General features: G+C 34.1%; 4 protein-coding genes across 4 annotated transcripts; 2 read left to right on the top strand and 2 right to left on the bottom strand.

Moving 5' to 3' along the window:
- Positions 1–1,450: 1,450 nt before the first annotated feature.
- LOC145315720 (uncharacterized) lies at positions 1,451–15,542 on the bottom strand. The gene is made up of 12 exons (XM_080155757.1): positions 14,441–15,542; positions 13,769–13,858; positions 13,320–13,447; positions 12,705–12,763; positions 12,383–12,445; positions 11,945–12,071; positions 11,366–11,490; positions 10,714–10,835; positions 10,059–10,153; positions 9,408–9,467; positions 2,121–2,190; positions 1,451–1,616 (listed from the first exon to the last, which is right to left on the bottom strand). Exons 1-12 carry the CDS (start codon positions 14,489–14,491, stop codon positions 1,530–1,532), a joined length of 1,077 nt encoding a protein of 358 aa, XP_080011883.1. The 5' UTR covers positions 14,492–15,542; the 3' UTR covers positions 1,451–1,529.
- A 5,470-nt stretch (positions 15,543–21,012) lies between these two features.
- On the bottom strand, positions 21,013–34,159 carry LOC145315729 (uncharacterized). Its single transcript, XM_080155767.1, has 7 exons — positions 33,720–34,159; positions 33,060–33,204; positions 30,005–30,235; positions 28,988–29,440; positions 28,450–28,535; positions 27,972–28,080; positions 21,013–23,163 (listed from the first exon to the last, which is right to left on the bottom strand). The coding sequence occupies exons 1-7, from the start codon at positions 33,992–33,994 to the stop codon at positions 21,430–21,432; spliced, it is 3,033 nt and encodes a 1,010-aa protein (XP_080011893.1). The 5' UTR covers positions 33,995–34,159; the 3' UTR covers positions 21,013–21,429.
- Positions 34,160–51,423: 17,264 nt separating this feature from the next.
- On the top strand, positions 51,424–54,858 carry LOC145315766 (paladin-like). Its single transcript, XM_080155846.1, has 2 exons — positions 51,424–52,655; positions 53,738–54,858. Exons 1-2 carry the CDS (start codon positions 51,910–51,912, stop codon positions 54,516–54,518), a joined length of 1,527 nt encoding a protein of 508 aa, XP_080011972.1. The 5' UTR covers positions 51,424–51,909; the 3' UTR covers positions 54,519–54,858.
- Positions 54,859–57,741: 2,883 nt separating this feature from the next.
- On the top strand, positions 57,742–71,990 carry LOC145315774 (uncharacterized). The gene is made up of 11 exons (XM_080155859.1): positions 57,742–57,802; positions 58,690–58,776; positions 60,607–60,694; positions 62,310–62,338; positions 62,635–62,720; positions 64,216–64,310; positions 64,605–64,705; positions 65,018–65,057; positions 66,020–66,149; positions 67,820–68,074; positions 68,383–71,990. The coding sequence occupies exons 1-11, from the start codon at positions 57,744–57,746 to the stop codon at positions 68,508–68,510; spliced, it is 1,098 nt and encodes a 365-aa protein (XP_080011985.1). The 5' UTR covers positions 57,742–57,743; the 3' UTR covers positions 68,511–71,990.
- Positions 71,991–72,089: the final 99 nt, after the last annotated feature.

Below are 72,089 nucleotides of genomic sequence, written 5' to 3' on the forward strand. Positions count from 1 at the left end.
CAGCTTTGGCTCTCTCTTTTCTGGCTCGCGGTTTTCTTTGCAGGGCTCCCACGAAAAAATTGGCACAGGATTTATTTAGCTTGTTTGTCAGGTGGATGCCGTCGACAAGAGATCTGCTGCTGAAAGTGTTGTAGCCAATTATGCTCTGGAAGTCTAAAAATTCTGTACCTTCCGGGAGCTCTAAGCAGTGTTGTAGGTATGTGTTGAATAATTTTGTGTAACCTACCATGGATATGAACTGGTTAAACTTGTCCAAGATGGCGTGTGCTTGCAGGCCGCAGCAGGCCTGTAGGTGTCTAGGGAATGCACCAACCAAGAAAATACGACCTTTGAAGTGATAATTTATCTGTGTGATGAGTTTATCAATGTTGTAAACGAGGTTGTCCATGTCTTGGTCACTGAGGATGGCAGGGTTAAGCAGATGAAAGGTTCGTTGTCCATTACTATTGTAGTCAGCCCAATGTGTTTGTTTATTGAGCATCTCATTTCCAAGTAGCCCAATGAACAAAATGTCGACATTTGTGCTGGCTATATGTTGAAAATATAAGCCGCATACCCTAGGGACGCGCGCGTTGTAAATACAAGCGTTCCTTTTGTTTGTTTTGGTAGCACGGTTTAGATGTGAGACAATGAAAAATAATGTTTTGTATGATTGTATGGTCTGCCATTGCTAAATTTTACATCCATGATCTCCCTGCTTGATGAGAGAATAGACTAGGTAATTTTTTATTTGTAGAAAACTGCGTATGAGAGTGCTAAAGTTATTTATTTCACCAAGCAAAAATGTATTTAATTTTTCTTTATTTTTAAGAGAAAGACTGATTATTTTTAAATTAAACTTATATGCGAATAAAGTAATATGTTTTTATGATGATTTGATCCGTAAACCATTTATTTCTATTCTGTTTTAATATGTTTATTTTGATTGTTAAGATATGTTTTTTAATACCTACAATCCTTTGTTTAATATGAATCACCAAACCTCGTATAATTTATATGCACAAAATCAAAAATTAAAATTATTAATTTTTATTTTTTGTTTCAGGCCATTCGTTTTCATAGTATAGTTTAATAAACTTACTATTTGTAAACTGCTTTGTTTCTCCATGGGGAGTAGATGTTATTTTGCTTTGTAGCAAAAGATCTCGGAAACAGTTTTGGTTTATACTGTCTTCCTCGACAAGGATACATATCTATAGGAACATGATTAAGCAATTACATTCATTTTACGTTAATTTAAAGTTGAAAATGAAATAAAAGGCTTTTACAATTTATTCCCAATAATTTAATTATACGTTTTTGTGGTTTCTTAATTTAACTTGACGAGATCAAAAGGGGCGGACAGAAAAACATAATCAACCAAAATAAAGTGATTTTTTTTATATCATTTCTTTCGTAAAATTTTAATTTCATTCACCATTATTGTAATCATTATATAAGAAAAAATACAAATAGTTCAAGTTATTTATTTCCTAATTTTTCAACAAAATTATAATTTCCAAACAATTTATCAGATTATTTATAAAATTTTAGCTGAAGTAAAGATCATTGTTAAGATTGAAAACAGCTTTGGATATTTTTCCAGATCTGAGTTCTGTTAGAGCCTGCTCATAGTCCTGTAACAAAATTAAGTATGAATGTTTTTCTTCCAAGTGTTATTATTAGGACGGGATACACAACGGGATCTCATTTTTTTTGTATATCTCTGAATGCATTATTATTTGGCCAAATGTAATGCAAAAAAAAACAATCTTTTTAAATGCTAGACCTTTGTGTTAAAGTTCTGATTGTGCATGGTAATAAGATGTGCCTTTTGGGAGGCGAGGCACTCCCATACACTAACTATTTACGTCGCACACCTGACATGGCAGTAGTATGAACCATGTTTAACGTCTTGCGTTATGACGCGGTGTTAGGCCAAAATTGAAACCTATCAACTTCCCGACATACTACATAACAAGCGAAAGATCTACGCGAGGGGAGCATACTCTAATGTTTCAACTGTCGGTACATTTGTCTTTCTCTCTAACAGCTATGTGGATATGTAATAAAGATTCATCTTGCAATGAGCATCTTCACTGTTTATTTGTTCATGCTTCTCCATTAAATTTGTTTATTACCTTCAATTTGAAGACTTGAACACCAAGCTTCTCATATGACAAATATCTGTCTCCCATAGATTCAGCAAGTCTAAAAATCAGTCAGAATTTGAATTCTAAATAGATTTAACTATCAGTATCTACTAAATAATGCAATATTTTATATAAATGTTACATAAATGATCATATTTGCTAAAATTCGGTGATTTTTTTCCCTATCAAATAGTTGCATTTGTGTTTTAAAAAACGCGTTAAATGTATGTGTGGTAATACGGCAACCAGACGGACGGGCAGTTTACAGAATTGCTACGCAGTGACTTATCATAACAAGCCCTCTGCACTAATCCCATTATATCACCATTTACCTCATGACCGACGGTGACCCCGCTATCCAGCGGTCAAACTGGCCTGCCTAAATATGGGGAGGGGCACGAACACGCAGCTATCACGCGCCCCTCACGCAATTATACAACCGGGAGGCGCTGCCTCCCCTTTTACCACAGCTGCCCCCGCAGCCTGTCTACCGCCGTGGGCTAAGCCCTTGTGTCCCACACCCCCTTCAAACCTAACCATTGTTATAATCTGTTGTATATATATAGTAAACATTCATTGTAAATATTATTCAGTTAAATATATAATTTCTGTATGACTAAATCCTGCTAGTTTGTTTTTGGTAGAATAATTCAAGGCTAAGGCTCGTTGGACTCGAACTCGCAACCCGTGAGCTGAAACGTTTGGCTTACCACATCTTGGTGTCAGCGTGTTTCAATCGAGCCTTACAGAAATTAGCCTATTCTACCTCTGATTGGACCCTTTGGCAAGTAAGGGGACAGTCAGCCGCCAACTGAGAAGCCAACTGACCCGTGAGACGGCCTTTTTAGGTCGAATTTCCATCATTTTGAACGCAATGTGTGGGCCTTTGGCCTACAGCAAGCAGATTTAGCCTGCTAGAAGCACCAGTTACGGCGCTTTTTCCGTACCGTGTAGGAGTAGCGCTAGGTGCGCAGCCACGGTAATCGGATAATTTAGCTCAAACGGCTACAAAACTGAGTCTAAATTGGCAAGTGTAGCTGGGACAAGCCCCAGGACACCCAGGCCAAACCTACGAGACGGACAGCTGGGTGCTGGTCTCCCTGAGAAGGCAATGTGTGGCTGCGAAGCTTCAGCACACAAGTAAGGCCTACCACTGCGACGGATAGCAGAATTTGAGCCACAGGCACGGCAGGACGGGACATTCCCTGCCGCTGTCTCCCAGGATTTGAACCCGAGGCGCTGCAGGACGGGCCATTCCCTGCCGCCATCTTTCGGGATTCGAACCAGCGGCGCTGCAGGACGGGACATTCCCTGCCGCCGCCATCCCTCTGAACCTTGCAGGACGGACATTCCCTGCTGCCAGTACTTCCAGAATCACACCTAGAGCTCCTAGTGATAACAACACATAAGTGTGTATAAATGTCAACCAAGTGATAAAAAGAAATATAAAATTGTTGACCCAGTGATAATTGATAAGCTCTAGTGATTCGAAGCTACAGTCTAAGCCACCATGGTAAGCGATACTACCATAGCTGCGGTTTGGCCACCACCGAAGTTTCTGCCAACCCCAGCCGAACGGGAGGCCCCCTTGTCTCAAGGGCAGGACCTCCACTTCCCCTGCCATATCAGGGTGAGGTTTCCCACTCCTGACCCTGCCCAGCACGTACAGGTTGATGCCATGGTCGATTCTGGCAACCGTGTACCAGGGTCTGCTGTAATTTCTGAACACCTCATGCACGCAATGGGCGTGCAACGCATGTTGGTTCCAGACAACACCCAAATCCTGACTGCTAACGAGGAAGGCCAGCCCCTCCAGGTAATAGGAAAGTTAAAAGAATTATATATGGCAGTTTCACACACCCTTATACTCCATCTGTACCACGTGACTGTGGTACGGAATCTCTCACACCCTCTGAACCTAGGAGGGTATTTTCTCAAGGAGTTCGGAACTAGGCTCTGTTTCGACATGCAACCCCCCTGCTTGTGGGTGCGTGGGGAGTTCATCCCACTCCGTGGTGTCCCCATCGACCGGGAGACAGCCGAGAGAGAGTTGAGTTACGAGGGGCCTCTGCCAGGCCCACTGCCAGAGCAGCCGCGTGTGGTTGAGAAAGGCACGCACTGGGTGGATACTGCGCTAAACGCCCATAGGGGGACCAACCTGCTAGCCATGGGGTTGCCCCCAGTGCCCAAGGTGCCGCTGGAGAACCTGCCAACGACGTTTCCTGAGATTGCCAGCCCTCCAGAGCCGATCTTCTCCGCCGACACCTTCATCAACGGCCAGCCGTGTCCACCTGGCCCCCTCTACCTGGGACCCCCAGCCATTCAGCCGGCCGAGTCCGAGTCCAGACCCGTCAAGTCGCGGTCTGATGCACCCGGAGCCACGCTCAACTCCCAGGAATCAGCCTCTCCCGGCGCCGTGCCCGTCAAGTCGTGGCCGGCCGCCTCCGGAGCCAGAGCCACGCATGGCTCCGCTGCCTCAGCCTCTCCTAGCGCCGAGCCCGTCAAGTTGCGGCCGGACGCCCACGGAGCCCAGGCTGGTCCCAGCGCCCCGGCCTCTCCCAGCGCCGAGCCCGTCAAATCGTGGCCGGACGCCCTCGGAGCCACGCCTGGCTCCGACACGTCAGCCCCTCCCGAGGCCGAGCCCGTCAAGTCGCGGCCGGTGGGTCCCGGAGCCGAAGCTGACCCCGCGCCAGCCACGTACAGGCTAAGCGCTGTCACTCCAACTGATGGCCAACCACCCCAACTCCGTACGGCCAAGCGGGTGGTCTTGCCTGGCCGCGGCGTCATGGCTGTCCCTGTGGAATTAGTGGGGCACCGTACTAAGGATGCCATCCAACTAGCTGCCCCAGAACAGAGGTTTGGGGAGGATCTTGTCATCCCAGAAGGCCTGTATGCCCACAGGCCTGGCTCCGCCAGCGTGTTTCGAGTGCTGGTGGTAAATGAAGGGGAGACGCCCCTCCTGCTGGACGCTGGCCTCCCCGTGGCTGGGGAGCTGGTCAAACCTGACATTTTGGAGGTTTCTGATAAGCCTCCCCCTCGTATCCATTCGTTCCAAGAGCCTGTTGAGCCCCCAGATATGCAGGAGCTGTGGGAGGCCCTTGAGATGGAGGAGAATGAGTTCCTGCGCAAGGACCCCCTGCTCAAGAAGGAGGTCTGGACCATGTTATCAGAGTACAGGGACGTCTTCTCCAACTCTACCCCCGGCTGCACTGACGTAGTAGAGTTGCAGCTGCTCCTCAAACCAGGGACCCAGCCGATCCGCCAGAGATTTAGGGATCTGAACCCGCGGCAGGAGGCTGAGCTGGAGAAGCAACTGGACACCTGGCTACAAGAGGGAGTCATAGAGCCTTCAGACTCCGCCTGGAGTAGCCCCCTGGTGCCCATCAAGAAGAAGGACGGGAGCACCCGCTGGGCCGTCGACTACAGAGCCCTCAACAAGTGCCTGGAACTGGATAGCTACCCTTTGCCCAGGATCCAGCACCTGGTAGAACGAGCGGGAGGACACCGCGTCTACAGTGCCTTAGACGCGGTGGCCGCGTACTACACCATCCGTGTGTCCGAGGACAGCCGGCCTTGCACCGCCTTCACCACCCCCAGGGGCTTGTACCAATGGAAAAGGATGCCCTTTGGCCTTGCTACGGCACCATCTGTCTACTCCAGATTTATTGCAGGGGTCCTAAACCCATTAGGCACGGCCAACCTCCAGTCATATCTTGATGACGTCCTGACCTTCCACCAGGATACCTGGGCCCACCTGGCTAGGCTCCGGGAAGTCTTGGAAGCCCACCGCAGGGGAGGGATCCGCCTCAAGCCAGCCAAGACCAAGCTGTTTCGAGCCAAGGTGGATTATCTGGGCCACACCCTCAGCCGTGAGGGGATAGCCATGCAAGAGGATTATATTGACCGTATCCTGGACTGGCCGGCCCCCAGCACCCCCAAGGATTTGCTGGCACTCCTGGGGTTCTTTGGATACTACCGCCTGTTCATCCCAGAGTATGCCGACCTCACCTACGAGATGAATCGGCAGAAAACGGCCAAGACACTGACCTGGACGCCTGAGATGGAAGCCCAGCTGCTACAGCTCAAGGACAAGTTCCGCCAAGCCCCCATCCGAGCGCCGCCTAGGTTTGACTTGCCGGCGGTGTTCCAGCTCACCACAGACTTCAGCAGCCGCGCCATCTCTGCCATCCTTAGTCAATACCAGGACGGCAAGGAGAGGCTGATTGCCGCCGTGGGGCGCAAGACAACCGACCCCGAGACTCGCTACCCGTCCTGGAAGGGAGAGATGGCCGCCATTATGTATGGAATTCGGAAATTTCACGGCATCTTGTCCTACCGCAGCTTCCAGATCAACACTGATTCCTCAGCCTTGCTACAGATGAAGTCGCTGAACACATCCACAGGGATGGTGGCTCGCTGGCAGGAGGAGCTAGCGGCCCTAGATTTCACGGTCTGCCACCGTCCTGGCACCCAGAACACCAACGCCGACGCCCTCAGCCGCCGGGAGGACGACAACATGCCGACAGCTACCGCTGAAGAATTAGCAGAGCAAGCCGAGTACATCCACACCCTCTGCCAGCTAGGGGAGTCCGCAGCTGGCCGGCCCTCTGCCGCACGACTGGACCCGGCTAGAGTGTTAGAAGCACAGACACAGGACCCTCTCCTGCTCCGTGTCCGCCAGTGGGTGGCCGATGGCAAAGCCCCAACTAAGGCTGAGCTGCGCGGCAAGGAACGAGACGAGCAGCAGTACGCCAGCCGCTTCGCAGCCCTGGGACTTGACAAGCATGGCTGCCTCACCACCATTGACCAGACCCTGACAGGAGAAAGAACAAGATACCTGCTGCCTTCGGCCCTCCAGCAGGACGCGTTCTTTTTAGCCCATGGGACCCCCATGGCTGGGCACTTTGGAATGGACGCTACTATTGCCCGCGTTGCCATGCATTTCTGGTGGCCCAACCTGTCCCGTGACGTCCGCCTGATGGTTCAGACTTGCCCTGAGTGTGTACAGAAGGTTACCAAGGAAAGGTTGAAGTTAGGGATACATGTGCCCTCCCGCCAGGGGTATCCACAACAAGTCCTGTTTATTGACCTGGTGGGGCCGCTGCCAGAGACCCCAGCGGGAAACCGCTATATCCTCACCTGTCAGGATGGGTTCAGCCGGTTTGTCAGCCTCTACGCCATCCCCAACAAGCGCACTCTCACGGTGGCTGAAGCCCTTCTGCACCGCCACCTGGCCACGTTCGGATGCCCCCTGAAGATCCACTCCGACAATGGGATGGAGTTTACCGGCCAGGTATTCAAGGAGCTGGCCTCCAAGCTTGAGATTGGCCTGACACATCCACCGCCCTACAACCCGCAGTCCAACCGAGTGGAGAGGTTCCATCGGACGCTCAACACAGGCATGCATCTGTTCCTAGACAGAGACGACAACAACTGGGAGCCACACTTGCCTGCCATTGCCTTCGCCTACAACACCAAGGCCTGCAGATCCACGGGCGTGACCCCGTTCCTGGCCTACTTTGGGAGAGAGGCCAAACTTCCGGTGGACATGGTGCTCCGGCTGCCAGACACAGAGTATGCCTCGGTTCCAGCCAACGTCCAAGCTCTCCTGCAACGCTACCATGCCGTGTACGACGCCATCCAGCAGCGAGAGGAGGGAACCATCCGGAGGAGCGCGGCCGCCTACGAAGGCACGGCCAAGTACGAGGTTGGAGACCTGGTCTGGTATCTGGCCCCCCGCCTGGTGCCAGGGAAGGCAGCCAAGATTACCAAGAGATGGACTGGCCCTTGGAAAATAGTGCGACAAGCCACAGACGTCCATTATGTCATCAAACCTGCCTCTCCAACAGCCAGGATCTCGGAAGTCACCGCGCATGTAGGCCGACTGCGCAAATACACTGGAGATGTAACTGCCCATCAGATTCCAACAGACATTCAAGGCGATCTGGATGGCGACGAGGATGCCACCGAGCTGCCTGCCGGAGCTGCGACGCCGCCAGCTAGTGACCCAGGACAGTTCCCAGTGTACCAGCCAGCCGCCGCCGCCCCACAGCCTAGCGGCCAGGATTGTGACCCGGTAGAAGAGAACCTGCAGCATCAACCCAACGAACCACCGCCGCCGCCGCCAGCTCCAGAGCCACCTAGAGATGCCATCTGGAACCCTGATACTGACATGGAGAACCTGCCGGCCAGCAGCGAGCCTGTAGGAGGAGAGGCGGCCACTGCGATGGAAGAGGCGGCCCCAGAGGACAAAGCTGAAGCAATGTGCCCCCTGTTGATGACAGCCGTCCCCATCCGAGTGGGAGCTAGGAGGCCAAGTAACCTGGACCAGGCAGGCGCCCCCATGGAATTTTATGCGCCTTCATCCATCGTTATTCCCCCCTTGGGAGCCTCCAGAGTTAGCCTAGGCCTCCGTGTCCAGCTACCCGCCGAGACAGAGTTAGTTCTGCAGACGAGGCAAAATTTCCAACGACGGGGCTTGGCCGTCGCTAACCCACGGCTGGAAGCCAACCGGGAGTTGACAATGCTGATATCCAACCACAGCCAGACAGAGCAGCGAGTGTCCCGCGGAGCCTGTATAGCCAGAGCTGTCCTCCACCGAGCTGTGCCCCAGGAAGAGGCTGTCCTGCGCAGACATAGGTTGCCGTATCCCCAGGTTCAAGGCCTGGTGGCTCGAGAGCCCCGCAACCCTTGAAGGGGAGGTTGTGGTAATACGGCAACCAGACGGACGGGCAGTTTACAGAATTGCTACGCAGTGACTTATCATAACAAGCCCTCTGCACTAATCCCATTATATCACCATTTACCTCATGACCGACGGTGACCCTGCTATCCAGCGGTCAAACTGGCCTGCCTAAATATGGGGAGGGGCACGAACACGCAGCTATCACGCGCCCCTCACGCAATTATACAACCGGGAGGCGCTGCCTCCCCTTTTACCACAGCTGCCCCCGCAGCCTGTCTACCGCCGTGGGCTAAGCCCTTGTGTCCCACACCCCCTTCAAACCTAACCATTGTTATAATCTGTTGTATATATATAGTAAACATTCATTGTAAATATTATTCAGTTAAATATATAATTTCTGTATGACTAAATCCTGCTAGTTTGTTTTTGGTAGAATAATTCAAGGCTAAGGCTCGTTGGACTCGAACTCGCAACCCGTGAGCTGAAACGTTCGGCTTACCACATATGTATGGCATATTTCTGCAAAAGCTGCGCATAATATGACTTAATCATTCTTGTATCTATTATTATAAATTGTACAGTGTACTTACTTCAAAGATTTAGAATATGTGAATGGATTAATCAGACATCCAATAACCATCAGTTCCTTTCTAAAACAATTATTACATAGAGTGATCATCACAGTTTATTTCGACATTTTTTAAAATTACAATACAGGGTGTTGTATTGTTTAATTTTAACAAAAATCATTAGTTGGTTTATTGATGGAAAGTCATGATATTTAAGAGAGTGCTGAAAAATATCACCTATTTTTGAGAAAAAAATTAAACTAGGGGGGATTTATTTTTCTTCTTTATGTGGGTTGCCTTTCTGTGCAGAGCTAACACCTGCGATTCCCTAACACCTGGGGCTACCATGTGCCTTATATAGCCTAACCTAACTTAACGTAAAACATTAAAACACGAAAAATTAACCCCCCTCCCCCATATCATTTAAATTTATATCAAAATAAGGGAGTTCTGTGCTCGACTAGGTAATTTGAGAGAAATCTCCATCGGATCCTTTTTACTATATATTTACTTCCTAAGCCTTTTTTTGCAGTACTCTCTAGCATAGTAAAAAAATATTATGAAATCATCACTAATGAAACACAATATTAGAATACTTTAATAGGCGTCACCTTTCCGTCTACTTTAGTCAAGTTTTTGCTCTAGTATGTGTTGTTTTTAAACAAGTTATACCTATACACCTCCTCAGGGCAAAGTTTGATTGGCTTGTCTCTTGGTGAGCATCCAAAAATAACTAGAGCAGCACCCCTGCCTGTCCATTCTACAGACTAAAATAATTATGTTAGTATTAATTATTATGTCATGGTAAGCATGCAAATATAACTAGAGCAGCACCACTGCCTGTCCATTCTACAGACTAAAATAATTATGTTATTATTAATTATTATGTCATGGTGAGCATACAAATATAACTAGAGCAGCACCCCTGCCTGTCCATTCTACAGACTAAAATAATTATGTTAGTATTAATTATTATGTCATGGTAAGCATGCAAATATAACTAGAGCAGCACCACTGCCTGTCCATTCTACAGACTAAAATAATTATGTTATTATTAATTATTATGTCATGGTGAGCATACAAATATAACTAGAGCAGCACCCCTGCCTGTCCATTCTACAGACTAAAATAATTATGTTATTATTAATTATTATGTCATGGTGAGCATACAAAAATAAAGTAAAATTGCTCAAATCCTTAATAAAAGAGCTTTACTAAAAACTATGGACCAATTATGACAACTTTTAAAGAGCTTTTACTATTCTGGACAAAGAGGCTATTATAAAATAATGTAATTATTCGGGATTTTTTTTTTGAAATTCGTAACCTTTTCAATAGCAGGGGGAAAGCCAGAGCATTCAATGACGACATCAAACCCGTCAAGTTCGGCATCTTTTCCTGTTTCTTCAGCTTCTACCTCAGCAGGGGTCATCACTTTGTAACCTGTCTCTACAATTAAATACAAATAATTTTATTATTTTTACATAATATTTTGTTAGTTTAAGTCGACTTTGTGGCCTGAAAAAAGAAAACAGGATAGATTTCCCACATCCAACTTTTTTATGTTTTAGGATATGGTATAAATAATTTAATAACAATGTGCAATAAAATTTTGTCAAATACTTTGAAAAAGTCGTATTCCATTTATGTTGTTTGGAAATTTATGTTTCACTTATATATTTCTTTAAATTATCACTAGCGGCTGCGCTCCTAGCAAATAGGGACTTTGTCCTTTAAGAGGTAAGATTGGGACAAAAAATAGCCAAAAACCATTCCAAGGCATACATTAAAAAAAAAAAAACAGCCAGAAACAACCCCGGTACCTATATGAAGCTTCCCTGAAAGGAAGAACTCAATCAGTTTAGCTGTTATGAAATCTTAAGCATAAGACATAAAAAACCTTATTACTTTATATAATAGGATTAGTATTATATATACAAAATAAACATTTTTTTAAAGTCAGGGATATATTATTCTACCTAGATTGGCCAAAATGTCGCGTCTTCCCTGTGAAGGTTCTGAAACAGTGACATCCCTGTATCCATTATGGTGGAGCATGGAGACCCACAGGTTACCAATTATTCCAGCTCCAATAACCAAAATCCTAAAATATTTTGATTTTATGTACATTAGGCATAGGAGGGCTTGAAACAAAATATGAAAAAAATTCTAAGGTGCCTCAATATTAAAGATTTAGAAAATCGTGTATATCAGATAGAATAGGTAGAAATAGACTTGAATTTTGACCAGTTCAGGCAGATTTACAGGATATACCTCAGGTCGTCCATATTTTTGAAGTCTTGAACTGCCATGAAGCAGGTATGATAGATATTATACCTGAAAGCAGCCTGAAGGCATCCCGATTTCTGAAGGTTGGACTAGACATGAAGTGGATATAAAATATACTATACCTGGAATCAGCCTGGAGACTTCCTGATTTCTGGAAACTGGATAAACCAAAAGCTGGTAGGATAGATATTATACCTCAAAATGAGCTGGGGTCATCCTGATTTCTAAGTCTGGACCAGTCATGCAACAGACAGAAAAAAATATTATACCTGGAATCAGCCTGGAGGCATCCTGATTTCTGGAGTCTGGACCAACCATGAAGCAGACAGGACAGTGGTTCACACAAAGCACCCTGCTGAAGGGTAACTGCATCTGGAAGCTTATGCACTTGATCAGCTGAAAAATTAATTTTAATATCAAGTGATTTAAATATACAAAGACTGCAGTTTTGCTGCATTTTATGATAAACTTACAATAAATCTTTTTTTTTAAAACTACATAGGGGTAGTTTTTTTCATAATGCTTTATCCGGTCGGGCCACCCTGTAGCCAGTATAATGAACCTAACCTGGCCTGAAGTAAAACATAAAGACACGGAAAACTATACCCCTCCTCTTATTTTTATATTATTTATATAGGGTTTTCTGTGTTCGACTGGGCAATTTGAGGGAAACCGCCCGCTGTACATTTTATAGATTATATGAATACCTATTACAACACAATGAGAAGCCATTCCTCCGTGATGGAAAACACCAGTGGAATCTCGGGCACCTACACAATTCAAACAAGGATAATTATGTTCAATAAAAGAAAAAACTAAAATTATAATTTTGTTGTAGTATATTTTGTAATAGTCACATGTTTTCATTTATGGACGTCCAAGGGGGGAGGGGGTTAAGTGATGTCAACCTCCCTCAAATGGATTAGAGGTTGCCGTTGAGATTTTTACAACAAAAAAAGCTTGGTCGTTCTTCTTTTTCATTTACATATTTAAGATTATAACAAAAAATAACATAAATGAAATATTTACCTTTATTTTGACAATGTTGAACTTGTCCTCTTCTACAGAATTTGCATGCAAGACATGCCCTGAATTATTAAAAACATGTTCAAGGGAATAGGCAGCAAAAAAATGTCATCTGATAAAAATGGAGACCTAATTTGTCTATATTGTCTTCCTTTTTTTAAAATTGTAATCAAATAGATGTCTAAATACAACAAAGAGATAAATTTTGATGGCTTTTGTACTGTGTCAATGAATGTATAAGTATAGATGTATAACCCATACAACTACCTAAATACAAAAATAGGGACATATTCGTCGGCTATCAAATTACTTTCTGCTATTTCAAAGCGACTTTGCTGTGTTAATATTTTTTGACGCTATTGGCTGATATTCAAAGACCCAATTGAAAACCGGTACATCATCCACGGGGTGACGCACAGTTATTTAACCTCTTCCCCCTCTATTGTTTTACTTTAATGTAGAGTCCACAATTTACTAGAGGGGTGTGAAACCATAAGGGGGTGACAAAAAGGTTGATAATTTCAACATTTAACACCCCTCCACCGCAAGCCACTTCTTTAAAAAAATTTTTTAATGATCTTAATGCGGCTCAAAAAGAAATATATGGATAACTCTAACCTGTTAGGATCTACCCCAACTCTGTCCCCAACCTGAATATTGTTCACATTCTCTCCCACCTCCTCCACTATCCCAGAGAACTCATGGCTGATGGTCACCCAGTCATCAGGGATGTGGGAGAACTCCCCCTTGGTCAAATATTCAATTACAGTACAGATTATAATTGTAGTGGTACAAATATATTCTTTTATCATTCTCATGTTGTTCATATCATTATTTCTATTTTTATTCGCATATAACAAATTGTTAATGTTGAAGCTTATAGTGCTTTCCCCCTGAAGTGCCTTAAGAGCACTGAACCCCTCACCCCCTCCACTTATTTATGATAAGAATTGAACATAAAGGCAGTTTTTTCTACCTCTAACCCTTGTGGGGGACCCTAGCCTTGCGGGGCCTATATGCGGTGCCCTATTTCTTTCTTTATCGTTATAATTTTCAAAAATACTTACAGAAAGAATATGAAGATCTGTTCCACAAATGCCAGCAAAGGCTACTTTAACAATCACATCATCAGGACTTCTCAGGGTTGGCTTCTCCAACTTATAAATCATATTTTTAACCCCCAGCATTAGCATAAATGATAGCGCCTCTGCTTGCTTGCCTCGGTGTGTCAAGTTTGAGGCTAGACCACACCACCTTATACTAGAGACATTAAAAGGGTACCTACTGCTGTTTTGTCTGGCAAGTGACAGTAGTAATGAGTGTAGGGGGTTACGTAATTAGGCGCAAATAATAACAATGCACAGTTAAGACTTTCAGACAAAGGCTGTGCAATCAAAGAGTTGGTAACCTGTCAAATCCCATAGTGGTTCAGGAGTATGATGCCATAGGATTCTCTTGAAATTGAAGGATAATCTTGCCCCAATGATGTTTAATAGGTACTGCATTTTTTTTTATGACCATGGACCATAAAAATACAATCAAGTAGAAGAAAAAAAATGAGAATATATAATTTAGGTTTTTGCCTTAAATGACAAAGAAAGAGAGAAACACATAAGAAGCTTCGCTGTAAAAGAGAAATATATCGGTTTAGTAAGTTCCTTCGATACACACAAATAGACAGACGCATAGACAGATACACAGACACAAATCCTGTTATTTTGCTAAATGTGTAATTATACCTCTGCCAATCTCAGCTTGCCTAACTTTCCATTGCACTGTAAAACCTCCATTTTATTTTAAATTCTTTAGCTCTAAACAAACTTAATTAAACAAGGATGACAACATTCATAAAAGCGAAGCTCTGAAACGGTAGGACAAACGAACATTAACACTTGTAGAATGTCAGAATATTGTATAAAAAATCGAAAGAAATTTGTAATTAAATTTGTTAAAAAAACATCTTAAATACAGGATGTTCAAGGACCTACTTACATTTTTATGACTTGAATATAAAGATGCTTTGCTTATAACATTGTACTTTGCTGTTCTAGGAATTAGTATTCTAAAAATCAGTTTAATCGGATGATTTTATCATATAAAAATTTGTTGTTTTAAAACTTAAAAATCAACATGTTTGAAATGGACGTACGGACGTATGGTAACGATTATAGAATTGCTACGCTTTATAAAACGTACCTAACTATCACTTAAATCACCATCCAAAATTTGGAATCGATAGGACAATTTTGAGTCCAGGCATGCCTAAATTAATGAAAAAAGCTATCCAGTACAGACGGACGGGCGGACCGACCGACCTTAATTATAGAAAAGCTTCGCTTTTAAGACGGAAAGAAATAAGGCCTCTAATGGACATAGGTCATGGACATCACAAAATCTAAAGACTGATGCGATCCATTCAAAGTAACAGGATGTCAGGCTATCTGATTTACAGTGAAGCTTCTCATAGGTTAAGGAAAGGTTTAGAACTATTTTGGGAGGGGGTACCAAACCTCCCAAGAGAAAACTACAAAGGATTTTTAAATTAAAAGTCGTGACCTTTAGGGCGAATCCGATAGTTAATAAAATAAAGCAGATCACAATATTACATGTATTAAATGGACCAAACTAAATGTCCTACAAATGAAGATAAAAATGACAAATAAAAATGCAACGATAAATTAATCTTAACCCTTTTAATATGTGTGAATTCTTTGGGTAAGGAAAAGTTGTAGGTAAATTTAAACGTTGTTGGACCATCTATCCATCCATGGAGAAAAATAAATATAGGACTAAATATGATAAGTTTGACGCGTCTATGTTACAAGAGAGTTAAATAAGAACTAGTATTTTCTATTTTTATCCACATATCAACAAATTTATTAAAATATTCAGGGTTAATGTGATATGTAAATGTTTAATTCTAAATCCTTCATAAGAAATTACGGATAATGGAGAAAAAAAATGAAGTAGCAGGTTTCGTTGTATTTAGTTACCTTTGATAAGTAATTTTAGGTAAGGTAATGTTAATGATTAGGAGAAAAGCTACTGTGAAAATACAACGAAACCCCCTACTTCGTTTTTTTTCTAGATCCGAAATTTCTCCTGGTCTCTTTGAATTTGCTATATAATTCACTGTTCATATCCAATAATATAAAGTAGTAAAGTTTTTTTTGCCTGAATCCAACGATTTCGGTAAATACTTGTCGGAATTGGATGTACTCTAAGGAAGCTTTAGATTTGTCTTAGGGTGGTTTTAGGCTATTATATTCCTGACCTCCACCACCGTCATCTAAAAGCTAGTAACAAAGAAACAATATTGGAGTAAATGGGAATCAACTGTTGACGATTCCCCGGACTAATAAGCACCTACACTTTTTTTTGTCTTACCATCAATAATGTGTTTGTGTGATTTCTGTTGGGAATAATTTTGTACTGTTTGAAAAAAAGGTCTCCTAATTTTTTTGCAACAAATCTATTACATAACTAGACTAAATAAAATGTAATAATAATCCTAAAAATATTAAAATAAAGCCAAAGTAAAACAAGATTTTATAATACGATGTAACAATTTAACAAAACCTTTATCGCTGATAATTTAAAATGTATGTTGTATACAACTTAGACATTAGATACGTAATAAATATGTATGAGTTGTTGTTTATAAAACAGGGAGAGAAAGGACAATAGCTGTAAAATTATTTTTTTATCCTTCCCAACCTAAGTCGAATTTTTAGCATAAATAATTTGAGGAAGGATTAATTAAATATCCATTGTTCTATCCCGGTATCCATGAATTTTTATGATGATTGATTTGATAATAATAATTTAGAAAACATTATCTATCAAGTCTTATTGTAAAAAAAGCTATTTTGAACACTTTGCAGCTACTCTGTAGAAAAAGTCTGTCTGTGTGTCCATTCAGTGTATGTTAGCTTATCGTAGCCTCATTTTCTTTTTTTCTCTCGCTTGCTTATTTCTCTTAAATTTCTTTTTTTTCCATTTTCAAAAAAATACAAAAACAACAGAAATATTCTAGATTTTAATCATCTGAGCTACAAGCACATTATCATTGTTGTATAGACACAGTTTATCAAATTTGGGTGACTCCTCATTACCGATAAAAAATGTAAAACTTTTAGTTAAAAATTGTAAGTGAGAGCAAATAATTATAATGTAAAAATAGTACCATAGAAAATAATACTTTACTGGCAGTAGTTAATCATTTTTTTCTTCTCAAATGCAGCCAGCTCAAATTTATTCTTCAATAATGGCAAAATATCAAGTATAAAAAAATGTGTAATGAATGAACGGACAAAGTGAGTCATTGTCATAAAAAATAAAATAAAATCAAGCCACCGACCGATAGACCTTTTTGAAAGAAGAAATGTAAATAATCATATCATATATTTTGATAATTAGATCTTGATGCTTCCAATACTTATAAACTCAAAGCGCTACGAATTCTTGGCGCAATTGAAAAACTGAGTTTTTTAACGCGGCAATGAAGACTCTCTCTTATTTGTTTGTGATAAAGTCACATGACCATATCTATAATACAAAGAAAAATATGTCTGTTCATTCGATCCTTAAGCTCTCGTTAACAGATAAACCAATCTATTAAACAGCTATATCAATCATTATTTGTTTAGAAAATGTTAAGCAATGTTACAGGAAAGGTTTTAGGCTATTTGACGAAGGAAACGAATCTTAAAATATCATCTTATTTACATACCAAAAAAATCTTCTCCAAAGCTGTTGAGTAGGATATCATAACCCATGAAAATAGTTTTAAACCTTGCATGGATTTATAAGAAGCTGTAAAGAAGAACCATAGCAGTATAGAAAATCTTAATCTACACACAGACATTTGAAGACATCTCTAGAGGCCTTTACGGGCGCTTGAGTAAAGGAATAGGGGGTGGTGGGCTAAAATATTAAATTGATCTTAAAAGAAAAATTATATCAGTTATGTTGCTTTAAATACAAGTCAGACACAATTGAAATTGCAAGTCGAAATATTAAATTAATCTCCATTAGTCACAATGCCATCGAAGGTGATTTGACTTTTGTGTCAGAACCTGAATTGGGACATAGTGCATTTCATTACCCTAGGTTAGGTAACTTCATTTCACTTTTCAATAAAATCTAAAATGCAGCCGTTTTTGCAGGAGGTACCATTTTCTGTGAAAATTTTAGAGGAAAATTAAACAGTTTTTAGTTAATTTCTACTTCTATTTTCAACTGAAGAAAAAATCCTTTTGTGTATATACATAATCATTGTTGTTACTTAATCTTATCAAAAAAAAAATTTAAAAACTAACCCATAAAAGCCGATTTTTCATTTTGTTCAATATGGGTAAAATAAAAAGATTACCACTTCCAAAGGGTTAAAATCAAAATTTCAAAGCTCTAAAATGTTGTTCATCGAAAATAAATAGCAGTTTATAAGGACTTTTTGCATCCATCTTCTCATTTAACAGGAAAAAAAAACAAAAATAGAATCTATTTTTTCAGTGTTGACATAAAAAAAGCATTTGATTAAAAATATAAATAATAATTTTTTTTAAAGTGCAAAAAAGTAATACTGACTATTCAACTTTACCTCTGACATTTAATTAGATGTAAAAAAATCTATTTATTATAGCAGACAATTATAATAATTTGTTTACAAAATTTTCGCCAAAGCATTACTGATAAACCAAGGACTTATTAGATAACATACTAATTGCTCCTTTGTAAAAAGATTCTATGTATTCTGTATTCTATAAATGTATTCTATAAGAAAATTATGTTTTCAAATAGACATTTCAAATTATAGAGGAGCTTTTAAAAAGTACAATCTATTTAATCTTTAAAGAATTAAAATAAAGAATAAAATTTTTTTTGAATTTTATCTTGACAAATATATGACTAGCATGGCAGTATACATATAATTAGAAATGTAGGTTGTTTTATAAATAATACCTGTTTATACTCTCGAACTTGAAAAGTGTCGCTTAATTTAAACTATGTTATTCAAAAGTTGGATTCGGTAGAAAATGTGATGGAAGGTTTTATTCTACTAACCTTTCACTAACTGCTTTTACCTGGTCCCGGAATGATTTTAGGAATTTCCCCATCCCTTTGAATTAAAAGCATTAAAAGCTTCTAGATGCTAGTGGCGCATCCCCTAGTTTTACATAATATGATTAAAAACAATGTTTTTCTGTCCGACTTAATCCCAAATAAACATAATTTAGAAATAGTCACATTTTTAATAATGGATGTAGAATATTCATGGATATTATGACAGGGGGAAATTGTCGTCAATTAAGCTTGCTAACATGAAACCCATGTATTGGTCAGTTTGTTCATCCAGAAAGAGGGGAGGATATAAATGTGGTAGAGGGGGAAATGTTAATTTAGCCTTATTAGAGAACATGAAAATCCAAATAATAATATATCCATTATTAGTAGTGAAGCTACTCTAAAATTCAAATGTCCGTTTATCTTTTTTATATTTTTTTAAACTGGTTTACTTTAGCAATGTATATTGTATATAGAATACATGTATATATTAACAAGGGAAAATTTGTCGCCAATTTAGCTAGTTAATATGTACCTCGTTTATTATAGTTTGTTCATCCAGGGGGTGGATTGGGGTATTATAACTTTAGCTGGCTGTGAGAATTACTTTATTAGAGTACACGAAAATCTGGTGCAACATCCAGGTAATAGTAATATTTCTTTCATAACTAAAGACAAAATAAAGACCTACTGCTGCTATATCAGATGAGCGGTATTTATAGTAAAAGTAGGGGAAATGCCTTCTCCCAAAAACAAGTGCAACCCATAAACATGATCATTTTGGAAAAAGGGTATTTTACAATATAGTCTGCAATATTTTGGATCATAGGCGTGCAGAAGGGGATGTATACAACCCCATGAAACAACATTTTATGAAGATCTGCATTTCCCTTTTATCACCCTTGAATAGAGAGAGAAAGAGACAGAGAAACAAAGAGAGAGAGAGGGAGCATAAGAGAGCGTGAGTTAGAAAGACAATTTTACCTATATAATAGACATTAAACATTTAATCTTGTCATTCTAATATACATACAGTACTAAGGTTTTTTGTCTGTATCCAAAATTCTCGGAAATCGCTGGTCCAACTTGGTTTCACTTTTATTTTGGTGTGGTTTTAGACTATTTTCAAGATCAATATCGCCCTAAAGTCAAAGGGTAGAACAACTCATGGATCTAAAGGGATACGACAAAGGCCAATAAATTGATAATAGAGCTTAAGATTGGTGGTTGAAACGTTAGAACAGTCAACTTAATAAACTAACCAATTAAAAAAGTCCTCAAAGTTGTTAAACCAACGAATAAGAAACATGATTGTAAAAATTTAAGGACTAGTGTAATAAACATTGGTATCTCTCACTCTGGGAATAGCTAGTCACTTGAATCTACTCTTTAATTTGAAATGTCCGTTTGAAAATATGATTTTCTCATAGAATACAAATTTTTAAAGGAGCATTTAGTATGTTATCCAATAAGACCTTGGTTTATCAGTAATGCTCTGATGAGAATTTCCATAAGAAAATTTATTTTAATTGGCTGCTTTACTAAATTGACTTTTTTTACATCTATTTCAATGTCAGAGGTAAAGACTGAATAGTCTGTACTACTTTTTAGCACTTTTAAAAAATATTATTATTTAAAGTTTTTTATCAAATGCTTTTTTATGTCAACACTGAAAAAATAGATTCTATTTTTGTTTTTTTTCCCTGTTAAATGAGAAGATGGATGCAAAAAGTCCTTATAAACTGCTATTTATTTTCGATGAACAACATTCTGGAGCTTTGAAATTTTGATTTTAACCCTTTAGAGATGGTAATATTTTTATTTTACCCATATTGAACAAAATGAAAACTCGGCTATTATGGGTTAGTTTTTAAATTTTTTTTTTGATAAGATTAAGTAACAACAATGATTATGTATATACACAAAAGGATTTTTTCTTCAGTTGAAAATAGAAGTAGAAATTAACTAAAAACTGTTTAATTTTCCTCTAAAATTTTCACAGAAAATGGTACCTCCTGCAAAAACGGCTGCATTTTAGATTTTATTGAAAAGTGAAATGAAGTTACCTAACCTAGGGTAATGAAATGCACTATGTCCCAATTCAGGTTCTGACACAAAAGTCAAATCACCTTCGATGGCATTGTGTAGTATGTGTAGTATTATAATGTAATAAATGTATTGATGACAGAAGGACCAGTCTAGTTAAAGATTAATTTTGATAAAAAAAATAATAAAACAAAAGATATAAAGAAATATTTGATAAGTTTATTATGACAATATAAATCAATCATATGTTATTTTTTGCACAAACAAATGTTTCTATCATTATTACTAATTATATCACAGATTAGAAAAAAAATATTGACAACACATAAAAAAGAGTTAAGGAATAGTTCTATGAAAAAGCTTGTTTAAAGTGAATAATGTAATTTGGGTTTCATTAAAAAAAAATAACAAAATAAAAACTTGCTTTTACGTATTTTCCAACATTTGGTGGCTTTGAATCTTGACATTTTTAAGGTATAAAATAAATTAGAGAAAGAAAGCATTTGCTGGAGTGATCATCAACTTATCAACCTGATTGAACATAAACTATAAGTCTCTATGTAGGTTGACGTGTTTAAATATTCTTAATGGAACTATCCCTTTCTCAAAAAAATGTTCATGCGTCAACTATACATGTGAAGTTAAAAAAAATATTCCAATTCAAAGAAGAACACATTTTTGAGGCTTCCTCTATTGAGAACATTTCAAATAAATTTAAATAACCAAATTTTTCTACGTTATAAATCCTATTGCTTGGTAAAACCCAAGCCTGCGTCATATTATACAATTCAGTGTTTACAACAACAGGATTATTTTCATTCATTCTTAAATAAAAATTGTCTGGAATAAATTCTATCATATAGTCACTATACATTTGTAATGTTTTATAAAACAAATAGGTTTTACTTTCATACCTATTTTCTGTTTCTTCAGCTTTAGCCCACTCATCTCGCAAGAATTCATAGTCTTGACTAGGAATCTTTTTATTGACAGCTAACAAAGATTGAATAAAGTTTGCAGTTGTATTTCTAGTAACATTCATTATTGGGTCAAATAGTTTTTCTTTTAAAGTTTCCAGTTTTGTTATAACAACAGCTGAATCTTCTTTTTGTTTAAGTGCATCAATAGCTTGGTTTGAAATATTCTTGGGTATTTCAGGATAAAAATATTGCGGGAAATACTTGAAAATATTTGCCAAGCACAAAGTTGAGTTTGAGGTGTGAGGGTTGTACACGCCAGGAATACTGGTCTGTAGATGTTCAATTAGCTTCCAGGTCAAGAAATATACTCTTTCCTCATTTGAGGCACTTTCAAGTAGTTCCTGGATTTTATCTGAATACTTGGAGCTCCTCAGGAAGCTGTCAGTTCCAGCAGAAAACCAGGCCAGCTTTTGTAGCCACGGGCCGACGCCATCTTCACCATTAGAATGGATATCAGCCTCTGCAGCAAAGTTAGCAATATTTGTCTCCATAGCAATTATTTTCTTTGCAACTGTTCGAAGATTTTCTAGTTCAACTTTAAGTTTAGCCTGTTGTTCGGATAATTGGGGGATTGTGTCTATAATTGATCTGGCATTTCTGTTTTGCCCGGCATAGGCTTGGAAAGTTTGATAAGTCTCAGAAGCATAAATAACTGTAATATTATTATCATCATTGGGTGTTATAGCATCATTGACCTCAAGAAAATGAGTGGCATTGTTGTTGCCAGTTATTTCAAATATTGTTTCAGTGAACGTTGTTCCTACCGTGGAATCATTTAAAATAGTTGTTGATTCAGTTGTATTGTTAGATGGAGTAGAATTCTCAGTAGTCATATCCTCAGTAGAAGCATTATTAGACACTAGAGCTGCAGTTGTATTGAATATTTCAAGAGTTGTTTCAGTTGTTCTGGTAGTAGTTGTTGCTTCATTAGCAATATTAACTGGAGTTGAGCTTGGATGATTTGATATACTTTTACCCCTTGGTTCAGACTGGAGAATAGCAGGAGTTGTAGGTTGGTATGCCTGACAAATATCAGTCAGCTGTTTGTTACAAAAGCAGCGGCATCCAGTCACTAGCTGATCTCCTCTATCAGGAACAGTATTTGGAAGCTCAAGCCCTTCGTTGCCACTTGGAGGATTTGCTGGTGAACCATTAGTAGCCGGTACAGCAATATCTCTGATTTCTTGCATTTTATTAAACACTTTAAGCAGGATTGATGCTATAAATTCAACACGATCTTCGTTGGGTAAGATTGGGCTGATTGAAGATTTGAAGGGAGCTAGATAATTTTGTGATCTTCTTTTGTAAAATTCTTGTTTCAGTTTACCGAATGGATTCAAGTTGGGGAATTGGTGTAATACTCGTTTCATCTAAAAAAGTAGAAATCAAAAATAGTATTGGAATATTTTGGCAATATAATTAATTAAAGGCAAGGCAATTAATTAGGCTCAATTAACGCGAAAGGCAACAATATCGATAAAAAATTGTTATAAGAAAAAAATAAAATCATAGGCTTATATTTATCCATAGATATTTTTAGATAAACAAGGATGACAACATCCATAAAAGCGAAGCTCTGAAACAGTAAGACAAACGACAATGTCACTGCTTAAATACAGGATAATGTTTAAGGACATACTTACATTTTTAGGACTTGATTATTGAGATGCTTTGCTTATAACATTACATTATTAAAAAAATTTGTTCATTGTATGGCCGTTAGCGTTCTTGTTATTTTTTTCAAGAGTTAAAATGTTTTATTTTTATAGATTATACGAATAAACATTACATTTGTGCCTTAACAAGGAACAATCAGAAGGAAGGACAAACGAAAATAACTCTTGTAGAGTGTCAGAACTTAATAAGCAGAATATAATTTCTAAGTCTAATCGAAATTGTACATGTATTTGTTGCAAATTGCGTAGGACACAGTAAAAAAAAACAAATTCATTTTTAGGATTTGATAATAGAGTTGCCTCGCTCATAATACCTTACCTGGAGTGGATACAAAACGGCGAAATTACAAAAAGGCGAATGTTAAAAAACGGCGAAATTACAAAACAGCGAATGTTACAAAAATATAACTATGTAGATATTTCTATAATTTATAATTTAACAAAGGTTTCCAAATAGGAACTCTTTCATGTTGGCTCTTATAACTCTTAAGGGACAACTTCAACATATCCAGCCTCTCTGTCCTCCTGCCCTTCCTCATTGGGTTAGAATTGGTGACAAGACCTCAAACGACTTCTTGAAACTTGGAGCGAGCCAGGGCATCCTCCTCATTCATAAACCCACAGATCACTGAGTAGATAGGGTGGTTCGTTATTCTTTTTATATAAAATTTTAAAGATTGGAAGATTTCCTTTCAAAATTTGGAATTTTTTTTATTTTGTTTTATAGTAGATTTTTTCGCCGTTTTGTAACGTTTGCTGTTTTGTAATTTCGCCGCTTTATAACATTCGCTGTTTTGTAATTTCGCCGTTTTGTAACATTCGCCTATTTGTAATTCCGCCGTTTTGTAACATTCGCCGTTATGTTTTTCGCCGTTTTGTATTCACTCCCCTTACCTTGTTGTCCTAAGAATCATTATTCCAAAAATCAAATGAATAGGATAATCGGTATTATCCTCTAAGGATTTTTTTTCTCAATATTGAGAGTTTTGTTACCGCCCCCCGACAGAACTATGACTCTGGCCGCGGCGCTCGGCCCCCTTGCCTGCCTATGCTTTGCTATAACCTAACCTAATTGCGTTCTCTGCCAGATTCATAGTTCTGTCTGGGAAATGTACCTAACGGCAGAAAAAGGTATAACCAACAGCGGTACAATTCTAAAATGTTATTTCGGGACAGATAAAAAGGTAGTCATTACTAATAAGTGTTCAAGCCCCCCCGTCCTCCCCAAATATTGTTAAAAATCACGTTTTCGTGATTTTTTTGAATTAATTTTGTTTTTAGTAGAAGCAAAAATTTAGGCGGTTCATCTAAATGTGCCTAACCTACCTCTTATTTTGAATTAAATTGAAATTAGGGGGGGGGGATTCGTGTTCAGCCGGAGGGGTTAGGCAAAAAAAGTTTCTCCTACCCCTCCCCCTTTTTTATTTAATACAAAAAAAAACTTTAAGGGAAAGCACCTTAGTTTATCCACATGTCAAATGGATAAAAAAAAACTGATAAAGAAGAGATTATACTACTTATAGCTATTAGTTCATTTAATTCTAAAATAATGAGGATAAATAGCATAATATTTCTTCTTTATTTGTATCCTAAGACTTATTAAAATAATTCAGGTTTTATCCTTGTTAAGTTCGATACTCATTGGAATATCAAGGATGACATTGACAACATCCATAAAAGCGAAACTCTGAAACGGTAGGACGAACGAACATTAACACTTGTAGAGCAGAATGTTAATGCATAAGTCTAAACAAAATTGTAAGTAAATTTGTCGCAAACTTCTTAGATACATGATACTGTTTAAGGACATACTTACATTTTTAGGAGTTGCCTCGCTTATAATACTTTACCTTGTTGTTCTAGGAAATATTATTCTAAAAACCAGATGAATGCTATACAACAAAAAAAAAATTGTAAACATGTTTTAAATGAATGAACGGACTTTCTAGTAACGATTATAGAGCTTTCTAAATTGTACTTAAATGTCATAGTAATCGTCACGCAAAGTTTGAAATAAATAGGATAGTTCTAACATGTATATTCTAATAATTACATCAAAAGAGTTAAAAATCAGCATGTTTTTATACGGACTCTCTGATAACGATTATAGAGTTGCTATGCTTCCTAAATCGTACCCAACTGTTATAGGAATCATCCTACAACTTTTGAAATCGTTAGAACAATTCTAACATTTCTAAATTACCGAAAAGAGTTCTGGACGTATGGACGGACCGATCCTAATTACAGAAAAGTTGAACTTTTAAGATAGTTAATATTTAATATTGATCCCAAGCTTGAAGATATCTTAGTTGTGCTTTAACTGTACGCCGATTTACAGCTAATACTTACTTATGTTAATTTAAACAAGGATGACAACATCCATAAAAGCGAAGCACTAAAACGGTAGGACAAACGGACATTAACACTTGTATAGTGTTAGAACTTAATTATCAAATATAAATTTATAAATAAATATCATAATAAAAGCAAAATTGGAAGTAAATTTGTTGAAAAACTGCTTGATACAGGAAAATTTTTATGGACATACTTACATTTTTAGGACTTGATAATAGAGTTGCTTCGCTTATTACAATATACTTTGTTGTCCCAGAAATCAATATTCCAAAAAACAGATCAATCCGATGATTACATCACATAAAAATTTGTTGTTAAAAAAGTAAAAAAATCAACATGTTTAAAATGGACGTAGGGACATTTTGGTAATGATTGTAGAGTTGCTACGCTTCCTAAATCGTACCTAACTACTAAAGGAATCACCATGCAAAATTTGAAATCGATAGGACAATTTTAACATGCCTAAATTAACGGGAAAAGCTATCCGTTACGGACGTACGGACGGACCGACCCTAATTATAGAAAAGCTTCGCTTTTTAAAAGACATGATTTTTTTTAGGCTATCCTAGAGTAGGGGGTTCCTTAGCCTTATTACATAGATATAAAGGAATTTGTACGACTTAAATACCAGCCTATAGGATCTCCAAGGATTTGGCCCATTATTATTAAAACAAAACTGATACAAATTTCATTGAAGTAAGTTAGATAGTCTTAGTAAAGTAAATCAAACACGTCTATTATTAAATGCTAACGTCATATTCATATTAAAAATATGCTATATATATATTCTTTTCTGGCAAGTTAAATACCTACATATTTGAAATTTAAAAGAATAAAGGAATAAGTAAAAGTTTTGAAATATCCGCAATAGCTTACAAGTGACCGAATGAGCACTGATAACCATTCCCCCTCTCCTTAGTTTTTATATAAATTGATAATAGGGGTTGGTTTTTTTTTCTCATATGTCTAACCACTGCGGGCATCCCTAACCCAGCTGGGCCTAAACCTGCTTTGCCCTTATCCTGCAGGGTAGCCCAGTTCACAAAATAATCCTATTATATAAAGTAGTAAGCTTTTTTGTCTGTAGCGAAGGATCTCGCTAGACACTAAACCGAATTGTTTCTCCTTTACAGTGAAGCTTCATATAGTTCCTAAGATAGTTTTAGGCGATTTTATTTTTTACAAATAAGTCTGAATTGGGTATGGTTTTAGGCTATTTTTCAGCCCTTCCATATCCTTTCAAATATAGAGCCCCTAGATACTAGGGGCCCATCCGCTAGTCTTACCAAAAGTAATAAACAAATACTACCCAAATACTTTTAGTAGACGGGAAATCAGTAAGGACAAGGTTCCATATAATGTTTATAAATAGTTTAGCAATTAAATTTCTTTATTACTTTATCCATGAAACATTATTTTGCTTTGGAATTATACACATGACCTCACGTTCCTAATAATTTGGATTAAAGACGTAAACAAGTTCATATTATAAAATTGTCTATCTTATTTTGATTTTGCATCAAAATTATTAGTTTCATTTGAATTTAAATGCTAACATCGCATAACAACAACATATTTTTACTGTAAAGTTATGTTCTATGAATAATTAGATTCGCTACTCTATCTAACAAATATGATCAGCAAATCATTGCATATTAAAACCTAATTGTTTTTCTCATTGAAATCATTACATATACCGACAAGACCTATAAACTGACCATTATGATTTCTATCCCTACACTCATTATTATGAAATAAACGGTTGTCCGTTTATGATGAAACCTATGACTAATTATTAATGGGTTAGCGAAATGTTAATAAATAGAGTGGAAAAGAGGGTAGATGAGTTAATTTTAGTTATCCCCTCCCTACTAGAACATTTGGAGAATACAAAAATGAGAAAAGAGTAAAATTATAAAAATGTTGAAGTGTCTGAGAAGTGTACAAAATAGTAAATTTATTCGGTCTCCACCTAAAGAATGTAAAATTTGACAACTAAAAAACAAAAGAGAGGTAATCTAATATATATGTACATTGTACACTTATATAAGGACAATCTAATAGCAGTATACAACTTTTATGTTAGAAGGAGAGACAGTGGGGGAAGCATATACTTATAAAAATGCTACGTATCCAAAAATCCTTACCAACTGAACAAAATCTTGCTGTCTTACATCCTTTGGATATTTGAGATCCAACATGATCTTGGCAACATCCTGGTAGGATCCTTTCCAACTTTGACAGGCACTGTAAAACCTAAAATAAATGAGCCTTTGATTATACGACCTTTGTCTACTGACGGAGCAGTGTACTAAGTTGCGCCTGCTTTTGGAAAGAAATTTAAATATCATTACAATTATTGTCACGCATCTGACATAGCAGCATAAGGTACAACTTTTAACGTCTTAAGTTGTGCCAGAGTTCGAACCAATCACATCCCCAACGACAATAAGTTGCGCTTCGTGTTACGCTCTAAAATTAGAGGTAACCTGTAGTTTCCCTTCGTGTTTCCAGCAAGAAACATCGTACCTGACCCTCAATGAATTTCCATAAAAAAAATAAAGGAATTTAAGGCTTTTTTGAAAAATATTTTTTCCAATACAAACTAAGAAGCCTAAAATTTACCGTAAAACATTTTGTTCGAAATCAGTTTTATTCTCTTTTCTCGCTGTTACATTCAGCTTGTGCTCTATTTCTTCAAATAACATTTCCTAAGAAAAATAGTGGAAAATTATTATTTTTTATTGAAAACAAGGTACATATTCCAGATAGGGATATATTAAATGTATATATTTTTAATTCAATAGGGATACAATTTGCTGATGTTAAAAAATAATCGGCAGTTTCCCCCAAAGTGCCTACTTGAGTTTCACTATCCCCCTTTTTAAACATAAAAAGGAGGAGGGGGGCAGTAGGAAATAGTTTTATGTTTGATTGTTTTTTAAGGAAAAAATCCCCCCGATCTCTTTTTTCAGTTCTCAACATTTTCATTTGTCCCATATTATGTACTTATTTTTAACTTTCACATTATATTTTCTATATATTGAGAAATGTTGAAATCAAAAGAGGCAGTATGTCTGTATGTTTGCACTAAGAAGTGTCACAGGCCGCTTTTTATTTTTTTTTAATATAGAATTTATTTTTAAAATGTATTTTTTATTACCTGCTTCAATTTCTTATCAAATGTCGTACACTTGACTTTAGAAAGGTCAAGGCATTCCCTATTCTCTTTTTGCGGCTCCTTGGCTAGGCTAGATATATAGCGACAATATTCTGTTTCACAAAACGGCTGCGGAGTTGTGGTTGCTTCAGTTGTTGTTGTAGTAGTTGTTGTTGTTGTAGAAGTTGTAGTTGTAGTTGATGTAGTAGTAGAAGTTGTCATTGTAGTTGTTTCATCGGTTGTTAATGTAAAATTTTCAGTCGTCATTGATTCTGTTGTAATTGTTACGGCTTCTAGATTGGTTGTCTGAACACTTACAGGCTCAATGGTAGCTCCAAGATCCTTGTTGGTTTCCATGTTGATAATCTCGAAATGTGGCGCGTTCTCATGGGCTTCTTCTTTTAGGATGTGTAGGATTTGATGGTGGTCGGTGGGGATTCCTTCGGTTGTAGTCTTCTGAAAGTAATTAATCATTATATAAAAGTAACAGGAAGTCCATATGACTATTTGCACCGAAGAATCTCACTCACCACTGAACCGATAAGGTTCTCCTTAACAATTTAGCTACTCGTAGGTCCTTGGAAGGTTTATAACTATTTTGGGTGAGAGAAATAACCTTTAGAATATAATGACCCTAAAAAAATAACTAGCCGCTAGTAAAAAAAACTACTATTTTGTTTAAATGCCTATAAGTTCATTTTTATGCTTAATTCTTTCTATCGAAATAATACTTATTAATCATATTAACTTAAATTAAAAGAATTTTCCACCGGCATTTTACGGTTATCTGAAAACGTGATATTTATTGCCCTCAAATTATTCCAATTTCAATCATTTAATATTGGATTACAATTACTCTTCAATTATAAAAGTTTATAAAATGTTATTTTTAAGTCTATACAAAGCTAAAAGTATTAATAATATGAAAATCAAGATTGAGGATTTTGGTAAAAGTAAATATACACTAACATTATATTATTAAAACTTAATATAAGTCCCTGTCCGAAACAAAAAATTTACCTGTAACGAATTATTTCCAACTATTGAAGGAATTTCTGCAACAACAACAACAATAGGAGAATCAGTATTGTCCACAGGAGCATCTGTTATGACGTCAATTGGCGCATTAGTCACGTCAATGGGATCAATCATGACGTCATTGGTAGCAGCTTGGTTTTCAAAGGCAGGATAAAGGGGTGGGTTGGTTGTTTCATTTATGATTGTCTCAGTGGGATTTGTTATTTCTTCAACCTGTAAATAATTTCTTTTTTGAATTTATATTTGTTTTTTTATAATTTCCAAAAGGATCTGACTAAGAGTCATTTCCTCCTAGCATTATAAGCGACAGACAGACGTACAAAATGAGTTCGAAACCAATTAATAAGGATAAGAACAGGATCTGAGCGATACTGAATATATCACGTATCGTATCATATTATAGACAATTTTCTACGAAAATAAAATAACAATTATAAAATAAAAGACAGTTTTGTTAATCAAATAATTTTTCATTTTACTATTCGCGGAAAGCTTTCTGTAATAAGATGAGATAAATAAATATTTCCTATAGCTAGATTTTTTTCAGATGGAGAAGCTTAATTTCAGAGAAAAAGGCAAATGGATAGATAATTGATCCAATGATCATACATTAATTCAGCCGGCTTCATTAAATAGTAGCTGAGTACATCGTGCTTCTCCCAATAGATTTCAGACAGTCATACTGCTGAGTGATATTTAGAATTGTAGTTTAGCATCGCTACTAAAATTCAGTTATACATATGTAGAAGTTATTTATATTAATCAAAATATGCTTGATGAATGTTAGAAAATGAACAAACGCAAGATTAATATGTACATAAAAATATGCACATTTAAAAATTGTATAAGGTAAATTAAATTTTCTATTCAGCAAGCTCTAATTTGATTCTATTCATTTCAAAAGTGTTCAAATTTAGTTTTTCATTTTTAGTTGTGAAATGTTAAAAGTTAAATGTAAATGTTTTATAAGGTTTTCTAACAAGTTCTCTCTTATGGTAAGTGTGTAAAACAAATCAACCCCTTCTAAAAATTTTAATATTTGTTCCATTGAATTTCACATAAAGACAAAATTTTCTTATTCTTTTAACAACAAAATTTTGAAAATCAGCTAAGAAATTTCAAAATGTGTCACAGAGACGGACAATTATCTTTAAAGACCATCGTTTTTAATGTCTAATGGCGAGAAAGCAGTTACAAAAAATGTCATTGGAGGGAGAAAAAATTATGTCATAAGCAAAAATTTTAACTTTTAATTAAAGTAAAACCATTTCTGAAAAATCATGTGTTGATTACAGAGAATTTTTAACGCAAAATCAAATAAAGATTATAAAAATAAAGCTAGTTTTAGGGCCAACAACCAGAAATTAATCTCATAATTTCACATTTTACTGCGGAAAGCATATAATACTATGCGAAAAATAATATTATTCATAACCCATCACTTTAAACCTGAGGGTAGTTTGGGGGGGGGGGGGGTGATACCACTAGCCGTTTAAAGGAACTAATATAGTTTGAGTCCTCTTGGGATTACATTTTACTCTATAAAGCTGAAATGTTCAAAGCATAAATAATAAAATAAGTCAATGTTCCTTTAATTCTAACAGCGATCAAAATAAGTAATAAAATTAATAACAACAAGGATGACAACATCCATAAGTAGCGAAGCACAAAAAATCGTGGATGGAAATACGTAAAAGTAGATTTAAAGTGTATTTATTAAAATCAAGAATAGATTTATTGGAGAAAATAAACACGAAACCTTGTTTTATTTTTAATGATGACGACAGTCAAAGTAGATTACATAAAAGATTCTCATAACAATGGGAAAAATTATTTTGATACTAATATCCCAAAAAAGTTTGAAAATGGGACCAAAAACGCCAAATATATGGGGAAATATGTAAAACATATAAAAATAGTCAAAACCCTGATAAAAGGCAGTCCGACCTCCATGGTTGTTTTCTTTAAACAACGTGAAATTTAATTTTGATATCTATAACTGAAAAAATTTTGAAAATCGGACCATAAACACTGAAGATATGGAGAATATTGTGAAAAATACAAAAATAGCCTAAAACCTGCAAAAAGGCAGTCTGGCCGTCATGGTTGTTTTCTTTAAACGACGGGAAATTTAATTCTTATGTCTATAACTGAAAAAATTTTGAAAATTGGACCATAAACACTGAAGATATGGTGAAAATGTGAAAAATACAAAAATAGCCTAAAACCTGCAAAATGGCAGTGTGGCCGTCATGGTTGTTTTCTGTAAACGACAGGAAATTTAATTTTGATATCAATAACTGAAAAAATTTTGAAAATCGGACCATAAACACTGAAGATATGGAGATAAATGTGAAAAATACAAAAATAGCCTAAAACCTGCTAAAAAGTGGTCCGACCGCCCTTGATGTTTTATAGTTAATTGTGCTCCCTAATAATGGGAATGTTGTCAAAAAATTTCAGCTGTCTATCTTTAATAGGGGCCGAGAAAATCACGTTTCCCCTATTCTGTCTTACACGGACGGACGGACGGACAGACGGACGGACGGACGGACGGACGGACATTTCGAATTATAGAGTAGCTTCGCTACTAAAAATGTACTATAAAAGTATTATTAACATTATACCCCAAATTGGTAAATCTTGCTACAAAATATATTAATTAAGCTTTTAAAAGGACTGTCCGCAACAAAAATAAATATTATTTTCCAAATCTAACTTTTTTTGGCCGCTCTCGCCGCTGTACATCGCTTAACAAAACATGATCCCAAAACGCATTGATTGTGTGGCGGCGAGCACCGAAGTCCGCTGTTTCTAGCGAGAGGACAAATAGGCAGAGAACAAAATTTTCAAAGGGCTACAAATCTAAAATATGCCTAAAATTGAACAGAGGAAAATAGTTCCAGGTTGAATTTTCAAAAATCTAAATTTGTTTTTGTTGCAGTCAGTCCTCCCTAAGTACCTTACCTAAAATATCATTATAATGTATAAGCATTAAGCAGATCAAACCAAAAATCCTTGAAAATAAATGAATTACCTCTTCAATATTAGCAGTAACTCCATCAGACAGGTTAACAACCTGTACCGCATTCTCAACACCCTCAATTGCTTCATTAGTAGCCACTAAAGTTGATATGTCTTCCTCGAGTGTTTCTTCTATTGAAAACGCGTTTCTCTTATATCTAAGCAAGTGATAAAGACTTATGGATATTTTGAAAGAGTTATTTTCTTCAAATAATTAAACCTTAGCCCAATTAATATTTATATTTTATCACAAAACGTTTTTTGGGGGAATTGTGATTTATGTTTATAAAGAGTAAAAACGGTTCAAATCAAACCGATTAACCTTCATAATATTTAGGTAACTCATTTTATTCTTAGAATAGTGACATTATTTTATTTTCTAAAATTTTGTAGACCTTAACATGATAAATAAAATCTGAAGACACATCCTACCAAAGACACTAATGGAATGGAATCAAACAGACAACCTTTAGTTCATTTTGATCTACTTTTGATGAATTACTGAAATCATCATACAGATTTATCAAATAATGTGAAGGTTGCTATGCTTTAAAAAATAATGAAAATCTAATTTTAAAAATTAAAATGATTATATACAAAATAATGTATTTGCAACTTTGAAAACTTATAAAAATTGAGAATGCTCTGAAATCACTTTATCTTTATCCCTGACCTAAGGGCCGCTGCCGCTGGATAGCTGGGCGCGTGAATACCCAACTTGATGCCCATCCACACAAAGAAGCAAACAAATATAATCATCATTGCCGTCCACAGCATAATATCCATGTAGGTCACCTCCTCGAGGCATGTCCCTAGGTTACGCGGCACGTCGCGGGTCATCAGTAGGCGCAACCGCTGGATAGATGACCCTCCCGGCGACGACGGCGGTTGGGCATGTGCAGGACGTTGGCGGCGGGTTACGGGAGTCCATTGTCTTCTTTCCTCCATGTGCACAATTTTTAACAAAAACTTTAATGTAAAACAAAGAACAAAAATAACAAGAAAATTTAACCAAAATAAAACTTAGTTTTTATTAATCCTATCACTTTGAATAAATTATTGAAACTAAGTAAAATATTAATTTACACCTAAACAAGAGATAACGCCCCCCATAGTATAATCAACCCTAAAACCTAATTATTAATAATCATCTCCTCCCCTTATATCACCCACTCCTTATAACTCAATTTTAATGGGAAACATAAGACCCCCCCATTCCCCCCCTCAAGTTGCCCTAAAATTTCTCCACTCCCCCTTTTTATTACTTTTTCCTGTGAAAAATTAGTTGTGATGATTTCAACCCTTGAAAATTGGAAAGTCTAGGTCATCTCAATGGAAAGGGATAAATATTCTGTAATATTTACAGGAAAAGATCAATAGCAGATAAATGCACCATACACATTAAAAAGAATGTTTTTGTTTATAATTTAAACTTGAGTACCCTAAAAAGAGGGGGAGAAAAAAAAGTTTATCTTTTTCCACGAGATTAAATATTCTGTAAACTTAGAGATGCAGCGATTGAACAATTGTAGATAATTATTATTAATTTTCCTCAAAAAAATTATTTGACTGGCAAATAAAAGTGTATAGTATAGAATATAAGATAGACCAATAATTGGTTGTATAAAAAGAAATTTTAAGTAGGCAATTTACGCTTTTCTTCATAGTTTCATAAGCACTATCTCTCATTCGTTGGCTAAATATTGGTCATAAGTCAAGGAAACTATCAGTTTAGCTAATGCAGGATATGACAATCACGGACATTTATGTTAAAAACCAATGACTTATGCCCTGTTTTCGAAATTATTTTTATTCATACATGTTCCTTGCCCATTTGTTTCTAATCTGTGTAATAAAATACTTGAGTAGTGCCCACGGGATCCTAATAGAATAACAGTTTAGTTGATTTGGGGTCAGTTTTATACATGATATTTAATTAACATATCTAGTATTTATAACAATAGTAAATTTTTTTTTGAGCAAATAGCGGCTTAGCCACGAGTCCTTTCCTGAAATGAAGAAATCAATCGGAATAGTCATATAGAGATCTTAACACACAGACAAAAAAGGGGAATAACTTTACATAATAGGATTTTTTTAACAGAGTTTAATGTCGCTAAATTCAAATCTGTTAAACTTCATTTTTAAGTAAGCAAAAAAATAAAATTAGCAAAATTTTTTGCTTTTTATTTACCCTTTTTTTTAAATTCTGCTAATATACAAAATGTTACATCGGTATGATCATGCAAACGGACTTACGGACGAACTGGCCCTGATTATAGAGAAGGTACTGATACAAAAATAAGATTCTTTTTATTTTATCCAAAGTACACAAATAATGAGTATGGTAGTTAACCAAGGTCCCCTTTGATTCTAAAATCCTCCTAGATATAATATATTGGTCCCTGTGGAATTACCAGCATTGTGTCCCACCCCTCCATACATGCAAGGATTCAGGGATAGGTAACGGCAAAATATTTTAAACTAATTCCCAATTTATAAAAAAATCAGTGTATTAGTAACTTTCAGGAATAAAAAAAGGTATTTTTTTCCTCTTTTATCTCTCCTTATATCCCTGCTAGTTATGTCTACTTTTTATGATTTTTTTGTGGATTTTTTCTATAATTGTACTTAGGTATTACCAAAATATTTTTGTACCCTTTAACCAATATATAAATTTTTCTTCTATTCAGTCATTGCATTAAAGATTTTTTTTTTAGTTTTACTGAAGGTTAGGTTAAAGAAGATGATTTTAGTGTTTTAGGGTTAAAAATTAACGATCTTCTCTGTCAAACTAATGTGCTGTAATACTAATAACGAAAATAATTTTTAAAAATCGCGAAACCTATACCTGATTCTCAGCGGTTGTTGGGGCTAACATGTAGTAGAATTAACGACCTTTTTTTATCTGCCACCCAAATACTATTTTCGATTTTTTCGATTGTTGGTTTTACCTTATTCCTGCAGCAAAAATAACAGCATTTTTAAAATATATCGGCGATGACCCTTTTTATTAAATGTATTCTAAATAATGGATGTGAACATGATGTTTACAGTTTAACAAGGTAATTTTAAAGAAATAGGCAAACTCATACCTATACTTCCAGTTGCTACCCCCCATATCCTGCCACATACAATGTCAGGCGCCTTACTTGCAGATTATAAAAAACCTGGTAAAAACTGGATAATTTAATCCTCCTCTAAATAATTTGATTGAATATAATACACAGGTCATATAATATCTTTATATCAAATATTGACGCCCACTTTTACAAAATAATTACTAGTTCTATTTACTTAAAGGTTTTAAAGTTCGAAATTACAGCAAAAAAATTACATAATGAAGAAATCAGTAAAATTGTGTTTGTATTTATCTGATTTTTAAGAGATTATTATAAAATTTGGTAATTCTATCACATGTACTTTATGCAAAAGTCATCATACTAAAGATTTCGGCTGTAGCCTCTCGATATATTGACAATACAACATTTCAGCTTAAAAAATACCTACAAAGATCAACATACGAAATTTCAATTTATTTTAGGCTAAGGAGCTCTATACAAACAGTTATATAAAAAGTCCTCCCAAGGAGATGTAAAGGCTATTAGTGATTGCATTTTTTTATCTAAGGAATTTATGCGTCAAATTTACATATAATTTGTTTAGACTTTTGCTTTGCTTTTGTGGATGATGTCATCCTTGTTTTGTCTTAGATAGCTTGAAATTTTTTGCCTCTTTTTATTCAAAAAACGAATTATGCCCTGTTTGTATTAAATTACGAAGATAACAACATCCATAAGTACCGAAGCACAAAAATCATGGAATGGAAAAAACCGACAGACAGACGGACAAAACAATGTATGGATTATATGTGCATATGTCATAGGAATCTTCACAAAAAATACAGCTTTCAATCTTTAATAGCGGCCAAGAAAATGACATTTCCCCCATGACGTTACGGACTGACTGACGGACAGACAATGTGAGTTATAGAGTAGCTTCGCTACTAATAATAATTAAGAAATGACACATGCTCTAATTTAATTGTATCCGTCAGAAATTGAAACTGTCCCATTTCTTGCAAGATGTCTGAAAATAGTTTGGATTAATATTCAGGGATCATAAGGGATAAGACAACGAACGGTCAATTGTTATACATCCCCACTCCCCAGTGTTGATAAGCAAAAAAGCCCCTTCTGATGATTAGAATAATTGGTTAAAAATATTTGGACACCACTAGTTGGAAAATAACCAATCAAAATTCAAAGTATCCAAAGTTTTTGAGCCAACAAAAAAGATAACGTGGCTAAAAAACTTTGGGTACAAGTGTTCATTGTACCTTCCATCTCTAATTAATGTTAGTTGTTCGTTTTGTGTATTTTTGACTATTAACTCTAGGGGCGTGGTGACGCTTCGGGTACAAGTCCTCTCCACGTCACCTTTGAACATACTAGGGTATCAACAAATTTACTTACAATTTTGTTTCGTCTTATTCTTATTCTGCTTATTCAGTTCTAACAAGTGTTAATGTTCGTTTGTTATCCTATTTTCCTATTTATATGATTTTTGAAATACTGATTCCTATTACAAAAATGTACAATATTATAAGCGAATCATCTATATAATCAAGTCCAAAAAATGTAAGTATGTCCTTAAACAGTATCCTGCATTTAAGCAGTTTTGCAACAAATTTACTAAGAATTTTGTTTTGATTTTTACATTTCTATTCTGCTTATTCAGTGTTGACACTTAACAAGTGTCAATGTTCGTTGATCCTAACGTTTCAGAGCTACGCTTTTATGGATGTTGTCATCCTTGTTATCTTATACATATAAGCTTAAGACAAAATCTTGTGCAAACACAACTAATTTTGTCAATATTGTTTTTCAAATAATAAAGCATATACTGAGGGGACGGTGTTTAGGTATTTTTGAAAGCGAAGCTTTTCTTCAGTGTTTTTGTACGCTCATTTGTCCGTATATAATTCGTTGCGAATACCTCTTATTTAGGCATGTTAGATATAGATTCTAAATCAAACTTTGCATGATCATTCCTGTAACAATAAAGAACATGGAAAATATGGCAATCATTTGTAAACTCCTCTTTTATATAATCTGTATTAATTAAAATTGTGAAAATTTGTGTCATCTTCATAAATTGCTGTCATCTTTGTTTTTAAAAGCGAAGCTTTTCTATAATTAGGGTCGGTCCGTCCGTACGTCCGTCCGAGATAGATAGCTTTTATTTGTTAATTTAGGCAGGTTAGAATTGTCCTATCGATTTCAAATTTTGCATGATGATTCCTGTAGTAGTTAGGTACGATTTAGAAAGCGTAGCAACTCTATAATCATTACCAGAATGTCCGTGCGTCCATTTTAAACATGTTGATTTTTCTACTTTTTTAAAAACAAATTTTTATGTGATCTAGTTATCCGTTTGATCTGATTTTTTGTATATTGATTCATGGGACAACAAAGAACAATAGTATAAGCGAAGCAACTCTATAATCAAGTCCTAAAAATGTAAGTATGTCCAGAAACATTATCCCGTATCAAGCAGTTTTTAAGCAAATTTACTTACAATTTTGCTTCGACTGTTTCGTTTCTTTTATATTCTGATTATTCAGTTCAGACACTATACAAGTGTTAATGTCCGTTTGTCCTACCGTTTCAGTGCTTCGCTTTTATGGATGTTGTCATCCTTGTTTATTTACATATAAGTCAATGGACTCTCTCTTATTAATATTTATTTCCTCTGTTTAATTTAAACAAGAATGACAATATCCATAATAGTGAAGCTCTGAAACAATAGGACAAACGAACATTGACACTTGTAGGGTGTCAGAACTGAATAAGCAGAAGAAACAAAAAATGTAATACTTTTTAAAAGCGAAGCTTTTCTATAATTAGGGTCGGTCCGTCCGTCCGTCCGTCCGTCCGTCCGTACGTACGTCCGTCCGAGATAGATAGCTTTTATTCGTTAATTTAGGCATGTTAGAATAGTCCTATCGATTTCAAACTTTGCATGATGATTCCTGTAGTAGTTTGGCACGATTTAGAAAGCGTAGCAACTCTATAATCATTACCAGAATGTCCGTACGTCCATTTTAAAAATGTTGATTTTTCTACTTTTTTAACAACAAATTTTCAAGTGTTCTAATTATCCGTTTGATCTGATTTTTGGTATATTGATTCCTGGGACAACAACGAACAATATTATAAGCGAAGCAACTCTATAATCAAGTCCAAAAATGTAAGTATGTCCATAAACATTATCCTGCTTCAAGCAGTTTTTTCAACAAATTTACTTACAATTTTGCTTCGACTCTAATACTTTTAAATTCTGATTATTCAGTTCAGATACCATACAAGTGTTAATGTTGTCCGTTTGTCCTACCGTTTCAGTGCTTCGCTTTTATGGATGTTGTCATCCTTGTTAGATAACATGTTTAGGACTTGATTATAGAGACGCTTGGCTTAAAACATTGTACTTTGTTGTCTGAGGAATCAGTATTCCAAAAATCAGAAGAATAAGATAATCATATCATATAAAAATTCATTGTCAAAAAGTTAAAAATCAGCATGTTTTAAATGGACGTATGGACATTCTGAAATAAATATAGAATTGCTACGCTGTCTAAATCGTACCTTACTATTACAAAACATGTAGCTAGTTTGAAATCGTTCGGACAATTATAATATGTCTAAATTAACGATAAAGGTTATCCGTATAATACGGACGGACCGAGCCGAATTATAGAAAAGCTTCGCCTAAGACAATCTTTTGACTTAGATTTACAATAATTTAAAACAAGAATGTTATTTTTTAACAGAAGCTTTGACATTGTGTGATAGTTTAAGTGCATATCTTAAAGATCTTAAAAAAACAAGGATGTCATCATTTATAAAAGAAACCGAGCAACCCTTAATGGCTGTGTAAATGTCAAAATCAAGACCTGACAATTTCGTGTCAAGCTAAAGACATTGAAAATTGTAACCAAAATACTTTGCTAATTTAATTATATTCTATTTACTATAATTTCTGTTGTCGTCTTGCTTACTAGCCGTCAAGACTCTAATTATATAAAAGCTTAACATTAAAATAAAGAAAGCTCTGAAAATGAACTAATATACAAAGGTAAAGAACAGACAAATATCAATCTAGAGGTCAAACAACAGACAGACAGACAAAACATTGTTTAAATTTAAGGAAAAAACTCAAATTCATCGTAAAACATAAAATTGAATACATATATGTATACAGACAAAGACAGATGCTAAGATATCCATTAATAGTTATATATCGCGTCGTATTATAGACAACTTTCCATGGATTTTAAAATGAAATATTATAAGATTAAAACCAGTTTTGCCGAAGGGCCAAGCTAACAAAACTGGTATTAAGTATATCGGAGAACCGGTTCTAATCCAGCAGATATTAATGGGTTTCGTAGCCATACTGATAAAAAATATAAAGTTAAAATAATATTTAGATTAAAAACTACAAGTTTGACTACATCCACACCAGCAAACCTCAATAAATAAGTCAAAGGAACATTGACAATTATAGAGTATCCACACTTTAAAAGAAGAGTTTTAATGAAAATTTTGAACAAAAAATCGGAATTATATTGATCTCAAATTTATAAAAAATAATATAGGATAATTTGTTATAAAAAAGATAGAAGTAAACAAAGAAGATAAGAATTATAACATCCATAAGTAGAGAAGCATATACTGCATATCTCCGTGTAGCATTACAGAAAGCCAGACAGACAGACAATATAAAAACTTAGGAAAGTAGATGCTTGACAATCAGAGGAAACTGTAAAAAAATTATTAATCTTTTTTTAATAGACGCTGAGTAAATCACATTTATCATTTAGAAATTAAAAGTCTCCCATTATATTACGAACATACCGACAGACAGTTAAAATTATATGGTAGATGCTCATTGATTATAGGAATCTTCACAAAGACGGACAGACAGACAAACAGACGGACGTATATTTCGAATTATATATTAGCTTAGCTGCGAGACACTCCATCAAAATATGACAACTCCAAAAAGGTGTTTGAGTACTTCCCAATAAAAATAAGATGTTGCTAGGGAGTTTTAACAAGGACAATTTTATTATCATGAGGTCAAATTTGATACATATAAGAATGAGAAAATAGATAAATGATTATTAAAGGCACTCGCCTAATAATTAGCATTTTGTTTGTGATAAGAATATCTTTAAAAAATTATCATAAAAAATTATATGATAATATGCTTTCTTAATTACAGATAACTATTTTAGAAATTATAGTGTAAAGTTTTTAAGTCGATAGGACAATTCTAGCATTCCTAAATTAAAGATAAATCCATTACGGAACATAACGAACGAATGACGGGCCAAGTTAATGAAAAGCTTTACTATAAAAATTGGTATGTTACAAAAATATTTGTCTATCATATAGAGCTGCTCTACTTTAACTTCCCCCCCCCCCTCCCCTAACCTTTACCTAACCAAACCTACTATAGAAATATCAATTTATATAGTAGCTTGCTATTCACTAGGCATTAGATTCAAGTTCTAATTTTTATTGCATTAATTGAACAAGGCTGATCAAAAGTCGAGAAATAAAAGTTTATCGTAAATAAGCACTGTTGACAAACATCCTATTTTTTTGATTTTTTAATATGGATTCCTAGGATCATTAGGTACCATTCCATTAGCGAAGAATCTCTATAAACAAGTCATAAAATGTAAGTATGTCTATATCAAGTATTGAAGCAAAGTTGGGATAGATTCATATGGAACTTTTGTTTAAACTTCTAAATGATTTTAAATAATAAATTCACTGTCACTCTACATTACTTTAGCTTTACTTTTATAATTGTTTTTTTCATTTTTGGTTTAAATCAAAATTGATAATTTGTTTTTGTTTCTATTACCTTAATTGTTTATAGGCTATTTTCTGTAAATTTAAATGCTTTAAAGTAAAGAAATATATAAATATTCAGGTATTAGTGAATCTTTAATTTCTTAAACTTAGGAATATAAACCATGTGATAGACTTTTGGTATTAAAGATTTTAATCTTATTGACTGACTGCCCTTATGCAGCACGCTTATAAAACACAGAACTGTCCCTATTAAAATTAAACATTATTTAGGTTTGGAAATATATTTAATTTATTAAACCAGAAGAATTAATTTCCATCGGAACATTATTTTTAAAAAAACGTAAAAATATTGAGATTTATAAAATAATTAAGAAATTGGCAAAAAGGTTAAAAAATAAGATGTTTAAAAATAATTTACTACCAATTGCCCTTCAATTACATTTGTCTGGTTAGGAAAATTGTAAACCTTCAATTGAGTTAAAAAAAACAATAAGCCTTAAGGGGAAAAAGTTACTTTTACCTTTTTTTGTCAGTGCTTAATTCTAAAACTGGTTAGTTCAAAAGATACACTTTTTTATATTCTATAAAAAACTTCAATAAAAAAGTTAGTTTTACATTTAAGTTTACATATAAGGAAAGAATACTTAAAATAAAACAATATTTTTAGTTAAATAAGCAAGAAAATCATATAAAATATCTCAAAGATTTAAAACCTTTTTTTTCAGTATGGCTGCGAAACCGATTAATATCCGGTTGATAAGAGCCGGTTCTCAGTCACACTGAAAAATCATGTAGCTAATAGTTTCAGGGCTAACATAATCGGAATTTATTGTTTTACAATCCGCGGAAAGTTGTTTATAAAACGATGCGATAAATAACTATTCTCAACTTTTTTCTCTCACTACTCTACTTTACGAAGGCTAAACCAAAACTAAACGGAGGTTGTACCAATTAAAATAAAAATATACTCAATATTTAAAATTAGGGATTCTGGGATAAGTAAGTGAATATAGAAACCTACGTGTTTCAAAAGATTATAAAGTTACCCTCAAACTAAAAAAGAGGGAAAATTGAGCATAGAAACTATTCTACAAATCTTATTTGTTGGTTCGTCATCCGATAGATCACTTTTGATTCAAGAAACGTCACTTGATTTTAGACACTTTGTTTCACAAAATGCATGGAATGTCAAGATATAAATATACTCTCGTGCACAGACATTTATTTATCATGTGGATGGGGGGGGGGGGGGTAACCCTTATAGGGTTTAAAATAGGGAGGGAAGGCCTACAAAATTAAAAATTTTAAGAGATTTCTTGTTTTGTATGTTACTATTTGTCAATTTTTATAAAATAAGTATAATCTGATATTTTACTTATTACTGTTTTTCTGATTACTAACTGCTTTAGTTATCAATTAAAATTGAACATTACTTTAAAGTTTATAGTTGTGGGTTTCGTTCAACAATTATAAAACAATTTTAAATAGACTTCTATATCTCATAGGAAATGTTTTAGAAATTGTAAAAAAGGCTTTTATCCCATTAAAGTAAAAGAAGAGAGGGGACATAAGGTATATAATACTCTACCCACGGGGAGCCGACTTTCAATTGGGTCCTTGAATATCAGCCTATAGCGTCGGAAATAGAAACACACCAAGTCATTACTAAAAGGGAAGAAAGGAATTTCCTACCGATTGGGCCATATAGTTGTCTGGGTTATACATTAGTCTGGCCCAAAATCAGGCTACTTTTTTATTTATGCCTAATTCAATGTGCGGTTCTTCGAACATTGTAACCACTGCCTATACAGGCATTCTAAGCTAAAAATTTTGTTTTTACGATGAAAACTGATTTCGTCAGACTGATTTCCATTTTCACTATCATAATAAACATAAGGTTTCGTGATTTTAATCTTAAAAATACTAATTTAATCACATAAAATAAGTTTAGAGTTAAAAATCCACCAGTAACCCTTATTTTACTTTTCTCATGTCTGTATTATGCATAGGACAAATACAATGCCTCTCTGAAATGCATGAATACTGAATAGTTCTTGTTTTTAGATATTAAATACCTTAGCTTATTGGAGCATTAAATCAATTAGGGTTGGGTGTCAAATAAAGCTAAAACTACCTAAAGATTTATATAAGGATTCAATGAAAAGCACAACTGAATTTATATTGATTCAGGGATCATTTAAATCAGACAAACAAATACTGCTTTATATTTACAATAGCAAAGCAACTAGTGAAAAAAAACTATAACTTAAGAAACAAAAGTTTTTATTTTTTAAATGAGCATAAAAAAAAACTATTGAAAAATTAAATTAAGTAATGTTAAAGACATAAACAAATAATAAATCACTGGTAACAAACAAAAATAGGTAAATTTTCAATTTTTATGTGTGAATTCCGACTAGGGATAAAATATGTTATGTTCTGTAAGTAAACTGTTGGTTAAAGCCATTGAAATCAATAATAATACCTAATTTTAATGAGATTATTCTATGCAAATGAAAGTTCTTAAAAATATTGTCCACGCTTTTTGCATTGCTTGAATAAAAAACATAAAAAATTCTATCCTTAGTCATTAAATTCGACAAAAGTTTTCTATGTTTTTTGGCAGATATTATATAACACTGCCGATTTTCTTCATTTTTTGTACAATCAATGAAATCCTAAAAAAGGGAATATAAGATATTTAGTAACCGAAGAAAAATATTTCCTTTAGCTTTAATTGATCTTAAATTTAAAAAAAAAATTGTGACTCATTCGGTACAAAAACATAAATAAAAGTTCCAATTGTTCCTAATTCATATTTGTTATAATGTTACTTATATTCCTGCCAGAATTAGTTTAATATTTCTTTCTGCATAGTCATTTACAGTTTTTAAATTGATAACAAAATTTTGAAACTCCAAATAAGTTGGAAATTTTTTCCAGTCACTTTAAAAGTCCATTTTTTTACATGCTTATATTTATAAATTTTACAACAAATTGACTTTTAATTTTGTCTAGACTTAAACATTTATATTCTGGTTATTCAGTCCAGACACAACAAATTTTAAAGTTCATTTGTTCTACCGTTTTAGAGCTTCGCTTTTAATGATATTGTCATACTTGTTTTCAAACATAAATAGCCCAACTATTTTCCATATTGTTAGAATTTCTGCCACCAAACACATTTCACTTTTGTTACAACTGTCACCTGATCCACATGTCAGCGAAGTTGATTTAGTTTTAGATGTACAACCAACTAGATCAGCTGGTTTTAAATATCTTTTACATTTTGTGCTATTTTTTTGCATTCAATTATAAAGAGATATCTATTCAAAACATCCTTTACAAGGGGTAATTGGTTTTTTGGCAAAGATTCACTAGGACAAAGGCCGAGCCCTTGTTTTGCCCACTGGTTTCTTGTCTTGTTCATTATTATCTTTAAAAATAACATTAACACATAAATTATTATATACAAATTTTAAAATGCAGGCGGAGAAATAGCAAGCAAGGAAATTTTGGATATAAAAAGACAGTGTTAGAAAGTGTTTTCCAGTATGGCTCAGAAACCGATTAATTTCCGCTGGATTAGAAACGTTTCTAAGCCATACTGAAATTTTACGTATAAAAGCTCAGTGTCAATAAATAATTTTTCAAATATGGAGTCAAAACCGATTAATGTCCGCTGGATAAGTACCAGTTTTCATCCCTTCTGAAAAATCATTTATAGCAGCGTATTACAGACAATTTTCCAAGAATAATAAAGTAAAAAAAAACATACAATTAATACCAGTTTTGTTAGACTATCAGGACTAACAAAACTAGTTATAATCTTATAATTTTTCAATTTAATATTGGCGAAAAACTGTTTATAAAATGATGCAATAAATTACTATCACAGAAAGTATAAGTTGGAATTTAACTTCATTTGAAAATGAGTTTGTTTTAAATGTGTATAAGTACGGACTTTGTAGTAACGATTATAGAGTTGCTACTGTTTCTAATTTGAACTGTTATATTATAGGAAATTTAAAATTAAACAGAAAATTATAAAAGGTATAAATTAATGATAAAGATATCCGTTATGCACGGACGGACATACAGACCGTAATTATAGAAAAGTTTTACTTTTTAAAAGAATATTATCTTATAGGTTATTTAATACATAAGGCTGTTTCATTATTATCACATATTTCTAAGTTTTATATTAAAAATGCTAGGGTTTAAGAAAGAAATTTTAATGAAAACAAAATATTGTTGTATTTATTTACTTTAATTTGTCTGTTTGTTTACAATTGTACGACTCGTACGCATGCGAAAAAGCATTAAATTATAAAAAAGTCGTCATTGTTCATGGAAATTAGAAAAACAAAATCTTAATAGTAAAATGCATTTTCTGTAATAGAATTATATTGTTTTAAAAATTTCTTTTAATGAAAGTTGTTTTATAAATGATGTATTATGATTAAATCACGCCCGCACATCGTAATATGAATTAGGCCTTATTCTGGGCCAATCTATAATATACATACATCTATACTTCTTCATTAATTTTTAGTTCAAGGCAATTTCATTTTTTATCTTGTAGTTTAATCTTTTTAAAAATCTATTATTTGAAGAAAAAAAAAACAGTTTTAAAAAATCTATGAATAATTTTTTTCCGTGTAAAAGTGGGTTTTTAACTTTTACAGTATTTTGCTTAAGGGGGCTTTTTAAATTTATTCCCTAGTTATCAATTAATCAAACAGTACATACCAACAGGGATCTAAAGGGATAAGACAATAGCTGATAAATTTATGTATATCCCCAATGATGATACACAAAATTACCTCTTCTCCAGATTACATTTAGTGGTTAAAATGTTTGGAAACTCAACTTAATGAACCAAACAAACAAAATTCAAGAAAAGTCCTCAAAGTTGTTAAGCCAAAGAATTAAAAAAAACGTTATTACAAAAGTTTGGGGACTAGAGTAATAAACATCCCAATGTCCCCTCCCTGCCTGACATACCTACATCTGAAGACCCCTAAGGACCTGCAGGTCAAAGCAATAGAGATAATAATTTAGAATAAGTAAAAGCCAATAATCCTGATATAAAAAACAGGATCTTTGTATGTCTGTACCAATGATACTGCTAACCGATGAACCGATATGGGTTTCCTTTACAATGTAGCTTCTTATAGGTCCTTGGAAGGTTTATAACTTTTTTTTGGGTGAGGGTACCACCACCTTCCCAAGAAAAATCCCCAAAAAATATTTTTTTTACTTTTTCTTTTTGTAGCTGAAAGAAAAAATGGGGAGGTAAATTTCAACCCTCACCATCTCAAATGTCCCAAGAGGCCTCTAGGAGCGTAGCCACTAGTCTATAATTATTGTGACTATTCTTTATGTCAATTCAACTAGACTTTTATATCAAGATTTTTATTCATGACTCTATTAATATGTTGTTATAACATCAATAAGTACGATTCTTTAACTTCAATTATTAGGATGGCGTTAAATTATAGCAATGGGATTCTAGTAATGATTTTTAATGTCATAATGTCAGTGTAGAAAACAGTCAGCTCTTTTAACTGTATGTATATACATTACACATTGCAGCCATGACCACTTTATTTAAATACAAAGGACCTCTCTATTCTACAGTGGTGTGCACAGCGATTCATTAGGGGTGTGTGACTCCGAGGAGGTAAAAACAGGGAGAGAAAGTTCATACAAATATAATGTTTTTTGGTGGTGTTGACACCTCCCTTAAAACGTCACTGTATCCCTGTATTTCAACCTCACTTTTAATCATTCTAGCTGATTATTTCACCTAAATAATAGAGAACATTTAATACTTTTGATTTTTATTGGTCTTTGTGTATAAGGTTTTTAATTGAAATATTTCATAAATTTATTACCATCTAACTAAAGTTTAATTAGACCTAGAGATATATATATTACAGGCCGATAAATTGATGACCATTGCATCCCAAATAATGATACACAAATAACACATTCTGTAGATTGCAATGAGAGGTTAAAACGTTTTGACACACTCAACTTGATGTACCAACCAATCAAAATTAAAATAATTTTACTTTTAACACCCAGCTAAACTACAAGACTGAAGAGGGTGCAGTGTCCACCGAAATATATTTCAATAAATAACTAAGAAGTATCAAAGACTTTTTCACTCAGTGAATTTATCATATTAAATGCAATTACTTTTTTAAACTAAAAGGTTATTTTTTACCAATCAATAACCTCTTCACGCATCAAACTCTTTAAAAAAATAATTTAATGGGGAGGGGTTAATAAATGCTTAATGACTGTCCTATACCTTACATACAATTTTATAATCCAAAATTATCTTTAAAATGTAAAGCATTTACTTTTTAAAAAGAATTTAAAGCCAATTAAGAAGTTATTTTTACTACCTTAATTTCTATTTTTTTTACAATTTATTTTGATTAAATTCACTTCTTTACAGTTAGATTACTTTAGGTTATAATAAGGTTAAATTATGCAATTTAAAGAATCATACTTAAGATTAATATAACTTTTAGTATGGTATGGTCTGTCTGACATCTGTCCTTCTGTTTGAAAAAATGGCGTCATCCGATTTTATTAGAAGTGCAGATAATTACCTTTTTTTTAACCATTGTTTAATGTTTATTTTTAGTTATAATTTTTAGGGATCTTTAACAAAAATTTAAATATAAAGTCTAATGATTTGGGTTTAGAAAAAAAGGAATTATGATTTCAAATCTTTTCCTTATGGATCAAATAATAAAAGTCTTTTAATTTTTGTATTGAAAAGGAAAATAAAATACAGCAAATAAGGACAATGGAGAGGAAATTTAGTTTTGTCACAAGACAGGTATAAAAGACGCGTTTTTTGGGTACTTGTTGCTTAGCTTCAACAATAATATTTAAAATTTATGATTAATTTTAATATTTTTGTTTGAAAAATCTCCTAAAAAATACGTAATACTACAAATACACACTAACATACACACACTAACTCACACATACACAAACATACACTAAACTACAATACATTTTCTCACAAATTTCCTGTGATGTTTCTTAAAAAAATTTCTAGTTTGCCCTTGCTCAAGGTTCTCCGATAGAGTTTAGCTTTATGATTGAGGTTTAATGTTACACAATTATTTCAACTTGTAAAGCCAAATGTTCTTCTTCTTGGTTCGGTACACTCGGATGTTTTTCAGAAGTACGTTGAAAAACGAAAGGATATATTTAAGACAAAAATATTAAAACAGACAACTGAATATCTGACAGATAATTTTTACTCTTAATAGTACAATTTTGATTGACTAAATCACACCTGCCTAATTTGTATATAGTAGTGATTTTTTTTTGTTTCTAGCTTAAGATTTTGATAACTATTGGACCAATTGAGTTCTCCATTTTAGGGTAGCTTTCCAGAGGTCCTGGTAAGGTTTTAGGCGATTTTGTTTCTAGATTTATCATTTAATTCATAGGATGGTTTTAGGATCTTTTTATGTTCTTCAAAAAAAAGGCCCCAAAGTGCTAGGGATAAAAAAAAGTTAAATGGAAAAATTCATATTTTTACTTTAAGAATGAATGCTTGGCTAAATTGCAGATCAATTGGTTAATAGGGAGAAAAACAATTAATCCATAATAAGATTAACCTTACCTGTTTGTGTATTCTTTAGATAGGTATACCTAACTCTGACATCAAACATTTTTTGTACCTTTTGTGGTTAATTAGAATTTTTTTTAAAATCATCCTTAAATTTTACCATTTGTATTTTGAAAACTGTCAAATCCAACAGAATAAGCGGTATAAGACTGAAAATTTAATTTTATAAAGAAATTTAAAAAAAACTGCTGAAATGTATACCTATCCTTTGTACTAAAGTGACAGCATTTCTTTATGTCTGCCTGTATGTTAATTAACAAGGATGACAACATCCATAAAAGCGAAGCACTGAAACGGTAGGACAAACGGACATTAACACTTGTATAGAATAATCAGAATTTAAAAGTATAAGAGTCGAAGCAAAATTGTAAGTAAATATGTTGAAAAACTGCTTGAAGCAGGATAATATTTATGGACATACTTACATTTTTGGACTTGATTATAGAGTTGCTTCGCTTATAATATTGTTCTTTGTTGTCCCAGGAATCAATATACCAAAAATCAGATCAAATGGATAATTAGAACACTTAAAAATTTGTTGTTAAAAAAGTAGAAAAATCAACATGTTTAAAATGGACGTACGGACATTCTGGTAATGATTATAGAGTTGCTACGCTTTCTAAATCGTACCCAACTACTACAGGAATCATCATGCACAGTTTGAAATCGATAGGACAATTCTAACATGCCTAAATTAATGAATAAAAGCTATCTATCTCGGATGGACGTACGGACGGACGTATGGACGGACGTACGTATGGGCGGACGGACATACGGACCGACCCTAATTATAGAAAAGCTTCGCTTTTAAAAACGGCTAGATCGATTCCTTTATAATTTTCAGGTAGATTTTAAATTGGCTTAGTTAAGGTTTAGGTTATAGGCTAGGCTATGCAAAGAGGAAGGGAGAGTTAAGGGAAGGGGAGGGGGGTTTGGAGAATGGCATAATGAGAAAAAAAGCTAAGCTTTATGTGTTTCATTTACATTAAATTTCTGGTGCATTTTTGTAGTATTAAAAGCCGCACCTGAATATATAACCTTGTTAATGCTGGTCTGCATTCTTTAGTCACAACCTCACTAGTAAAAATATTTTAAACAATTCTAAAATAAAGGTCAAAACCAATCCATTTAATTTCAATATTGATTGTTTACCATTAAAACTAAAAAAATGTAAGCTTTAAATAAACACTTAAATATTGTTGACCTTACCCTGAATTTTGGGTTTTTTAACGCCCTTATAGGTAAAATCAATCTATGTACATATATACAAAAGTTTTTAAAACACAGATAATTTTCAAAATGTCAATTAGAGACTTTAAAGCATTTTTGCTATTTACCTATAATTCATTTATAATAATATAAGGTTAAAAGAAAATATTTTATTTAAACAATGTAAATTTAAAGACTTTATTAAGTTATTGTTTTCATTTAAAATGCATAAGTCATTTTTTGAGCTTTCTTAAATGTTTAACTTCCTTTTTAGGCGTAAAAAAACATCTTTTAAGCTTTTGTGTAAAATGTAATTGTTTGTGTATTTTTGTATGTTGTATATGTGTGTGACTATATGTGTAATATTAACTGGCCTCCCAAACTTAGGTCATGCCCCCTAGGGGAAATTTTTGACCTTGAAATTTTACAATTATCATTAAACGAACCATGACTTTTTTCAATGTCATTAAATTAACATAAAATATTAATAAAAGAAATTGATAAGAACATCTAATTTTTTGTCAAGATATTATTCAAACCTGGAGCTAAAATTGTTGTCACTCTGTAGAAAAATGCTGAAATTTTAGAAAGGACATTTTTTCCATCTATTGTCCAGTGCCTTGCTGACCGGACAAACAGATTATCTCAAGTTTGGGCCGGGGTTATGTCACTAGGGGAAACAAAAGATGTTGGGGGGTTGTATTAGAAAATTTTAGAGGTTAACATAAGGGAAAGAATATAGAGTAGAAAGAATGTAAGTAATGAAATAGTAGACAAAGAGAGATTAGGGAAAGTGGGGGAAGATAATGTTGTATTGTAGTGTAAAAAAAGGGTGGGGTTATTGTTAAATGGGAAGTTGACCCATACTCATAGCCTCACGACATGCCCGGACTGACCTCTCTCTCACACACACACTCACGCACACCTACTGGCAGGGAAAGAGCTGTGGGAAAAGGGGCGAGGGTGGCTATAATTTTAGAAAGCCATTGTGTAGCCCCTGTCCTTCATTGTCCTTAGGTCTTAGATTGTATCCTTAATTTAGTCAGTGTTTGTTGGCTGGCTCACAGAGGTGCACGCACATCTAAACACCAAACATGGGAGACAATCCTGAAATCTGGAAGGCTGCTGCCATGCAGGATCACTTTGAAAAGATCCAGAAGCTGAAGGACGTTGTTGAGGGCGTCCCCAACTTCCGTCGTGTGCCAGGCTACAAGGTCTACTGCTGCGGCCAGCCCACCATTGCTGGCTTTGAAAATGCCATCAACAAGGCCTGCGGCGAAACTTACCCCAAGACCAACAAGATCATCTGGCTGAACATGCGCCAGGAGCCCATTGTTTACGTGAACGGCAGCCCCGTGTGCGCCAGGCCCCCCAACAAGATCGGTGAGTATGCCGAGCTCGGTGACGTCACCCGCGACACCGTCAAGAAGGACGAGGAGGAATTCATCAGAGTTCTGGAGGGCCGCGCCAAGGGCAACGGTGACAAGCTCAAGGTCATTGATGTCAACAAGAAGGAGTCCGAGCTGGAGGTCAAGGAGCTGAAGACTCTGTCCTCCGTCATTGAGGCCCTGAAGGAGAAGTTCCCCGGCCTGGTTCACATGAGAATCCCCGTGTGCAACTCTGCCGCCCCCACCGAGAATGACTTCGACAACCTGTGCAAGACCCTGCAGGGTTCCGCCGTCAACTGCCCCGTCATTGTCAACTGCCAGGTCGGTCTGTCCAGATCCACCACCGGCTGTGTTGCCGCTTGCCTGTTCAGAGAGTTCCAGCTGGCTGCCTCTTACGAGGGTCTGGTTGAGACCGTTCCCGGTGTCAACCTTGATCTCCTGAAGATGGACAGGTAACATTATTGAGAAACTACGCTACTAGAAGCAATATATCTTTAAAAGTTATAAAAGTGTATAAAGCCCTGAAAAATCTGATTTAAAAAAGTGTAAAACTAACGTATTTGTAAAGATAAAAATGATACTCAAAGTAAGTCGAGTTTTTACTGAACAAAATATAATCTTTGGTAAGACCAGTAAGATTATTCCATGAAAAGCAGAGCCAAATCTGACTCGCCGCTAGCGAAATTTTAAGCTACATCTGTCTAAATTTTACTAAAGATTATTATCAAAACTAAGTTAATAAGTAAAACTAAAATGCCTGGATAAATTTAAAAAATTTTGGTTCTTTCTAACCAAATTCAAGTAGTAAAATGTTCGTCTAATCATTACAAAAATACACGATAAAAACGCAATTTTCCCTTATATAAAAAATTATGCAACATTATTTAAATAAAAAAGCACTTTAAGTTTTCCCTTACGTAAATTGGATAAATTAAATCTATTATTAGAAATGACCTTTCTAAAACAGATTACAAAGTATTATTATTTAACTTCTAAAAATAAAAGAGCTTGGCATTATAACATCAATATGAAATTCAGTGATCAAATCAGAGGCGTGTACAGATTTTGTCAGGGGGGGGGGGAAGGTGAAAAGGGGAGGGGGAGGCTTTCTAAAATTTAAATATAAGTGTCATACCCCTTTTCCTAACGCTTATGAGTCAAATTGCTAAATATTCTAAAACAGTCAAAGAAATTACTATTTTTAGAAGGAAAAATTTAAATCAAACACAAATATATATTCTATTAAAAGTAAATTTAAAAGAATATTATTATTCAGAGCAATCAAATCAATGTTAAACTGTTCTTCAGAATATTTTTAAATCTTTGTCAATTTCCATCATGATGGATTAAGGAAGAGTTATATAGAAAAATAATATTTTCTAAATTGATTATTTACAATGAATTAAAATGGGGTCTTGGTTCAATGATAGATAAATTGAAGATAAAATAATCATAGGATTCTAAAGCTTCAAAAAGACAGAACTGTTCATTTTTTTATTTTAGAAAATATTGCTAACTTTAAAATTTTTTCTAGATACCAGATGGACATGACCAAGGATCCCCTTTTCCGTGGTGAGTTCGAGGTTATCAAGGAGCTCATTGCTGAGCTTCCCGACGGTGAGGCCTCCAAGAGGGAGTGCGACAAAGTTGTCGACAAGAACGGCCCCCCCAAGACCGGTGGTACTGGTATCAAGCAGCTGAGAGAGAACATCGCCGAGTCCAAGCTGTCCTACGAGATCATGGATGACGCTGCTCAGGCTTTCCTCAAGACCAAGATCATGGACAACATCCACAAGTACTTCTACATGATCTGCTTCACCGCCTACCTGCGCGAGGCCGCTATCCTGTGCAAGGATGCCGCTTCCGATGACGACAAGAAGGCTTTCTCCCTGACCGGTGGCAAGGTGTCTACCCCCGCCGACCAGCTGAAGCTGAACAAGCCCTTCAAGGCCTACATGGACGAACACTCCAAGCTGAGAACCATTGTCGATGAGGGCAAGGGAAAGCTGCAGTGGGAGAGAGACATCCCCCCAGAAGCTCTTGCCAACCTCGAGTCTCTGGCCTCCAGCGACTTCAAGGGCAACCTGGGCAAGATCATCCACGACATCTACCAGACCGCCCACGGCCTGTTCAAGGATCTGCCCCAGGGCGACCACAAGAAGCGCGCCAAGTACCGTTTCGCCTCCAAGACTCTGATGCGTGTGCTGCCCGCCGATTTGAAAAACGAAGTCGAGGGCCTCATCTCCAACAAGACCATGACCCTGGACCTGTACGAGATTCTCGGCCAGTGCACCTGGGGCCAGGCCAAGGCCTAAACAGCCGTAGCCACCCGACCCACCCGTGCCACGCCCTGAACAACAAACGCCCGTCGCTATTCCTTAACTGTTCCCTGTCCACATATATTATAACCTGGTTGCCAGCAACTGACAACAACAAGCTGAAGGAGGTGGAGACGTTAATCAGAAGAATTTACATGCTGAGGATTATGGAAATTAATAAATTTGGTCTACATGAGTATTTGAAAAAATGGTGGAATTATGAAGAAAAAAAGTTTCTTGTTGCTGTTAATATGATATTTAATAAATGTTATTCACTATGTTTGTAAATTGTATTCGTATATAGATTTTATAAAATAAAAGTTCTATACAATATTAACTATCGCATCTTACAATGTTTTTTTATTTGTTTTTATTGTATTATTTTCTCAATTTGTTTAGAAGAAATTCTCAGTTAAAGATAATTATAAAAAACAAGGATGACAACATCAATAAAGCATAACAACGCTCTCAAAAATGTTAAGTATTGAGCCTAGTATTCAGTTATAATGCCTTTCAATAGTCGATATTATATCAGCTACGACCACTTTTATTAGAGCCATATAGTCGACATAAACCATTGAAATAATCAAATTAGCTTAAGATTGGTTAAAGCCTTATAAGAAGCTTCCCACAAACGTCTAGTCTATCAGCGCAGCTTAATTCAAGACATGGAAACACAAACCGCGACAGATATTTAGACAGAAATAATTAGAAAATTTGTTACTGACTCCTTAAAATAGCTACAAACATGCCCAAGACCAATAGCTCCCATTTGTGAAACTATTAATTAACGTTTAAGGGATCTTAAAGATCGTAAACTAACTCTGATAAAATTTGTGGATATCATTTTTAATTCTAATTTTATCTATTTTCTATTACGTGGATAATTGTCTAAAATGCAATAAGATGCAAAAATTAAACTGCTTAAGTCCAATGATTTTTATTTAATTTTTCATAGCAAATTGTCTATTAATCGATACGATACATGGATTTTCACTATGAGACAAAACAGGTTTTAATTCAAGGGAAATGAAATGGATTGCGAGCAATAGTGGAAACAATATTGAATGTAATGCATAAAAAGCACGCGACCTAAACGCACAACAATTAATTAAGATTTAAGAAGATATCATATTTTACCCCCAAGAGTGACATTCATAACTGGGGTGCTAAAGACTATGAATTATAGTAGAATCACAGAACTATAGCAAGCCTCCAACTACTTAAATTATACTGTAATACAACATTTTAGGAAATAACATTGTAAGATTTAAAATAGAGTTTCCTAGAAAATAACAAGTAAGATTTCGTGCAGAAGTATTGATGTTTTTAAAACATGTAAATATACATTTGAGAGAAGAATATAAGGTTTGAAAGAAAGATGGAGAGAGAGAGAGAGAGAGAGAGAGAGAGAGAGAGAGAGAGATAGAGAGAGAGAGATAGAGAGAGAGAGAAGAGAGAGAGAGAGAGAGAGAGAGAGAGAGAGAGAGAGAGAGAGAGAGAGAGAGAGAGAGAGAGAGAGAGAGAGAGAGAGAGAGAGAGAGAGATTTAAAAAAAAGTAAATGGCACCCTAATCATTCTCAAATAGCTACTAACAGAAAATTTTCAATTACATCCTTAACATTTCAAACCCCCTTTACCTATTTTAATGAATCTAAACATTATCTAGCAATTATAATGCATAGTTTTAACTTAAATTCCCTTCTTGATATAATATAAATATATACCCCACTAAGAATAAACCCAAAATTTTAAAACTCTGCTAATGTTGTAAAGTTATAGAATTTTCCTTTTTTTCTTATAATTTAAAAAAATATTTTAAATCATTGTTAGAGAGGCCTTATCTCATATTCTTGGCTATTTTCTTAGCTTTTTAGCATAAAGTTTGAATTTCCAGTCATTAAGGCAATTATCCGACAGATCATAAAATTTTGTTCTTATTTATGATTTCTTGTATGATTTAATTATTTTATTAAGTTTTAAAAATTTGGGTTTAAAAAATAAATATTTCTCCCAATTGGTCTTTTAATACATATGAAAATATGTACAATGTAAATTAAAGATTACCGGGAACAATTATGTTCAAGAGTAGCGTCGTGGCGTAGCTTTTAAAAAATATATAAAAATTAACAAAACTTTTTTACACAACGGAAGAGGTAAAATAAAATTTTTTTTAGATAGAGTGCGTTTTTAGCATATTTTTAACTTAAGAAATCTGCAACATAGGGATATTTTTACCCAATTGTTAATGTATCTATTGTATTTCATGTGTAAATGCGCAAATGTAAATAACCAATTTTGCGTTGAATGCCATACGGACTAAATAAATTTATTAGTAGCTACGCTCCAAAAATACCCCAAAGGTAGAGGAAAGTATCTGATGATGATATTAATACAAATATTTCAGTATTAGTTAACTTTCTTTATTATTAGTCATAAGTGCTTTATATGGTTATTATTTGATTTAAAATGGTGAATTTTGTTCTTTTAGTTTTTCTTATTTTCATTGTCATTTATCTCTTTTACTGTTCTGATTCCTAAACTATTTTTAAAATTTTATTATATTTTTTCTCTAGAATCTTGGGAAAATGTATTTGAAGTAAAATCCTATGATATAAAGTAGTAAGCTTTTTTTTGTCTGTAGCAAAGGATCTTTCTAACCGCTGAAATGATATGGTTCTCTTTTACAATAAAGCTTTTTATTGGTCCAGGGAAGTTTTTAAACTATTTTGGGGGAAGGTTTCTCTTACATTAATTGCCTCTAGAGGATTCTAGGGGATTAGCCGATAGTGGAAGCATAAATCCATAAAGAAAATATCCCTAAATAACTGCGGGACCTATGTGAACCTTACCAAAAATAGAGAACCCAATCGGTTCCGTAGTTATTAAGGTCTTAAGTTTATTATGTATGATTTTTAAAGAATATATCATTTTAACAACAAGTTTTAGACAAAAATCCTTATAAATTAATACAATAGGATATCCACTCAGCGACTAAGCCTCTAGCATCTAGGTTAAACGCATTTGAAGGGGAAGGGAAGCATTACTTAAATCGACGAATAATTATTATTCTAAAATCACCCACATTAAGCCTCCCTAATATGTAGAACTCAAACGGTTATAATTACATAATTCCTAAGCCACAGACAAAAACACCAATTCTGTCTATACATAATGGGATTGTATTAAAAAATAACAAGAACAACCATATGTCAGATTAAAATGGGCGAAATATTGAATCTTCCATCCTACTATGGTGTCTCAACTAGCTGTGCTACAAGGTAATATTTAAGTTCTTGTTATTATCCCGAAAAAAAAAATTATTTTATATTGTTAAACAAGGATGACAACAACCATAAAATCTAAGATAAACAAATCAGACAAACGAACATATTCAGACTAGCGACTCTATATTGATCTGATCATAATGTTGCCAACCTATGTAGATTATACCTTTATGTTTACTGAAATGTTTAGACAAGGTTTGTAATCGAAAAAACATTTATACATGCCTAAATTTGCGACGCAAGAATGGACGGATGGATACACCTTATATGTAAAAAATCTTGTAAACAATGGTAAAGCTCTCTAATAAGAAAAACTGCTAATAACTAATAACCCGCAACCGTGGCTCAACACGTAGCGTATCCGCTCGTCGTCGGGAAGGTGATAGGTTCGACACCGCGTCATAACCGAAGATGTTAAAAATGGTTCCTACTGCTGCTATGTCAGATGCGCGACATAAATAGTTAGAGTAGGGGGAATGCCTTGGCCCAAAACAGGCGCAACTCATTACCATGCACAGTTAGGACATCTCAGACAAAGGTCGTACAATCAAAGGGTTGGTTGTCTGATGGGTGTTGATATCCTAGGCGATTGAGCGCATTACTCTGCACTTTAAAACGCAGAGTATGTCCAAAGGTGACGTGGAGAGAACTTGTGCCCGAAGCGACACCACGCCGCTAGAGTTAATAGTCAAATAAGAAAAACTGTACAATGATAAAATGCAATTTTACTAAGTAATAGACTAAAGTATGTATGTCTCCAACTCGAGGACCCTGTTCTGCCTTTCAATTGGATCTTTGAAAATCAACCAATAGCGTCACGAATAATAACACAGCCAATTTGCTATCTTACGAAAAGGTCCCCATTATTATTCTTGTACTAGATTGATGTTGGCTAAGCTGATATTGTTATACTCCTTCTGGTCAGAACCATGGGAATCTATGATCATGATTATCACTGCCTTCATAAGGTACATTTAAAATAATTAAGAATGATTGGGTCCAATAGTAGCAAAGCCTTTAAAAACATTTGTCTAAAATATAAACAAATACGCGATAAAATTCAAATAAGAGGAAAGATGAGTAGAAAAATATGTACATATGTTAAAGAACCCAGTTACTAACTGCGATGGGTAATTGCAGAATTGATCCGTTGCTAAAAAAAATGCCATGAAAGGTACATCCTATAATATAAGAGTTTTTTGTTACAGTGAATCTTCTGATAGGTCCTAAGAAGGTTTTATGCTATTTTTCTGTCCTTTCATATCCCTTCAAATATAGATCCCATAGATGCTAGGGGCGCAACCGCTAGTATACAAAAAAGTACATTTTTAAGAAAGGTAATAAAATTTTTAGGTACGTAATTATTTCATTTTTTATTGGTAAAAATAATTTACAATATATGTGCGAACAACAAGTTACAAGCCGTCATTGGGTAATGGTAGATTTAGGCCGTTAATTTAAAAAATGCCACGAAAGATACACATACAAAAAGTACATTTTTAAGGAAGGTTTATGACTTAGGTAATTAAGTTTCTAGGTAATTATTATTATTTCGATTTTTTTGGCAATGATAAAAAAATATTTAATTACATCAATTTACAATTTACATCAATTGTAGAGTTACTCCGTTACTAAAATAGCCATGAAAGGTATGCATAAAAAAGTACATTTTTAAAGAAAGTTTATGACGTATGTGATAAAAGTTCTAGGTAATCATTATAATTTCATTTCTCTACAAGGATAAAATGTATATATACCCTTACCCTCGCAAATATTAGGCGGAAAAGGAAAACCAATTTCAGAAGGGTCAAAACTGATAACATGTACAATAGAGATCATCTAGAGAAAACTCTCTAAATAAGCCAGAAAGGGAGGAACATCCCGGTCATACTATCAATTAAAAGGTGTACAGATTTCTCAAAAGCTTTGAGGCATATATTCTGTTAACAAAGTTAATCTAAAATTCAGCGCAATAGACGGGTAAACGGACAAAATAGTTTTAAAGTATCAGAAGAAGTTTTAGACAGATCTTTTCTTAAACACACGGAAATGGACAAACGGAAATTTATACAGACAGACTGTTTAAACTTATGAATATAGTGTTTTATTAACAAATATTTATAAAAAAAATTTGTGGGCAATATTTAAAAGAGAAGCTCTGAGAAATGCAGTAAATTGTAAAGTAATAGCTGAATTTGACAAATTTTCTAGAAAATGTTGCATATTTTTGTATTTTCCTGTAAATCATTATCATTTTGGAAAATTTAGTAATATTGCAATTTTCAACTTTTTTCCTCACAATTATCGTAATAAATATATTATATCTAAATCTCGTTTCAAGTAATTAGGTAAATTTAGATATTAATTTAATTTTTTTGCATTATACAAATAAAGACCTGTTAACTTTACAAAGGCTCATTCGGTATAATTCATTTTTAGTGAGTGAAGAAAGTCGCTCAAAAAAAATTCTGACGTCACAAAAATGAGGGATGAAGAGTAGAGGAGTGGGAAAGAAAACCCATAAAAAAGAGATGGATACTCTCTAAATTTTATGACCCCAAATGCTTATTTTTTAGCGACTTTCTTAACTCGCCATTTTTCCATAAGAATTATGATAAGATTATTTTTTTGGTGACGATATTAATTATTTTCCTATTTAAACTACCTATGCGGTTACGAAAAAATGATTTATACTTATTTTCTTTTTATGCTTATTAATTACTCTATTAATTCAAGGCATTTTACCCATTATAAACAATATCCATTGCTTGATTTGAAAATCTATTCAACATATTCAGGCGTGTTCCATGGATTGGAGAGTTTAATCTGCCAATAGCAAGGCTGTTTACTCCTCTCCTTACTCTCGAGATGCTCACCAATTCTTTGGTAAGTATTTTATAATTTTATAATACAAATACGAAGCTCTTTACAGTGCCTTTAAAATAATGACGACATAAAATAAAAATGACCAATGATAGGTCAATAAACAAACAAAATTAACAATAGCAGGTCAGTATACATATTAATTGATCAAAGGTAGGCCAGTATGACGTCATTTTTATTGGCACTATGAAAAGCTTCAACAAGTACAATTATTTTTATTATCATGCAGCAAAGAAAAAACAAACAATGTATTCACCATAAAAAGCCTGTGAAACTGTCAATTTTGCTAATTTCAACACCTCCCACTCTCCCAGTATAATTCATCTAACGTGCCTGATAGTTTCCCAAAATTTCTTTGAATTGAAGGTTTCGTGATTTCTAAAAAATGAATCGAAACGAAAATTATAATCAATTATAGTTTTCAATAAAGTGAGTGGAAGATTCCCAGAAAATTTTTTTGCATGTGGTTGGTCAAATGAAATAATGCGGGTAAAGAAACTGGAACGATAGAAAATGACGGAAAAATAAGGAAAAATTAATTGCAAAACAAAATCTCAATAATTTCTTTTTTCTGTGATGTGTTTTAGATACTTAATATAAGATGAAAGAAATTCTTACAGTTTCTAAAACTTTTTGGTCGCCAAAACTTTTAAAAGTTGTGTATACAGCTTTTTAAAAATATATTTAAAAATACTAGAGCCAAAACACTATTTCATGGGTAAAACTTAAGCCAAACTTTAAACAACAAATACTTTTTTTTTTTAAATTTGACATTTGAGGGGGAGAAGAAAGGGAAAAACGTATTACTAAATCGGTCCAGTGGTGCAAAAAGGAAGCAGCTTATAGTGCCTAATAAAAATTACGTCATACAATACAAATGTCCAATGATAGGCCAGTATACATTGTAATTGACAAATGTTAAAATGTATACTGGCCTATCATTGGTCATTTGTATTGTTTGGCGTAATTATTTACTATGCACTATAAGCTGCTTCGGTGATTCATATCTCTTTTATACTAGGATAATCAAAACTAAGAGTCTTAATACTCTGAGTCTTAGGAATTAATTAATTCTGGCATCATATATGTATAGACGTAGAGTCCTTATTTGTTATAGAATGTACGAATTTTGAAACAAGTTTTCTCGGCCAAGTTTTGAGAAAGAGTAAGAGTTTACTTAGAAAACAATCCAAACAAATTTCTCACTTAGTTTTCTTTATTTTATAACAATCAAGGATGCAGGGATAAGTGACACCATTTTCCAACAAATTTCTTTTTTTCGCATGATAGACCATAGATCCGAATAGTTGGAAATTATTGATGGCTAATTAATTTTTTATTGACCAATCCGTATGACTGTGGCAACAATAGTTTTTTTCTTAGATTTTATTTTATTTGTTTCAAAGTTTTCTTTTGCTCTTTCTTTATTTTATTCATTTGGTACTCAAATTGCCCTATTTTGTAAACAAAACAGTGAAAACATAAAAAATAACATTTCCTATTCATTATTGATATTGTTCACAGAAGAAATTATTGTATTTCAACATGATAATAGTTACCTAAAAAATACATCTTTCTTTTCCTGACATCATCCCATAATTATTATTTTTTCGTTTAGGTTTTGACTGGAATATTAGTTGAATCAGGGTAAGCCTTTTCTTATTCGATTCTGTACATATAAAAATATATTTTAGATATGCTACTAAAAATCTTTTTTTTTAATATCACGTTTTCATAAAGCTTACAAATATTTGAATTTTGATAGAATGATGTTAAATTTAACAAAGCAATTAGGAAATTAGCCAAGTTATTTGCAAATTATTTTGATGAACATCCGACTTAAACATTTTTAATGAATACATTTCAAATTCATGAAATGATTCATTCATTATTTTTCAGAACTCGCAGGCACTTTGAAGAAAAGTATATTTTATTTATTTTAGGATCTGTCTAGTGCCTTGGCTTGGTTTAAACATGCTTGGTATTGGAGTGACCTCATTTATGTTCCTGGACTCCGCCCTTTATACAGGTTTGCCCATATTCAACCTTACTATAAAACCTTTGTTACTGATAACTTAAATTCCTTATATTCGTTGATTTTTCCCTATATTTAAAAACAATTTAAGTGTAAATCTTTAAAATAAAACTTGAATAAACTAAATTCTAAGTTGATAGTTTTTTATTCTTATATTTTCAATGAAATTAGTATTTTATTTTTGTTTTTAAAACCTTTTAAAGTAAAACGGAAATAAGTACACGAAGTTAATTTTTAAAGAGTTCTGCAATTTGGAAGTGTTTTGGCTTTTCACATTTCTTACTATAGTACATAAATAGAATTTAAAACAAAACAATACGATCTTATAACTTTTTAGTAGCGAAGCTACTCTATAATTCACTTTGTCCGCCAGACAGTCAGTCCGTAACGCTATGGGGGAAATGGGCTTTACTCAGCTCCTACAAGATATAATGCAGAAACTTTTTGACAACATCCCCATCATTAAGGAGCACAATTAACTATAAAACGGTCAGACCGCTTTTTAGCAGGTTTTAGGCTATTTTTTGTATTTTTCACATTTTTCTCCATATCTTTGGTGTTTATGGTCCGATTTTCAAAATGTTTTCAGTTATAGATATAAAAATCTAAATTTCCTGTCGTTTAAAGAAACCAACCATGACGGTCCGACTGCCTTTTAACATTTTTATATTTTTCACATTTTTCTCCATATCTTTGATGTTTACGGTCCGATTTTCAAAATTTTTGAAGTTATAGAATGTAGATATCAAAATTAAGAAAACAAAATGTCGTTTTAAGAAAACAAACATGGCATTCAGACTGCCTTTTAGCAGGTTTTTGGCTATTTTTCTGTGTTTTTGGACCAATTTTCAAACTTTTTTTTGGGATATTAGTATCAAAATAATTTTTCACATTGTTATGAGCATCATTTTTGTAATTTACTTTGACCATCGTCATCATAAAAAATAAAACAAGGTTTCGTTTTTATTTTCTCTGATAAATCTATTCTTGATTTTAAAAATACACTTTAAATCTACTTGTACAAATTCCCATCCGCGATTTTTTGTGCTTCGCTACTTATGGATGTTGTCATCCTTGTTTTTATATGAAAAAAATGATAAAAATTTAACTTTCTTTCGTCTTTTATTCTTTCTTTAAACAAATTGTACAAATTATCAAAAGTCACAAAGGTACCTGATTTTTTTTTCAAAAAATATTACATAAAAGGGGTTATGAAAATTAAACTGATCTTTTTTAATATTTTCTAATGTTTTTTAATATTTTTGATCGATCTTTTAATAATATTAAGATCAGGGCTGGGCAGCCGCGCGTCAGCTTCAAACTAAAACCCGTTTAGATGCTTTGAGATTTGTTTGAAAAGTTGGATTGTCATATGTGGGACAGGTTTAGACTTCTACCTCAGTTTTAAAATTGTAAAAGGTTGATCAGCCTTATGCTAACAGGCGGCTGACGCGCTGCTGCCGAGCCCTAATTGATATCCTTAATTAAGGAGGAGTAAGGAATACAAGCAGGAACATGACAATACTGACCAATGATGATGTATTACCCACAGACAACGAGTATTTACCAAATGGCAATCACGTGGTAAGAAGGGAGAGGGCATTTAAATGTAAATTATACTGGTACCCAAAGTTTTATAGATGCGATCGTTTTTCGTTGGCTTAAAAACTTTCATTTAAAATCTTGATTTGATGGTCCCTTAAGATCCCTGAATACTTTTTAAATTTGTATTCATAAAACTATTGATTCTGATTTAATCCCACCAAAATGTTTTTTAAACTTTGGAAAACAAAAAAAAATAAGTTTTCCCATATCTCTAAATCATCAAAATGAAATCTAAAATCTTTTTTTAAAATTTTTAATTAAAATATTTTTCAGTTGATTTGGTTATGTCTTCTTTACATCCTATGCCAACAGTACAGTGCTGTTCTAGAGCTTTATTTCTTTCTCTTTAAAAGATCAATGCTGTTTTTTCCAAGGTAAGTTTACATTGAGAAGACTACTCTTAAAGTCCCCAGTATAAAACTAAAAGTCAAAAATATTGAAAAATGTATGATTATTCAGAGCAATTTATAATTTGTTACAAGAAAAATGTTCCTCTCCAACATAAACTACATATCAACAGTATTTTTTCTTTAGTGGGGGGGGGGGTCATAGTTATGTTTATTTGTTATCCTCAGAAAAAATCTTAGAATCAAGATATGACCACTAGGATAATCTCTGAAAAGTATAGCCCATTTGGTCCTGTGATTACCGAGATCTTAATATAAAGATTATATAAAATTTTTCAGGAGGCTAATTGAGGACACGTCTTTATTAGAAGATATCAAGGTATATACAAAATTTGCTTATTAACATTAGATAGGAAACTGTTGTGAAATAAAATCATAAAACCTTTCTTTCAGGATACTTACATCTATTTTTAGTAGCGAAGCTACTCTATAATTCACTTTGTCTGTCCGTCAGCCAGTCCGTCAGTCAGTCCGTAAGTCCGTAACGCTATGGGGGAAATGGGATTTACTCAGCTCCTATAAAAGATAGAATGCTGAAATTTTTTTGACAAAATTCCTATTAGTAAGGAGCACAATTAACTATAAAACATCAATGGCGGTCGGAGCGCTTTTTAGCAGGTTTTAGGCTATTTTTGTATTTTTCACATTTTTTCAGTTATAGATATCAAAATTAGATTTCTTGTCGTTTAAAGAAAACAACTATAACGGTCAGACTACCTTTAAACAGGTTTTAGGCTATTTTTGTATTTTTCACATTTTTCTCTATATCTTTGGTGTTTATGGTCCGATTTCCAAATTTTTTTCAGTTATTGATATCAAAATTAAATTTTCTGTCATTTAAAGAAAACAACTATGACACTCAGACTACCTTTAAACAGGTTTTAGGCAATTTTTGTATTTTTCACATTTTTCTCCATATCTTTGGTGTTTATGGTCCGATTTCCAAAATTTTTTCAGTTATAGATATCAAAATTAAATTTTTTGTCGTTTAAAGAAAACAACCATGACAGTCAAACTGCCTTTTTGCAGGTTTTTATTTTAAATTTTTAAATTTTTTAAGTTAAGGATATAAAAATTAAATTTCCTGTCGTTTTAAGAAAACAACCGTATTCCCATCCATGAATTTTTGGGCTTCGCTACTTATGGATGTTGTCATCCTTGTTTTAATTTGACCCATATAAATGTAGGATTGCAGCTCTTTAAGTTCATCTAGCTACTCTTTTCATACAGAATTACAGAAATTGTAAAGAATCAACAGACAGAATATCATTATCTATCTAGGTTGAAAAGAAATCAGAGAGTTGTTATCAACCAGTTGTTGTGTCAACTAACAACAACTTCAAGACCACCCTTGCCGAGGCCAAGAATATCAACTATGTCAATGATCATCAAGATGTTGAGAAAGATGAAAGTAAGTAGTAGTTAATTGACTGCAAAGCAGGCAGGGAGAAATATTCTGCTATTTAAAAGTTGGTATTTAAAAATGTAAAAAATAAATTTTCACTTATTTTATTTCAATTCTTTACCAATAAGTTTTTAATACTCCTCTAACATAAATAAAAAAAAACCAGGCTATTTTTATTTTTCTCTTCTTTAGATTAAAGATATTGCACTCTTATATATCATAAATGCTAGCAGTTACGCAACTAGTTACGCAAGGGGGTGGGTTGATTTAGAAAACACATTCTTTAATTTTAGATTTTAAAAATAAAAAATAAATTTTGTAGGGAGAGTGATTTTTTTCTAGGGGTCATTTCTATTTTGTGGGTGGTGGTACCCTCCCCTAAAATAGTTATAAACCTTCCCAGGATCCACAAAAAGCTACCCCGTAAAGGATTAATTATTTTGTTTGTAAATATCAAAAAGCAAAGGATTTTGTAGCCACTAGCGCAGCTACTATTTAAGTAACTTGATTAGAAATATTTCCCTATTTATTGTAGATGAATCTGTCTTTTACATAAATTCCCAACTCTTATTGGTAGAAGAAAAGTTAAACAAAGGTATAGGTGGTTTTACTTTACTTGACGAAAATTTTTCTTGGATCTTAAATCAATGTGTTAAAATAATCTTCGAAATCTCAAGAACTTTGATTTTAAAAAAGGTCATTTTTGAAAAGTTTTATGATTTGAAATTGGATTATCTTAATATTCTTGACTAAAATAGATAATAATTAGTTAGTACTATAAAACTAAAAACGCAAGTGCAAATAAATGAGTAAATTTATGAATATAGCAAAGAGCTGTAGAGTTAAGAGAATTAATTGGTTAATTGATGTACATCCCATATGAAGATAAACAATATAACCCTAAACTTAGATTATAATTATTGGATGAAAAGTTTGCTAGTATGAACCAACCAATCAAGATTTTAAAAAGTACCCAAAGCCAGCAAATGAAAGTGCATTTTATTTAAAAAAAAAAAACTGAATTTTTTGGAAAAAATTTCTTTCTAAAACTAAAATTAAGGTTTTGAGTCGAAATCTCCCCCCACACAATAAAGGAGCAGCCGCCAGTCATCATATAAAGTAAATAAGCGATGTAAAAATCAATATTAAAATATTTAAGTTTAATAAGGTTTAATAGAAACTTAAATATTATTATTATTATACATTATAAGATCACATCATTAAAATTTAAAATAACTTTTTTTTTATAAAATGATAACTTCTAATAGAAAAAAGGATATTATCACCGTGTGGGAGGTGGGGGGGGGGGGGGGGTGTACCATGGTATCTCCAATTGTGAGGTAGTTATGTCATGAGAAGTGGGGGGTTGGAAGAATCAAAATATAACCATACAAAAATTTGAAGGAGTGTTTCATAAACGTCCTTGAAGATTATGACGTGATATACAATAATCTAAATTTATTTAAAGACAAACAGTTAGAAAGACACACTCATAGAATGGTACAAAAGACGTATGGAGAAGCGTCGCTTCTCTTCAGAAAAGGAAAATAAGCGAGAAAAAAGTATATCTGAAACACATGATCAAAACAGACAGACTTATGCCTCAACGAAAAACGACCTTAATATTTTTTAATATTGGGGAAAAACTATGAAAAAATAAGATCTACTTCTTATAGATGCTGACACTGTAGAGACAACATCCCTGCTTTCATCCAACACAAACTCATCCAGCGGAGGCTGTGGTGGGTCATCAACAGACACCATACCGCCGGTACCAAACACGCCACCGCCAACCTCAACCCCTCTACAGCCATCGCTGATCTTCCCGTCAAGTTTCCAACCCCACCTGCCCGGAACATACCTGGAACTTGAGACAAAACCGCCAAAAGTAAGGAGTAGGACTCAAAGCAGAACTTCAAGGACGTCCAAAGGTAGGATTTTTCACTAGTAGCTGTGCACCTAACATCTAGGGGGATGACGAAGGCAGAAAAAACCTACCTAAAATAGAGAACTCTGTTACTTGGTTAGCGAGATCATAATGAGTGCAATCATTAAGAAAATAGATATGTTTTCAGTTTCGCATCATCACTATAATTTGGTATGTTTTTTACGTGCGTCTGGAAAGTTATAAATGTATGATTGACTTCATTTGTTCATTGCTTATTTATAAGTAAAATACACTAATTGGATAAAAAAAAATATTTTAGAATAATATATTCATGATTAATCTTTATTTTAGATATTATGATGCTAGAGAACAAGGATGGTAAACAGCGCATGTCAGCAGCCAGCGAACTTGATGTTTCAAACAACAGAAAATCATGGGAGTCTTTCAAATTCTCACTGGAAAAAGAAAATTTTGAGTAAAATTGTCTGGATCCTCCAAATCTGCTTAACCAGTTTTAACCTGAATGAGATCTCATAGTCATACACATTATTTACACTAACATAAAAGCTTATGGGTTTTCAAAAGTTAATTTTAAAAGATAAATGATCAAATTGGATGATTTTCTTTGATAATATATTTTGTTATTAAAAAGAACACTTAGAAGTGAAAAAGAAGCCATTTCTAAAAGTCTTTGATTTCAGAATTAACCAGAAAATGAGTTTTATTAATTGATTTTATATTATTAATGATTTATTAATTCTCTTTAATTTAAACCAAAGATCGGTGATTCCACACAAAGTTCGTATTGAGTATTGATAATTTATCCCCTCATTTTTAAATAAATTAAAATAAGGGAATTTGGGGTTATTTTTTCCCTATACCTGCGGTGCTCTAACCCTGTGGGGCTAATCAGTACTCAAAATACCCTAATCTAACCTAACCCTGTATAATAAACAAACAAACGAAAAACTAGGGGTAGGGGGGGGGGGGTAATGCTACTACGCTTTGTGTGAAAGTACCCCCAAAAGCATGCAGTGGTGTGTCGAAGGGAGCTTTCAAAAGTCAGATGATCGTTTACACCCCCCCCCCACACACCCCCTAAAGATTTTATAAACAAATAGATTTTGAAAAATCATCACATTAAAAACCATGTTATGTTTATATTTCAAGACACAACTGTATTGTACCATACTCGACTAAAAATATCTTTGATATTAAATGTCATCATCATTTTTTTTCAATGTAAGCTTAGGTGTAGATTTTAATACAGAAATCCAGCGACAAAGGGACAAATAGAATATTTTGCCTGTCGATTTTTAAAAGCGAAGCTTTTCTATAATTAGGGTCGGTCCGTCCGTACGCCCGTCCGTCCGTCACGGATAGCTTTTTTCGTTAATTTAGGCATGTTATAATTGTCCTATCGATTTCAAATTTTGCATGGTGATTCCTTCAGTAGTTAGGTACGATGTAGAAAGCGTAGCAACTCTATAATCATTACCAAAATGTCCGTACGTCCATTTTAAACATGTTGATTTTTTTACTTTTTTAACAACAAATTTTTATGTGATCTAATCATCCGATTGATCTGATTTTTGGTATAGTGATTCCTGGGACAACAAAGTATAATGTTTTAAGCGAAGCAACTCTAAAATCAAGTCCTAAAAATGTAAGTATGTCCATAAACATTATTCTGTATAAAGCAGTTTTTCAACAAATTTACTTACAATTTTGCTTCGACTCTTATACATTTATATTCGGATTATTCAGTTCTGACACTATATAGGTGTTAATGTCCGTTTGTCCTACCGTTTCAGTGCTTCGCTTTTATGGATGTTGTCATCCTTGTTTTATTATTTTTCAATTAGATCCTTTTTGATATTTGTAACTTTTATCTATCTCTTTATCCTTGCTATAAATGTAAATACTATCCATGAATTGTGTAAAAAAAATTTAAGTGCACGTATATGACAACTTGTTACAATCTAATGTAAAATTTGAAATTTGAGACCAAAAAAATCCTCGGATATACGTATGAGTTAATTGATAAAATATTACACAGTAATATCAAGGTACAATGTTATAAGCAAAGCATCTCTATAATCAAGTCTTAAAAATGTAATTATGTCCTTAAAGCAATTTTGCAACAAATTTACTTACACTTTTGTTTAGATCTAAGCATTAAAATTGTGTCAATGTAGTTCTGACACTCTCTAATTGTTAATGTTCGTTTGTCCTTCCATTTCAGAGCTTCGCTCTTATGGGTGTTGTCAAGATCAACAATATAATAGTGAGAATCACGAACGAAGATAAGTGTTCCTAATGGTATTTTCTTATGTCAGGCTTATGTAAGCTTTTAGTTAAGTATCCCTATGAAGTTTCTAAGTTATTGTTAAGTATTCCTAAATGTAGTAATGTTAAGTAAGACTTAGGGAAGCTTTAATGTACCTTATGAAGTTTACTAGGGGTTCCTATTTTCTTCTTAGTTACATTAAGTTAGGTCAAGAAAAATCAGGTTTGATACACGAGTACCTTTTTGGTTATGTCTTAAAACAGCCAATTGTTTTTCTAACTAAAGATTTTTAAAAAATATTTCTATCTATTTTAAGTTTTTGAGCACGGTTCCTTGTAAATTCTGCCACATACATCCTATCTGTGTTATACATAATAGCAATTAACCATCTAAGGCCTCTTTAAAGATATTTTTTTATTTTCATAATTATAAAGAATGGTTACTTAAAAATATTTTTTATAGGGTGATTTTTTTAGTAGAAAATATGGTAAATTAACCTCCCCAATATATATAAAAAACACAAATCATATTCAAATATTGGAAATGGGCAGGTGTGCTAAACATTTGCAAATTATTTTTTTTCGTTAAAATGAATGAACAACAAAATAGATGTAATTATTTGATTCTACATTTAAAGAGCTATAATTCAAATTTTATTACAATGAGTACACTTTTAGTTATTTATAATGTTTCTTTTTTTCTATTTATGTAGACGAAAAAAACTTTACTCTAATTAAGACTTATCTTTCATATTTTTTAATTTTATTTTTTAATTATTTAATTAGGGTTACATAAAATTACTTAGGTATACTTAACATATAAAAGGTATCTTATCTAGATAAGTCAGGTAGAAAGCAAGTACAAATTCTCATTCAATCCAGGGAGGGAGGGGTCATTGGGCTTTCTAAAATATTACATTAGTCCCCAAATTTGTATTATAACGTTTTCTTATTCAATAGCTTAATAACTTTTGGGACTTTTTTTCGAAATTTAATTGGTATGTTCATTAATCTTAATATCCAGCCGTTTTAACCACTAATTGTACAGTACAAGGACGTCCAAGCCTTTTTTATATGGGGGGGAGGTAAAACAAAATTCAAAAATTTTGCCTAGGCATCCCAAAATTCAATTTGGGCGGGGTATCAATTTATCTACTATTGTCTTATCCCTTTAGATCCCTGATTTCATCTACATTTAACTGATTGATATATTCATTTGTGTTCCTTCATATGCGCTAAAATCCGTATACTAAAGTAGCAGGATGTTTGTTTGTCTGTGTGTCTGTCTGTGTGTCTGTACCAAAGGATCTCGCTAAACGCTGAACCGATCGGGTTCTCCTTAATATGTAGATTCTAATGGTTTCTGGGAAGGTTTATGACTATTTTGGGAGAGGGTACAACCAACCTCCCATAACATAAAGAGAATTATCGTAAAATAAAGAAGTAATGTAGAGACTTTAACAAATAAAAACATCTAAAGTGCCACTAGAGGCCTCTAGGGGCGTAGCTGCTATTTTAGAAATAAAGTAAAAGTGAAGGTAAATACAATGGTCATAAAAAAAGAGATATAATCAAGGATGTTTAAAATATCTTGCTAGCTTCTGGAATGAATAGGTTTCTTTTCATGGAAGCTTCTTATATGCCATTAGTTATATTTTAAAAAAAGGAAACTTATTCTTGCTTTAAAAAACTTTTAAAGATACTAAAAACTGTTTTCATGCGTAGTTCTTAGTCCAGTCCTACACACACAGACAGACATACACCATATC

Source organism: Acartia tonsa, chromosome 1, assembly GCF_053477335.1.
Source record: "Acartia tonsa isolate MP-2025a chromosome 1, ASM5347733v1, whole genome shotgun sequence".
Taxonomy (NCBI): domain Eukaryota; kingdom Metazoa; phylum Arthropoda; class Copepoda; order Calanoida; family Acartiidae; genus Acartia; species Acartia tonsa.

What these genes read in the sequence shown, in the direction of transcription:
- LOC145315774 (XM_080155859.1), top strand. Translation starts at nt 57,744, where the DNA reads ATGGGCGAAATATTGAATCTTCCATCCTACTATGGTGTCTCAACTAGC. An exon ending in ATTATCACTGCCTTCATAAG is followed by an intron (nt 58,777 to 60,606) that starts GTACATTTAAAA and finishes CAACATATTCAG; the next exon opens with GCGTGTTCCATGGATTGGAG. An exon ending in AACTTCAAGGACGTCCAAAG is followed by an intron (nt 68,075 to 68,382) that starts GTAGGATTTTTC and finishes TCTTTATTTTAG; the next exon opens with ATATTATGATGCTAGAGAAC.
- LOC145315729 (XM_080155767.1), bottom strand. Translation starts at nt 33,994, where the DNA reads ATGGAGGAAAGAAGACAATGGACTCCCGTAACCCGCCGCCAACGTCCT. An exon ending in TTGGAAATAATTCGTTACAG is followed by an intron (nt 29,441 to 30,004) that starts GTAAATTTTTTG and finishes AATTACTTTCAG; the next exon opens with AAGACTACAACCGAAGGAAT. An exon ending in AGCAAGATTTTGTTCAGTTG is followed by an intron (nt 23,164 to 27,971) that starts GTAAGGATTTTT and finishes CTACTTTTTTAG; the next exon opens with ATGAAACGAGTATTACACCA.
- LOC145315720 (XM_080155757.1), bottom strand. Translation starts at nt 14,491, where the DNA reads ATGGAGGTTTTACAGTGCAATGGAAAGTTAGGCAAGCTGAGATTGGCA. An exon ending in GTTGGGGTAGATCCTAACAG is followed by an intron (nt 12,764 to 13,319) that starts GTTAGAGTTATC and finishes TTAATAATTCAG; the next exon opens with GGCATGTCTTGCATGCAAAT. An exon ending in TTCCCCCTGCTATTGAAAAG is followed by an intron (nt 10,154 to 10,713) that starts GTTACGAATTTC and finishes TAATTATTTTAG; the next exon opens with TCTGTAGAATGGACAGGCAG.
- LOC145315766 (XM_080155846.1), top strand. Translation starts at nt 51,910, where the DNA reads ATGGGAGACAATCCTGAAATCTGGAAGGCTGCTGCCATGCAGGATCAC. An exon ending in GATCTCCTGAAGATGGACAG is followed by an intron (nt 52,656 to 53,737) that starts GTAACATTATTG and finishes AATTTTTTCTAG; the next exon opens with ATACCAGATGGACATGACCA.